Here is a 72,089-nt window from a genome sequence, read left to right as displayed (position 1 = left end):
TCTAGTGTTGATAGGGTTAAGTTAACATCAAACGAGAGCTAAGTCAGGCCAATCCGCACCCTTGTAATCGATTCCCACGGCAATACACACATAGCAGGATGTAGGCTTTTACCTCAATCTGAGGGGCCGAACCTGGGTAAACTCGTCTCCCGTTTCCCGCTCAACCCCTTTGAGTCGCCACATGGTTGTGATGGCTTCACCACTAAGTCCTTTCACGAGGACATCCGTTGTGACAAAACCTCGACATTAACCATAGCAATATTAGGTTCAACTCTAATTTGTTTAGGAGGTATAGGTGTTCTAGTACAACTTTTACGAACCACGGTTGAAGCTTTAGCATGTTCCTTTATCCTAACAGGAAAGAGTGGTTTCTCAATATAAGCAGTAAGAATAACAGGATTAGCATTATAAATATTAGTTTCTTCTTTAACTTTAATAGGTTCTACCACTTTAACTTCAATGGGAGGATGATATTTAAACCACTTCTCCTTGGGGATATCAACATGAGTAGCAAAAGATTCACAAAATGAGGCTTATACCTGACTCATTACCTTCGTCGAGTTCCCAATCTTTAGAGTTGCGTTTAATTCTTTCCAATAAGTCCCATTTGAATTCACTATCTTTCTTCATAAAGGAACCAGCACAAGAAGTGTCGAGCATGGATTGATCATTACGAGAGAGCCGAGCATAAAATTTCTAAATAATAATTTCTCTCGGGAGCTCATGATTGGGGCATGAATATAACATTGACTTAAGCCTCCGCCAAGCTTGAGCGATTCTTTCTCCTTCACGAGGCCAAAAATTATAAATATAATTCTGACCACGATGAACCACATGCATAGGATAAAACTTCTGACGAAATTCCAATTTCAGTCGGTTGTAGTTTCTGTTGGAAATATGCCCTATCGGCAATAATAAATTAGTTATTATTATATTTCTTTGTTCATGATAACTGTTTATTATCCATGCTATAATTGTATTGATTGGGAACACAGTACATGTGCGGATACATAGACAAAACACTGTCCCTAGTAAGCCTCTAGTTGACTAGCTCGTTGATCAAAGATGGTCAAGGTTTCCTGACCATAGGCAAGTGTTGTCACTTGATAACGGGATCACATCATTAGGAGAATCATGTGATGGACTAGACCCAAACTAATAGACGTTGCATGTTGATCGTGTCATTTTGTTGCTACTGTTTTCTGCGTGTCAAGTATTTGTTCCTATGACCATGAGATCATATAACTCACTGACACCGGAGGAAAGCTTTGTGTGTATCAAACATCGCAACGTAACTGGGTGACTATAAAGATGCTCTACAGGTATCTCCAAAGGTGTTCGTTGACTTAGTATGGATCGAGACTGGGATTTGTCACTCCGTGTGACGGAGAGGTATCTCGGGGCCCACTCGGTAATACAACATCACACACAAGCCTTGCAAGCAATGTGACTTAGTGTAAGTTGTGGGATCTTGTATTACGGAACGAGTAAAGAGACTTGCCGGTAAACGAGATTGAAATAGGTATGCAGATACTGACGATCGAATCTCGGGCAAGTAACATACCGAAGGACAAAGGGAATGACATACGGGATTATATGAATCCTTGGCACTGAGGTTCAAACGATAAGATCTTCGTAGAATATGTAGGATCCAATATGGGCATCCAGGTCCCGCTATTGTATATTGACCGAGGAGTCACTCGGGTCATGTCTACATAGTTCTCGAACCCGCAGGGTCTGCACACTTAAGGTTTGACGTTGTTTTATGCGTATTTGAGTTATATGGTTGGTTACCGAATGTTGTTTGGAGTCCCGGATGAGATCACGGATGTCACGAGGGTTTACGGAATGGTCCGGAAACGAAGATTGATATATTGGCTGACTTCATTTGGTTACCCGAAGGTTTTCGGGCATTACCGGTAATGTACCGGGAATGACGAATGGGTTCCGGATCTTCACCGGGAGGGGGGACCACCCACCCGGGAGGGCCCAAGGACCTTGGGGGTGGCGCACCAAGTAGTTGGGGTCAGCCCAAGGCTGTCTTGCGCAAGAAATAAAGAAAAACCAAAAGAAGAGAAAGAAAAAAAAGGAATGGTGGGAAAGAAGAGAAGGACTCCACCTTCCAATCCTAGTTGGACTAGGATTGGAGGAGGACTCCTCCTCCCCTTGGTGGCGCAGCCCTTGGGGCTCCTTGAGCCTCAAGGAAAGCCTCCCCTCCCCTCCTCCTATATATATGGAACTATTAGGGCTGATTTGAGACAACTTTTGCCACGGCAGCCCGACCACATACCTCCACGGTTTTTCCTCTAGATCGCGTTTCTGTGGAGCTCGGGCGGAGCCCTGCTGAGATTAGATCACCACCAACCTCCGGAGCGCCATCACGCTGCTGGAGAACTCATCTACCTCTCTGTCTCTCTTGCTGGATCAAGAAGGCCGAGATCATCGTTGAGCTGTACGTGTGCTGAACGCGGAGGTGCCGTCCGTTCGGCACTAGATCGTGGGACGGATCGCGAGATGGTTCGTAGGACGGCTCGCGGGGCGGATCGAGGGACGTGAGGATGTTCCACTACATCAACCGCGTTTCTTAACGCTTCTGTTGTGCGATCTACAAGGGTACGTAGATCGGAAATCCCCTCTCGTAGATGGACATCACCATGATAGGTCTTCGTGCGCGTAGGAAATTTTTTGTTTCCCATGCGACGTTCCCCAACAGTTTCATGATCCAAAATCATCACATAGCCTATACCATGTCAACGCCTTTTCCTTCAAAGATAAAGGAAATACCTTCTTCTTGATATCATCCTCACGCAGACCTGTAAGCTTAAATAACCCACAAACTTCATCCACATAGATTATATGCAAATCAGGATGTAGTGTTCCATCTCCTGCATAAGGATTAGCTATCAGTTTTTCTATCATACCCGAAGGAATTTCATAATAAATATTTTCACTAGGTGCAGCAGGTTGAGGAGCATATCTTTGTTCTTCCGGTCGGGGTGAAGATACCCCGAACAAGCCCCTCAAAGGATTATTTTACATAGTGACAAGTCAAAGTAAATTTCATCACAGTATATAAATTTTTCCTTACTAAGTTGCACTCACTAAAGGCGCTGCACTCCCCGGCAACGGTGCCAGAAAAGAGTCTTGATGACCCACAAGTGTAGGGGATCTATCGTAGTCCTTTCGGTAAGTAAGACTGTCGAACCCAACGAGGAGCATAAGGAAATGACAAGCGGTTTTCAATAAGGTATTCTCTGCAAGCATTGAAATTATCATTAACAAATAGTTTTGTGATAACGTAATTCGTAACGGGTAGCAAGTAAAAAATATAACAATGGTGCAGCAAGGTGGCCCAATCCTTTTTGTAGCAAAGGTCAAGCGTGGACAAACTGTTATGTAGAGAAAAGCACTCCCGAGGACACATGGGAATTTATGTTAAGCTAGTTTTCATCATGCTCATATGACTCACATTCGATACTTTGATAATTTGATATCTGGGTGCACCGGTGCTTGGGTGCTGCCCTTACTTGGAAAAACATCCCACTTATGATTAACCTCTCTCACAAGAATCCGCAACTACGAAAGAAGAATTAATATAAATTTAACCATAGCATTAAACATATGGATCCAAATCAGCCCCTTACGAAGCAATGCATAAACTAGGGTTTAAGCTTATGTCACTCTAGCAACCCATCATCTAATTATTACTTCCCAATGCCTCCCCCTAGGCCCAAATAATGGTGAAGTGTCATGTAGTTGACGTTCACATGACACCACTAGAGGAGAGACAACATACATCTTATCAAAATATCGAACGAATACCAAATTCACATGATTACTTATAACAAGACTTATCTCGTGTCATCAGGAACAAATGTAACTACTCACAAAGCATATTCATGTTCATAATCACAGGAGTATTAATAATCATTAAGGATCTGAACATCTAATATTCTACCAAATAAACCAACTAGCATCAACTACAAGGAGTAATCAACACTACTAGCAACCCACGGGTACCAATCTGAGGTTTTGAGACAAAGATCGGGCACAAGAGATGAACTAGGGTTTGGAGAGGAGATGGTGATGATGAAGATGTTGATGGAGATTGACCCCTTCTCGATGAGAGGATCGTTGGTGATGACGATGGCTTCGATTTCCCCCTCCGGGAGGGAAGTTTCCCCGACGGAATAGCTCTGCCGGAGCTCTAGATTGGTTATGTAGAAGTTCCGCCTCGAGACGGCTGCGCCTCGTCCCGAAAGGTCGGATATGATTTTTTTGATGTCAAAACCCTTCATATAGCAGAAGATGGGCACCAGTGCCCTACTAGGTGGGGCACAAGCCTGCAGGGCGCGACCAGGGGGTAGGCCACACGCCCTCGCTTGTGACCTCCTGGTGGGTCCCTCCGGTATTTCTTTTGCCCGTTATTTTTTAAATATTCCAAAAAAATTCTTCGTAACTTTTTCGGAATTTTGGAGTTGTGCAGAATAGGTCTCTCAGATTTGCTCCTTTTCGAGTCTAGAATTCCGGTTGCCGGCATTCTCCCTCTTCATGTAAATCTTGTAAAAGAAGAGAGAAAAGGCATAAGTATTGTACCATAATGTGTATTAACAACCCATAATTCAACAAATATCGATATAAAAGCATGATGCAAAATGGACGTATCAGGACCTAACATCTTGAGCTTGAGGTAAACATAACAGGGGCGGGCCATGGAGCGTGCATAAGCTGGTCTTTTGAAGAGGGCGTGATAAGGGCTTTGTAACTTCACGACTTTTGAAAGTCAAGGGCTCGACCCTGTAATTGTGTTCATCCCCAAAGACTACATCAAGCTTGATCCGCCCAACTGGATATATCGACTTCCCGGGAATGACGCCATGGAAAACGGTGGTCGAAGTTTCAAAACTGCTGTTGAGAAGATTCATCCATCAAAAGGTGTCGTAATACAGTATGTTTAGTATGTTCATGATAATTCCTCTGTCCATGAGGACCCTTGAGAGGTTATAGCCGCCAACTTGAGGTGCTACCACTAAGCCAGCTCTCCAGGATTGTCAACCCGAGGTGGGTGATCCTAACGAATCCACATGATTTGCTGCTCGGACCAACAGAGGTACTCTAGAACCGTCGGCTCGACCATCCTGATAGCCCTCGTTTTAACCTTTGAATATCGCTTGCAAGCATTGGTGGTGAAGACATGGTATTGATCGCTACTTGACTATCTGAAATCCTCATGTGACCCTCTAGGGGAATCCTGACTCAGACGCGTGTTGGCGTGTCTCTCAAGAACCTTTCTCTGGAATTCCTGCATGATATAACAGTCCTCCCATGCATGTTCGGCTGGCTTCCCCTTGTTTCCATGCTTAGGGCAAGGAGATTTGAGAGCGGCCTCAAAATCGGTCATCATGTTCTGCTGATGGTCTTCAGGGCGACCGTTCCGCCGCTGGGTTTTGCAGCGAGCGTTGGTAGGAGCCGCAAATTCTAACCCAGGCTCAAAACGCTTCCGCTTGTTGTCACTTTGGCTTTCACGATCCCTATATCTATGGTGCTAAGGCGACTTGACCTCCTTTGCCGTGATGTGAATTCGGTCAATCCTCCTCTAGCTACGACGATCTGGATCAACGAGGTTGGCGTAGTTGTCCGACTCGGGCACTATTTCGTTGGTCTTGCCGATGAAGATGTGAATATTGCCAAAGGGAACCCGGTACCCGTACTCGATTGAGTCAGCATCAGGACTCCAGTTTGAATCATCAATGTCGATCTTGCCTCGACGACTTTTGGTCATCTGACCCGCCACATAGCTCACGAATCTCGGAAGAGCTCCCTCCAAAAACTCAACTCCACCTTTTGATTTCCCCACTCTTGGCGCCAAATGTCGTGTTTTTCTCACGGTAGATGTCCTCGTGAACGGACTTAGTGGTGAGGCCATCATCGCGGTGTGGCGACTCGAACGGTTTGATTGGAAAACGAGTGGCGGATTTACCTAGGTTCGGCCCCTCTGTTGGATGTAAAAGCCTATGTCATGCTTTGTATCTGTATTGATGGGAATCTTGATTACAAGGGTTTGGAATCGCTAACCTAGCTCTCGAGAGTTGTCTTACTTGATCTTTCTGACTTGAGGGTTCTCCTTTTTATATAAGTAGAGGTCCCAAGTTTACAACAGAGTCCGGGTCGAATAGTACTCGTGTCCTACTACAAATCTACCTTATCTTTCTTCCCAAGTTAGGAAAGCTTCCAGTGTATCTTGCCTCGTATGTTCTCGAACTGCCGTCTTCTCGTGTTGGGTCGTACGGTTGCTTGAAAATGTCCTCTGGTGGCCCACTTCTATAGCTTCGTTGCATCATGACGCGCCCCCATATGGCGAGTTAAATCGTGGGATTATATCCCCCACACTTCCTGCACTATATAAAAAAATCATGCATAAGGATATTGATAGAAATTTTCTTAATCTTAAGATTGTATATACTAGGAAGTATCAAAAATATATTTTATAACATAGAATTAAGATGCACAAACTTTTTTTCTAACTTCAATATAATCATGGTAATAGCATCCAAATAACAATTTGTTTGATCAAGTATGGAGCCTTGAATAAAAGGGCTAGCTACCGACTACTCAAAAAATTCTTGAATAACATGCTTTCCAATAATGTTCCCACTAACCACATAATAGATTTGGATTTTAGAACCGTGTGAGTATTGTCCTAGGGAACTTGATTTTTAGGAGGATCATGAGTAGAATCAACGAATTTTGGTCCTTCCTCATCAAATCACTAGCACTATCTTCACTAGCACTTTCAACGATGACTTTCTCAAATTCACACATGATAGCAACTTTAAACAAGCGAAACAAGTAAACTAGCAAAGATAGATATTTTTGTGGTTTTGATTTTTATAGCAAGAAAAATTTAACAGCAAATAAAAAGTAAAACGAGGGAATGATAATTTGTGAGAAGGTACTTGATAGGAATTATGTGATACTCCCCGGCAACGGCTCGAGAAATCCTTCATGATACTTGTGATTTGCGTTGGGAGTTTCCCTAAAGAGGAGGGGATGATGTAACACTATAAAGGTAAGTATTTATCTCGCTGTTAACGAAGGTTATCGAACAAATAGGAGGACCACGCAATTTCCCGTCTTCAACGCCTACACACAAAATAGCACACACTTGCACCCAACACGGGCAAGAGGGTTGCCAATACCCTTCAACTCGTTACTTGCAGGTGATAAATAGTGATAGATAGATAATTTGATAAATATAAATTGAAAATAAAAAGAAAGTAAATAATGCAGCAAGGTATTTAGAGTTTTGGTAAATATATTTGTGAAGAGACCCGGGGGCATAGTTTTTGCTAGAGGCTTCTCTCGCGAAGAAAGCGTACAGTGGATAGACAAATTATTGTTGCGAAATTGATATAAAAGTGCATAGTTATGCAATAGTTATTCACGACAATGATAATGTATATAGGCATCATATACATACGCAAGTAGATCGACTCCTGCCTGCATCTACTACTATTACTCCACCCATCGACCGCTATCCAACATGCATCTAGAGTATTAAGTAAAAATAAAGTAATGCTTGGAGGGTGATGACATGATGTAGACAAAGTAAATCTAATTAATATGAATGAACCCCATCATTTTACGCTTAATGGCAGCAATACAATATGTGTCATGTCCCCTTCGGTCACTAGGATTGGGCACCACAAGATTGAACCCACTACAACGCACATCTATCACTGAAGAAAAATCAATCTAGTTAGTCAAACAAAACTGATATATCAGAGAGAATTACGAAGCTATAATAATCATGCATATAATAATTCAGAGAAGACTCAACTATTTATTCACGAATAATCTGAAGATAAACCCACAATTCATTGAATCCCAACAAACCCACCATAAAAAAGTGATTACATAAGATAGATCACTGCGGGAATCACGATGATCTTGACAATGAAGAACATAGATAGAGAGATAGCCATCTAGGTACTATCTACGAACCCGTGGGTCTGTGGTGAACTACTCACACATCACCATGGAAGTAGCAAGGTTTATGTAGGGGCCCTCCGTGATCAATCCCCCCTCTGACAGGGCACCGAAATAGGGCTCCAAATGGGCACACGGTGGAACAGAGAATTACGGTGGCGGAGAAATTGTTTTGGGAGGTTTTCTAGGGTTTCAGGATATATGAGAATTTATAGCGAAGAAACCACGACCAGGAGAGCTGGGAGGTGGCCCCAAGCCATCAGGGTGCGACCACCACTCTTGGGCGCGCCATGTTGGCTTGGCGGCACCTCGTGTGCCCTCCGATCTTCCTTTGAAGCTTCCAGGTCTTATTTTTGTCCAAATAATCATCAAAAAGTTTCAGGGTATTTGGACTTCGTTTGGTATAGTATTCCTGAAAGTCCAAAATCATGTAGAAAACAGCAACTCGCACTTAGCACTACTTTAATAGGTTTTTTTTCAAAAAAAATATAAACCAGCAAGTAAATGCTTAAAAAGTAACCTAAAAGATAATATAATAGCATAGAATAATAAAAAATTATAAATACTTTGAAGATGTATCACAAGCCTCAATCTGCATGGCATGGCGGCTCTGCCACACGACAACAAGGGCGGCCACCTCCTACTTCATCTCTGGGGAAAGGTTGTCCCACAGAGCTTCGCCGCATGCAGTCATGGCAGATGTGGTGCAAGGGAGGAGGATGTGGGAAGGATGTGCAACGGATGTGTTCTGGCATGGAGATAGCTGGGTGTGGATGCCCTTAAATAGTGGGTTCCGGTGAGGCCAAGCGTCAATGCGGTACAACGGAGTGGGTTTTTCGGCCAGCGAGCATGCTTAATGGCAACATAAGAATGAATGGGGCATTGAACGCGCATGGTAGATATGCATCCCGTCCCGTTCAGTCATGCTTCTTCGACATTGAACAGGCGCGGACACCAAAGACGCGTCGCGGGCGGCACCCCCAGTCTGCGAGCCGCTTTAGTGCCAACGCCGGTGAGAGGTCGTGTCTGCTCTTCAATGAGGGGCGGTTGCTCTACAACGACATGAATGCGGGCAGCTGGGGCGAGGAGGGAAGACCACGTGGGACGAGGTGGGTGGGTGATCTAGGGCGGTCAGAATTGCGGGAAGTAGCGGTTCAGACTCCCACAAACCTCCTCCACATTTGTCTCTGGTTTGCAGGAGAAATCGCGTCCGGACTACTCCCACTACTATGAGAAAGCCTACCAGTAGCGCTGGTTTTTCCTTTACGAGTAGTGCTGGGACGACGCTACTGCTAACGCGCTACAGCTAACCTGTTAGCAGTAGCACTGGATTTAAAGCGCTACTGTATCTACGTTAGCAGTAGTGCTGGAATAAATAAAGCGCTACTACTAAGCGAGCACTACTGTTAATATTCCAACGCTACTACTAATATTCCTTCTTTCAATATTTAATTCCCATCGTATTTATGCCCCATCTATGTGCTCTAAACATTAGTTTCATCGTATCATAATAAACATGCATTATTCTCCTCATATCATACACATAAAAGTAGTCTTGTCATTTATACCATCATGATCATTATCCAACACATATATTGTTATCCAACACAAATATCATCAAAACTCAAAATAGCGATACACACAAGTCATGGCACACCCACAAGTTTCATCATCACTATCTAAACCATCATATAGAAGAGAAGAGCGATCAGCATGAGAAAGAGTGTGAATATGCAGTACTTCTTGAGACAACGGTTTCGCTCATCTCTTGCCGTAGCATCCACCTCAAGTAACTCATTTCTGCTTCGTCTCTACTGTCGAACCTTTTGTGGCTAGCGCCCGGGTACCTGTCCACGTGGGTCTGAGCGTCTGGACAGTGGTCGTACACTCCTGGAACCCTCCAAATGAATACGACGTAGCAGCCCTTCGCCATCTCCGATCTATGTACCTGCATCGTAAGTTGATTAACAACGATATATAATATGCAACATAATGTACTTGAGAAACACAAAGAGGCATAGTTAGCAGAATACAAGAAGTAAACATAAATAACGAAGTTCCTCATACACAAACTAATTAACTAGGTCGATGTATACGCTAGTTCATAGAAATTCGGTAGTACCAATTATAAACCCACATTTTCATCGTCAATCACTCCTCCATGTCAGTGCCCAATCTTCATAGTCAGGGATGAATGACTTGAGCTGGTTGAAAGGCTTTAGGTCCAGACACTGAGCGCGTAGCAGTTCTCGGACATTCTCTCTCCTCATTGGCCCATGGAAGAAGATCCCTCCTTGTTCGACGACCTGCTTCATGATCACTTCGCAAGTTTACACCGTATGTGATAAAACTCAGCTCAGATTCGATGATCCGGTGTCGTTCCTATGCTTGTGGCCCAGTTGACAATCCCGGCATTTGCCGAAATTAGCTGACATGCGAAGGCGTTGATTATCCCTTCTGTACTCAATCATGTGATGCATGAGGTAGAATCCATCGGCCTTACTAGTGTTCAGTTGTTGGATGCACCAGAAGTCGGTCTTATGGCCGAGAGCCAGCGCTTGATTCCTGTACTTTTTCACCTTCATATATCCACCAGTAAGGTTGAAGGTTATCAAGGCACTATCAAGAACACTCTTTATGTGAGTGTAATCCTTTTTCTCGATGTTCTTCGACGAGTCCAAGTACAGAGCATGGGAGTATTGTCACGCCCAAGATGCGACCCTATCCTCAATTTGGCACAAAGGCCTCGTCAGGGATAGAAGCGCATCTCGTCGTGTCGCAAGAATGGATATCGTTACAAGTACATGTACTGAAAAGATGAGATATATAATTAGAACTGGCTTACACTCGCCACAAGCTACATCAGAGTCCCAATAGTACAGTACATATTCATCAAGAGTAAGAGCAGGGTCCGACTACAGAGGAAAACAAACGACAAAAGAAGAACGACGTCCATCCTTGCTATCCCAGGCTTCCGGCCTCGAACCCATCCTAGATCGATGAAGAGGAAGAAGAAGAAGCAACTCCAAATGAACAATCAACGCGCTCGCGTCAAGTAACCTTTACCGGTACCTGCAACTGGTGTTGTAGTAATCTGTGAGCCACAGGGGACTCAGCAATATCATTTCCAAAGGTATCAAGACTAGCAAAGCTTAAGAGGTGAGGTTGCAGCAGCGCTAAGCATATATCTGGTGGCTTAACTTACGAGTACAAGAAATAAGAGGGGGAAGATCTACGCATAACGGACGTGAACTACTGATGATCAAATGAATGATCCTAAACACCTACCTACGTCACACATAACCCCACCGTGTCTTCGATCAGAGAAGGAACTCACGAAAGAGACAGTCACGGTTACACACACAGTTGGCAAGTTTTAATTAAGTTAACTTCAAGTTATCTAGAACCAGTGTTAAACAAAGTTTTCCACGTTGCCACATAACCGCGGGCACGGCTTTCCGAAAGATTTAACCCTGCAGGGGTGCTCCAGCTAGTCCATCACAAATTACCACAAGCCGCATAGAAATCCTCAATCACGAAGCTCGCAATCTCGTCGGATTCCCTAGTGGAAAACCTAAACTCTGAGATTACCCAAAGCATCACCGGAATCCCGATGCACAAGATATTCCGTCAAAGGTAAAACTAATCCAGCAAGGCCGCCCGACGTGTCGACGATCCTGATAGGAGTCGCGTATCTCGTTCTCAGGACACGACGGATGGGTCACACTAGGAGATACCAAACCTTGGGTTGCCCCGCGGTGGCCCCGTAGTCTGCCAATTTGGACCAACACTCATGCGGAGCACTGGCCCGGGGGTTTGATTAAATTATCCTCGGGGTCCAGAAAGTCCCTATGCAATTTTACTAGGTTATTAGGCAAATGTAGTACCAAAGTTGGGCCTTGCCAGACCAGATTTAATCTAAAACGAGTTATCAAGGGGGTCCCCATAACAACCCCGATCGTGTTAGGAGCGCTCAATTATGGAACATAACACCGGTAGCCGGAAACTAAGGGGGCAAAGGTGGAACAAAACACCAGGCTAGAAAGGCCGAGCCTTCCACCTTTTACCAAGTATATAGGTGCATTAAATTAAATAGCATTTCAATATGGTGATATAACAAGGAACCCATGTTTTCACATGGAAGCAACTGCACCTGCAACTAGCAACGCTATCAACAGGATTAAGCAAGCGGTAACATAGCCAATCAGTGGTTTGCTAGGTCGAACAGGTTGAAGGTAATCATGGCATTGTTGAGAGGCTGATATTTAACAGGTGGTAGGCAATGAGACATAAACGATAGAAGCGATAAACTAGCATGGCAATGATAGTAATGGTATCTGGGAAAATGATCATCTTGCCTGAGATCCCGCTTGGAAGAAGAATGACTCCGTGAAGGAGACAAACCGACGTAGTCGAACGAGTCCTCACAATCCGACATGCTTGCGGAACTCTATCGAGACGAAGCAAACCGGAAACACAAATCAACACACGATATTCACCACACGATGCACAACACATATGATGCATGAGCAGCTGGATACATTCAAGTCACGGCATGACAATTCACACAATCAACACTACACATTAAGTGAAGTTCAATATGCAACGAGTTGCATATTGACGAAACTCCACATATGAATTATTTAGTTCACTCCCGGTTATTTACACGGCAAAATTAATGTTGTTAAACATGCAAGAGGTGAAGCGGAAATTAAACTACCTATCTAGGCATTTTTGAATGAGTTCGAAAACGACGTATAGCTTCTCCGAAATGACCCCATACGTTGATTTATAATTATGACCAGATCTATCCTAATCATATTTTATGTTCTTTAAACAGCGAAACAAAGTGGAGCATGTGATCCTACACGTCGTCCTACTTGATTTACATATACAGATGATCTCCAACGGAGCTACGGACAAATAGTTACGACCTAAACCATTTTCGACATGACGTCACGCAAACCGATGCAAACAACATGCTAAACAGCTCTAATTATGCATGAGAGTTGGAAAATATTAATCTACGCAAAATTCTACACGTTCTACATATCTACGATTTTTGCACGCGATGCACGGTTGATTTAATATGGAGTTTAGCAAAATGCTTGTCCAAAGCAAAAAAAAAAAGGAGGGCACTAGGATTTAATCCCAGGTGCTCATGGATGTGTGCATGGAGTGCTTGCCACTAGGCTAGCTGATTGTCCCTGATGAAATAGCAGAACTAACTTAACTGAACAAGCTGCTCTAACAAAACTGAAGAAAAAAACAAGGCAAAAGAAAATAATAGTTTGAACCCAGAACCCCTCAGATAGAAACCAGAGGCACTAACCACCTCGGCTGCTACTGTGCTTGTGCAAAAATAGACATGGAAATCTTAATAAGCCCAACAACGAGAATGGATCTGAGAAAAACAAAACAAAGTTCAGATCGGGGCATACAACAGGGAAAAAAAGAGAAGTGGCGCTCGCTGCTGCCTGCCCACGAAGTGCTCGAAGCAGTCTCGTCTCCTCACCCTGTCCGCACGCGCAGGAGGCAACGGCACGAGGCCGGGGCTGGAACTCCTCCAACGGTGGCTCAGATCCGGGCAGGGGGACTCGTTCCTGGCGCTCGAGGCCACGGGCGGAGCTCCTGGCGGCGGGGTTCACGGCGTCGGCGGCCATGGGGGCTTCTGCTGCTGCTGGAAGGAGAAACGAAGAAGGGGGTAAGAGAAAAGAGAGGGGATGACGAAGAAGAGAGGGACGCACGGGACGGCCACGGCAACAGGGTGATGGGGTCGGCCAGATCCGTCTGCCGGAGGTGGGGCCTGCACAGCGGGAGCTCCTACTCCTGCTTGTTGCAGGGCTACAGGCAGCCGGACACGTCCACGAGGAGAGGATCTGCGGGATGGATTTGGCTACGGTTTGGTTTGGTAGAGAAAACGAGGTGGGCGGCTGCTGCTGCGGGACAAGACCCCTAGGATTTAGGGTTTGTTCCTAATTAGGTAGGGGTGGACTATAAATATAGAGGGTTAGTTAGATTAGGGGTTATTTGCACCTTCCGATTCGAATCGGATGATCGAAAATAACTAGGTTAGCGAGTCCAATGGACAAACCGATGACGATTTGCGGTAAAACGGGGTTGATCCGGACCCAACGGTTACGACCACCGGGTTCGGGTTCCGGGAGGTTTTCGGACTCGGCTGTTGTAGTGTCGGTGCACTGTGCAGAGGGGCTAGGTGGAGATGAGAGGGGAAACGGGTAGCCCGACAACGAGATTTAAAATACCGGAAAACGTTCGATGATAGACTGAATACGGTGCCGCTAGGGTTGACCGTTCGGGTACGAGACGGACTCCGATTGCGACGAAACTTGACAGGCGGCCTAGCTACAACTAACTACGACCGCACGCCAAGTTCCAACCCAATCAGAGAAAGTTTTAAACACACTTTTGAAAACAAGATTTAGACGATGCTGCGGGCGCGTGCGTGTGTGGTCGGGCTCAGAGTGGACAACGACGAGAACCGGCAACTAACAACGGATGCAAGTTTGAAAACTGGCGGCAACGGAACGCCGATGCAATGCTGATGATGCGCATGATGCAATGATGATGCCACAAAATAAAATAGACACACAACGAAAACGGAATAAAGGGGGGAATCTTCTGGAACGTCGGCATCAGGCTATCACAACTCTCCTACACTACAAGAGGATCTCGCCCCGAGATCCAAGAATGGAAGGGGGAGAGGATGAGAAAGAACAAGAGGTAAAACCTTAGTCGCTTATTTGACAAACGAGTGAAACCAACAATCCTTGAAGGTTGCAAAGCGATGAGGAATGATATGAGAAAGAAGCAAGAATTCACGGAAAATTTCGGCAGCACTTGATAGAACAACATAATAGACCCAAAAGAGCAACAACACAATATTCACAACAAAAAATTCGGCAGCACTTGATAGAACAACATAATTTCGGCAGCACTTGATAGAACAACATAATAGACCCAAAAGAGCAACAGCAAAAAATTCGAAAAGGTGGAAGAAAAGACAATATTCACAACAAACAAGGAAAAAGAGCAAGGGAACACCATGATCTTGATAGAACAACATAATAGACCCAAAAGAGCAACAACACAATGCCTCCGGAACAAGAGAATATGAACTAGCTCAAGCGGAATAAGAGAATGAAGCAAAAGAATGACAACTACTAACTCCAATGAACTTGGCCAGCAACGTTGCACGAAGAATTAAATGGAGTTGTTGGAAAAACAACAACGAAAAGAACAAGATAGTAGTGGCCTTATGGAAACCTTTTCAAACTAATGAAGTGACAACCCGCCACTAACAGAAACAAGGATTGGTTGGGAGAAACAAGATATGAACAATTACTTACACCAAGCGGATACAATGAGAACTTGGATTAATGACAAGCACCATGATAGCAACAATCCATAGGAAAAGCTTTAGGTGAAATCCAAACCAAGATAGCTCAATGAAGAAATCATGGGTTGAAATATCTCCTGATCAAAGAATTGCTGGATTTATTTATCTCACCCTTGAAAGGAAAACTCTTCGAGAATCCTACACTAACAAGAATGCTATAATACCAGCTCAAAGGATAAAGGAAGAACAATTGCACATATAAATGCAAGAGAAAGGATACTTGAGGTTCTCCAACAAGAGTCTTGAAGAACACATGAGAATGGATTGAAACCTTGATGAACCACCATGACAGACCTCCGTATACAAATGAATGATGCAACGATATAAAGGTAGAAAAGAGTAAGATTATGACCTTGACAAGATATAGATGAAGCTTCATAAAGAGATACTTGATAAAACTTGAAACTCCGGAAAAGAAAAGATAAGAACACTTGAGAAAAGAGATTGATATCATGAGCTACTCCGGAAGAAGAATTCAGATTACTATGAACAAGAATAAGAATTATGTGATGCTAGTCCTTCATGATGATGAATTGATGACAAGTACGGAATCAGCATACGACTTAATCTTCTTGAAAAGATTGAGGAGAGATATGAGCACAAACTAGAAGAATTGTTGCAAGAAACACCGGTGAGAATTGAAATGAACGAGGCAACCATGAATGAATGGAGATACATGAGAATGAAGAGATGACGAGACACCTGAGAGAAAACTAAAACAAGGCACCAGAATAAACGAGAGACGAACGAAGAGACAACAATGGAGAAGAATTTGAGAATGAAAGCTGCAAGATGAGAACGAACAAAATCTTCTAGATGATGGCCTTCGGAGGATCGAGAATGAAAACAACACAGAAATGCACCGGATCGCAAGAAAGGGATACTCATGATTGACAACAATTAAGATGATGGCACAAAGCTGAAATGACGAATATCCACGAGAATGAACCAAGATTGAGAGAAACGCTCCTTCGGATTTTCAATGGAGAGAATGAAGAGAAGAACATCACCAAGAATAACTAAGACACTCCGGAATAAAGAAAAATGCAAGGTTGGGCCAAATATGAGAATTAACTCCAATTGATCTTGAAGAAGGAATATGACTGATGAAATTCATTCTTACGTCATAGATGAAAAGATTTAGAAATCTCCGGAAAGATTAGAAGAGATAAATAAGATCGTGGGAAAAAACCTGTGGGTTATGGGCCCACTGAAAGAAACCACCGTTGAAAGGATTTCTTAGAAGAGAGATATTGCATTGGTACAAATGAAAACTAGATGAGGTTAGCACCTCGAATTAATTGAAAAGGTTGGAAACAAAAACTTCTAAGATAGCTTCAACGCTCTGGATCGAAAAGAGAGGAATAAATAAGAAGATAGGTTCATAAGAATTCCCAACATAGGAAAGAATTACAAGGATGAATGGATAAGATGACACGAACAACTAAATTAAATTCGGCGGTAAGGACAACAAGAATGAATAAATATGAACATGAAGCTCCCGAGAATCTTCACAATGAATCACCGGGTAAGAGAGAAAAGAACAAACAGCGGAAGCACCATGAAAAGAAAAACTATTGGATGAAAATCGAATCACTAAAGAAAAGGGTGGGAAGGCGGGAAAAACAAAGACAACATGGGACAGATGAGATGAACTCCGGAAAAAAATGAGAGAATGATCTTGCAAAAATTGGAGAGGGTTGAATTCACTTGGAGAGAAACACACCAGTTGGAAAAGAATTGATATGACAACTCCGGTTGAAAGGAATTGATAAGACAAATTGATAGAGCAAAAGAATTAATACTCTCATAAAAATATGAGAACACCTCTTGGAAAGAGCTGAAATCACCACTTGACATCGAAGCAACACGAATTACCATATTCAGCAAAACAAAGGGATGAGGCTTATGAAACAAGCCAGAACAAACTCATGAGAAAGATTTCGTCCGATATTTTCGTGGACAGGATCGCACGGGCTCGATTTTATAATAGCCATCAAGTGCAAGGCAGTGCACCCGACATACGAAGCGTCCCCGAGTCGTAGCAAGCTACTGTTGGGGAACGTCGCATGGGAAACAAAAAATTTCCTACGCGCACGAAGACCTAATATGGTGATGTCCATCTACGAGAGGGGATTTCCGATCTACGTACCCTTGTAGATCGCACAGGAGAAGCGTTAGTGAACGCGGTTGATGTAGTGGAACGTCCTCACGTCCCCCGATCCGCCCCATGAACCGTCCCACGAACCGTCCCGCGATCCGTCCCACGATCCGCTTCGATCTAGTGCCGAACGGACGGCACCTCCGCGTTCAGCACACGTACAGCTCGACGATGATCTCGGCCTTCTTGATCCAGCAAGAGAGATGGAGAGGTAGATGAGTTCTCCGGCAGCGTGACAATGCTCCGGAGGTTGGTGGTGATCTAATCTCAGCAGGGCTCCGCCCGAGCTCCGCAGAAACGCGATCTAGAGGTAAAACCGTGGAGGTATGTGGTCGGGCTGCCTTGAAAAAAGTTGTCTCAAATCAGCCCTAAAACCCCACTATATATAGGAGGGAGGAAGGGGAGGAGGCAGCCTCAAAACCTAAAGGTTTGGCCGAAATTGGAGGTGGAGGAGTCCTACTCCAATCCTACTTGGAGTAGGATTCCACCTTCCCACTTGGAAACTCTTTCCACCTTGTGTTTTTTCCTTCTCAAACCTTATGGCCCTTAGTGGGAACTTATTCCAGCACACTAGGGGCTGGTTTATCTCTTCCCATAGCCCATGAGACCCCTTGGGGCGTGACACCCCTCCTGATCGTCCCCGGCACACCTCCCGGCACTCCCAGTACACTACCGATGAGCCTGAAACTTTTCCGGTAATGCATGAAAACCTTCCGGTAACCAAATGAGGTCATCCTATATATCAATCTTTGTTTATGGACCATTCTAGAAACCCTCGTGACGTCCGTGATCTCATCCGGGACTCCGAACAAAATTCGGTAACCAACCATATAACTCAAATACGCATAAAACAACGTCGAACCTGAAGTGTGCAGACCCTGCGGGTTCGAGAACTCTGTAGACATGACCCGAGTGACTCCTCGGTCAATATCCAATAGCAGGACCTGGATGCCCATATTGGATCCCACATATTCTACGAAGATCTTATCGTTTGAACCTCAGTGCCAAGGATTCATATAATCCCGTATGTCATTCCCTTTGTCCTTCGGTATGTTACTTGCCCGGGATTCGATCGTCAGTATTCGCATACCTATTTCAATCTCGTTTACCGGCAAGTCTCTTTAGTCGTTCCGTAATACAAGATCCCGCAACTTACACTAAGTCACATTGCTTGCAAGGCTTGTGTGTGATGTTGTATTACCGAGTGGGCCCCGAGATACCTCTCTGTCACACGGAGTGACAAATCCCAGTCTCGATCCATACTAACTCAACGAACACCTTTGGAGATACCTGTAGAGCATCTTTATAGTCACCCAGTTACGTTGCGACGTTTTATACACACAAAGCATTCCTCCGGTGTCAATGAGTTATATGATCTCATGGTCATAGGAACAAATACTTGACACGCAGAAAACAGTAGCAACAAAATGACACGATCAACATGCTACGTCTATTAGTTTTGGGTCTAGTCCATCACATGATTCTCCTAATGATGTGATCCCGTTATCAAGTAACAGCACTTGCCTATGGCCAGGAAACCTTGACCATCTTTGATCAACGAGCTAGTCAACTAGAGGCTTACTAGGGACAGTGTTTTGTCTATGTATCCACACAAGTATTGTGTTTCCAATCAATACAATTATAGCATGGATAATAACCGATTATCATGAACTAAGAAATATAATAATAACTAATTTATTATTGCCTCTAGGGCATATTTCCAACAGTCTCCCACTTGTACTAGAGTCAATAATCTAGTTCACATCACCATGTGATTCCAACGAATCCAACACCCATATAGTTATGGGGTCTGATTACGTCTTGCTCATGAGAGAGGTTTTAGTCAACGGTTCTGAAACTTTCAGATCCGTGTGTTCTTTACAAATCTTTATGTCATCTTATAGATGCTGCTACTATGTGCTATTCGGAAATACTCCAAATATCTACTCTACTATACGAATCTGTTTCACTACTCATAGTTATTCGGATTAGTGTCAAAGCTTGCATCAACGTAACCCTTTACGACGAACTTTTTAACCACTTCCATAATCGAGGAAAATTCCTTAGTCCATCAGTTACTAAGCATAAATTTTGACCGCTGCTAGTGATTCAATCATGGATCACTCTCTGTACCTCTCAACAGACTTTGAGTCAAGGCACTCACCAGGTGCGGTACCCAGGATGGCATACTTCAGATTCTACGGCCAAGGCATAGAAGACGACCTTCGTCTATTCTCTTTATTCTGTCGGGGTCGGGTTTTGAGTCTTACTGAAATTCACACCTCACAACGCAACCAAGAACTCCTTCTTTGCTGATCTATTTTGAACTCCTTCAAAAACTTGTCAAGGTATGCATCTTGTTGAAACTTCTATTAAGCGCTTTCGATCTATTTTCATAGATCTTTGATGCTCAACGTTCAAGTAGCGCAATCCAGGTATTCCTTTGAAAACTCCTTTCAAACAACCTTGTACGCTTTACAGAAATTCTACATTACTTCTGATCCACAATATGTCAACCACATATACTTATCAGAAATTCTATAGTGCTCCCACTCACTTCTTTGGAAATACAAGTTTCTCATAAACCTTGTACAAACCCAAAATCTTTGATCATCTCATAAAAGTGTATATTCCAACTCCGAGATGCTTGCACCAGTCCATTGAAGGATCGCTGGAGCTTGCATCCTTGCTAGTATCTTTAGGATCGACAAAACCTCCTGGTTGTATCACATACAATGTTTTCTCAAGGAAACCGTCGAGGAAACAATGTTTTGACATCCTATGTGCAATATTTCATAAATAATGCAGCAACTACTAACATAATTCTAATAGACTTTTAGCATCGCTACGAGTAAGAAAGTCTCATCATAGTCAACTGTTTGATCTTGTCGGAAACATCTTTGCGACAAGTCGAGCTTTTCTTAATAGTGACTTATCACCATCATCGTATGTCTTCCTTTTAAAGATCCATCTTTACTCAATAGTCCTATGACCATCAAGTAGTTCTTCCAAAGTCTACACTTTGTTTTCATACATGGATCCTCTCTCGGATTTCGTGGCCTCCAACCATTTGTCGGAATCCGGGCCCACCATTGCTTTCTCCATAACTCGTGGATTCATTGTTGCTCAACAACATGACCTCCAAGATAGGGTTACCGTACCACTCTACAGTAGTACGCGACCTTGTCAACCTACGAGATTTCTAGTAACTTGATTCGATGCTCGATGATCACCATCATCAGCTTTCACTTCAATTGGTGTAGGCGCCACAGGAACAACTTCCTGCGCCCTGCTACACACTGGTTGAAGTGATGGTTCAATAACCTTATCAAGTTCTACCACCCTCCCACTCAATTCTTTCGAGAGAAACCTTTCCTCGAGAAAGGATACGTTTCTAGAAACAAACACTTTGCTTTCGGATCTGAGATAGGAGATGTACCCAACTATTTTGGATATCCTATGAAGATGCATTTATCCGCTTTGGATTCGAGCTTATCAGACTGAAACTTTTTCACATAAGTGTCAAAGCCCCAAACTTTCAAGAAACGACAGTTTAGATTTCTCTAAACCTCAGACTATACTGTGTCATCTCAATGGAAATACGCGGTGCCCTATTTAAAGTGAATGCGGTTGTCTCTAATGCATAACCCATGAACGATAGTGGTAATTCGATAAGAGACATCATAGCATGCACCATACCAAATAGTGCGTGGCTATGACGTTCAGACACATCATCACACTATGATGTTCCAGGTGGCATGAACTGCGAAACAATTTCCACATTGTCTTAACTGCGTACCAAAACTTGTAACTCAGATATTCATTTCTATGATCATATCGTAGACAGTTTATCCTCTTGTTATGACGAACTTCACTCCGAAACAGAGTTAACTTTTCAATATTTCAGACTTGTGATTCATTAAGTAAATACTCTTGTATCTACTCAAATTGTCATTGAAGTAAGAACATAATGACATCCACTTCGTGCCTCAGCACCCATTGGACTGCATACATCAAAATGTATCACTTCCAACAAGTTACTATCTTGTTTCATCTCAATGAAAACAAGGCCTTGCTCATGTGGTGTGATTTGCATGTCACTAGTGATTCAAAATCAAGTGAGTATAAAGATCCATCAGCATGGAGCCTCTTCATGCAATTTATACCAACATGACTCAAGCGGCAGTGCCACAAGTAAGTGGTACTATCATCATTACCTCGTATCTTTTGGCACCACTATCATGAACATGTGTAACACTACAATCGAGATTCAATAAACCATTGAAGGTGATTATTCAAGCAAATAGAGTAACCATTATTCTCTTTAAATGAATAATCGTATTGCAGTAAACACGATCCAATCATGTTCATGCTTAACGCAAGCACCAAATAACAATTATTTAGGTTTAACACCAATCCCGATGGTAGAGGGAGCGTGCGACGTTTGATCATATCAACCTTGGAAGTACTTCCAACACGTATCGTCACCTCGCCTTTAGCTAGTCTCCGTTTATGCTGTAGCTTTCATTTCGTGTTACTAATCACTTAGCAACCGAACCGGTATCCAATACCCTCATGCTACTAGGAGTACTAGTAAAGTACACATCAACATCATGTATATCAAATATACTTCTTTCGACTTTTGCCAGCCTTCTTATCTACCAAGTATCTAGAGTTGCTCTGCCTCAGTGACTGTTCCCCTCATTACAGAAGCACTTAGTCTCGGCTTTGGGTTTAATCTTGGGTCTCTTCATTAGTGCAGCAATTGTTTTGTCGTTTCACGAAGTATCCCTTCTAGCCCTTGCCTTTCTTGAAACTTAGTGGTTTTACAAACCATCAACTATTGATGCTCCTTCTTGATTTCTACTTTCGCAGTGTCAAACATCGCGAATTGCTCAAGGATCATTGTATCTATCCTTGATATGTTATAGTTCATCACGAAGCTCTCACAGCTTGGTGGCAGTGACTTTGGAGAACCATCACTATCTCATCTCGAAGATTAACTCCCACTTGATTCAAGCGATTGTCGTACTCAGATAATCTGAGCACACGCTCAACGATTGAGCTATTCTCCCTTACTTTGTGGAAAAAGAATCTTGTCAGAGGTCTCGTACCTCTTAACAAGGGCACAAGCATGAAATCACAATTTCATCTCTTTAGAACATCTCTTATGTTCCGTGACGTTTCAAAACGTCTTCGGCGCCTTGCTTCTAAGCCATTAAGTATTTTGTACTGAACTATCGTGTAGTCATCAGAAACGTGTATGTCGGATGTCCACAGCATCCACAGAAGACGCTCGAGGTGCAGCACACCGAGTGGTGCATTAAGGACATAAGCCTTCTACGCAGCAACGAGGACAATCCTCTGCAAAGTTTTCTACTATCAACTTTCAACTAAATTTTCTCTAGGAGCATATAAAAATAGTAGAGCTATAGCGCAAGCTACATCGTAATTCACAAAGACCATTAGACTATGTTCATGACAATTAGTTCAATTAATCATATTACTTAAGAACTCCCACTCAAAAAGTACATCTCTCTCGTCATTTGAGTGGTACATGATCCAAATCCACTATCTCAAGTCCGATCATCACGTGAGTCGAGAATAGTTTCAGTGGTAAGCATCTCTATGCTAATCATATCAACTATACGATTCATGCTCGACCTTTCGGACTCATGTGTTCCGAGGCCATGTCTGCACATGCTAGGCTCGTCAAGCTTAACCGAGTGTTCCCCGTGTGCAACTGTTTTGCACCCGTTGTATGTGAACGTTGAGTCTATCACACCCGATCATCACGTGGTGTCTCGAAACGAAGAACTGTCGCAACGGTGCACAGTCGGGGAGAACACAATTTCGTCTTGAAATTTTAGTGAGAGATCACCTCATAATGCTACCGTCGTTCTAAGCAAGATAAGGTGCATAAAGGATTAACATCACATGCAATTCATAAGTGACATGATATGGCCATCATCATGTGCTTCTTGATCTCCATCACCAAAGCACCCGCACGATCTTCTTGTCACCGGCGTCACACCATGATCTCCATCAACGTGTCGCCATCGTGGTTGTCGTGCTACTCATGCTATTACTACTAAAGCTACATCCTAGCAATATAGTAAACACATCTGCAAGCACAAACGTTAGTTTAAAGACAACCCTATGGCTCCTGCCGGTTGCCGTACCATCGACGTGCAAGTCGATATTAACTATTACAACATGATCATCTCATACATCCAATATATCACATCACATCATTGGCCATATCACATCACAAGCATACCCTGCAAAAACAAGTTAGACGTCCTCTAATTGTTGTTGCATGTTTTATGTGGTGACCATGGCTATCTAGTAGGATCGCATCTTACTTACGCAAACACCACAACGGAGATATATGAATTGCTATTTAACCTCATCCAAGGACCTCCTCGGTCAAATCCGATTCAACTAAAGTTGGAGAAACCGACACTCGCCGGTCATCTTTGAGCAACGGAGTTACTCGTAGCGATGAAACCAGTCTCTCGTAAGCGTACGAGTAATGTCGGTCTGAGCCGCTTCGAGCTAAAAATACCGTGGAATCAAGAAAAGACTAAGGAGGGCAGCAAAACGCACATCACCGCCCACAAAAACTTTTGTGTTCTACTCGAGATTACATCTACGCATGAACCTAGCTCATGATGCCACTATTGGGGAACGTCGCATGGGAAACAAAAAATTTCCTACGCGCACGATGACCTATCATGGTGATGTCCATCTACGAGAGGGGATTTCCGATCTACGTACCCTTGTAGATCACACAGCACAAGCGTTAGTGAACGCGGTTCATGTAGTGGAACGTCCTCACGTCCCTCGATCCGCCCCGCGAACCGTCCCACGAACCGTCCCGCGATCCGTCGCACGATCCGCTCCGATCTAGTGCCGAACGGGCGGCACCTCCGCGTTCAGCACACGTACAGCTCGACGATGATCTCGGCCTTCTTGATCCAGCAAGAGAGATGGAGAGGTAGATGAGTTCTCCAGCAGCATGATGGCGCTCCGGAGGTTGGTGGTGATCTAATCTCAGTAGGGCTCTGCCCGAGCTCCGCAGAAACGCGATCTAGAGGTAAAACCGTGGAGGTATGTGGTCGGGCTGCCTTGAAAAAAGTTGTCTCAAATCAGCCCTAAAACCCCACTATATATAGGTGGGAGGGAGGGGAGGAGGCAGCCTCAAAACCTAAAGGTTTGGCCAAAATTTGAGGTGGAGGAGTCCTACTCCAATCCTACTTGGAGTAGGATTCCACCTTCCCACTTGGAAACTCTTTCCACCTTGTGTTTTTTCCTTCTCAAACCTTATGGGCCTTAGTGGGAACTTATTCCAGCCCACTAGGGGCTGGTTTATCTCTTCCCATAGCCCATGAGACCCCTTGGGGCGTGACACCCCTCCTGATGGTCCCCGGCACCCCTCCCGGCACTCCCAGTACACTATCGATGAGCCCGAAACTTTTCCGGTAATGCACGAAAACCTTCCGGTAACCAAATGAGGTCATCCTATATATCAATATTTGGTTCCGGACCATTCCGGAAAACCTCGTGACGTCCGCGATCTCATCCGGGACTCCGAACAACATTTGGTAACCAACCATATAACTCAAATACGCATAAAACAACGTCGAACCTTAAGTGTGCAGACCCTGCGCGTTCGAGAACTATGTAGACATGACCCGAGTGACTCCTCGGTCAATATCCAATACCGGGACCTGGATGCCCATATTGGATCCCACATATTCTGCGAAGATATTATCGTTTGAACCTCGGTGCCAAGGATTCATATAATCCCGTATGTCATTCCCTTTGTCCTTCGGTATGTTACTTGCCCGAGATTCGATCGTCAGTATTCGCATACCTATTTCAATCTCATTTACCGGCAAGTCTCTTTACTCGTTCCGTAATACAAGATCCCGCAACTTACACTAAGTCACATTGCTTGCAAGGCTTGTGTGTGATGTTGTATTACCGAGTGGGCCCCGAGATACCTCTCCGTCACACGGAGTGACAAATCCCAGTCTCGATCCATACTAACTCAACAAACACCTTCAGAGATACCTGTAGAGCATCTTTATAGTCACCCAGTTACGTTGCGACGTTTGATACACACAAAGCATTCCTCCGGTGTCAATGAGTTATATGATCTCATGGTCATAGGAACAAATACTTGACACGCAGAAAACAGTAGCAACAAAATGACACGATCAACATGCTACGTCTATTAGTTTGGGGTCTAGTCCATCACATGATTCTCCTAATGATGTGATCCCGTTATCAAGTAACAACACTTGCCTATGGCCAGGAAACCTTGACCATCTTTGATCAACGAGCTAGTCAACTAGAGGCTTACTAGGGATAGTGTTTTGTCTATGTATCCACACAAGTATTGTGTTTCCAATCAATACAATTATAGCATGGATAATAAACGATTATCATGAACTAAGAAATATAATAATAACTAATTTATTATTGCCTCTAGGGCATATTTCCAACAGCTACAAGGACTCTTTAAGACACAACGTGTACCGCTGTAAGTCGACCGTGAACAAACGAATCCACTAGATGTCGAACCCCAACCTAACATCATGCATTTGTTGGAAGATTGTCCTATAAGTAACTACTTGCATTCCCACCTATGAATTCCCGAAATATCTGGTCATGCAATCTGGTACACGGATACAAGGAGTAATCTCACACAACTCCTATACTAACCCGTCACGTGTATCACATCCGTCAACACACGACCAGAATCTCGGACCTTCATCTACTACAGACCCTCGTGATCACAACGATACAAAGTATGGCAGTACTCCCGAACAATCTGCACCAGTACTGGGGACATCGGGGTTATCTCGCCACTACTAGTATTGAAGCAATTACGAACATCCTTTGTTTTGAGATACTAAGAAATCTGAATGATAACGATGTGCTCAAGAATCCCCTGGAGCTCAACTCCCGTGAAACTTAAAGCAGATAGGAGGCACCATGACAGAACTCCGTCACATCGGCATCATATAGATCTCAAAAATATCCGCGTGATCCTAAAAAAAATTTGAGTGAGAAGAGGAATAGAATAAATTATTACGTCAAGATTCCTCACCAGAGCATAGAAGAGGAGAAAAAAGAATCCTACTCTCCGATATATAACTAGACTCAAAGCATTTTTTTACTAGACTCGACTCGGCCAAGTTCGATCAATCAAGGGGGCTCCTAGGTCGGTATTGCTCTCATACCAACTTGTCACGCCGAAGATGCGACCCTATCCTCAATTTGGCACGAAGGCCTCGTCAGGGATAGAAGCGCATCTCGTCGTGTCGCAAGAATGGATATCGTTACAAGTACATGTACTGAAAAGATGAGATATATAATTAGAACTGGCTTACACTCGCCACAAGCTACATCAGAGTCACAACAGTACATTACATATTCATCAAGAGTAAGAGCAGGGTCCGACTACGGACGAAAACAAACGACAAAAGAAGAACGACGGCCATCCTTGCTATCCCAGGCTGCCGGCCTGGAACCCAACCTAGATCGATGAAGAGGAAGAAGAAGAAGCAACTCCAAATGAACAATCAACGCGCTCGCGTCAAGTAACCTTTACCTGTACCTGCAACTGGTGTTGTAGTAATCTGTGAGCCACAGGGGACTCAGCAATCTCATTTCCAAAGGTATCAAGACTAGCAAAGCATAATGGGTGAGGCATGGTTAAGTGGTGAAGTTGCAGCAGCGGCTAAGCATATATCTGGTGGCTAAACTTACAAGTACAAGAAATAAGAGGGGGAAGATCTACGCATAACGGACGTGAACTACTAATGATCAAATGAATGATCCTGAACACCTACCTACGTCACACATAACCCCACCGTGTCCTTGATCGGAGAAGGAACTCACGAAAGAGACAGTCACGGTTACGCACACAGTTGGCAAGTTTTAATTAAGTTAACTTCAAGTTACCTAGAACCAGTGTTAAACAAAGTTTTCCACGTTGCGACATAACCGCGGGCACGGCTTTCCGAAAGATTTAACCCTGCAGGGGTGCTCCAACTAGTCCATCACAAATTACCACAAGCCGCATAGAAATCCTCAATCACGAAGCTCGCGATCTCGTCGGATTCCCTAGTGGAAAACCTCAACTCTGAGATTACCCAAAGCAACACCGGAATCCCGATGCACAAGATATTCCGTCAAAGGTAAAACTAATCCAGCAAGGCCACCCGACGTGTGACGATCCCGATAGGAGTCGCGTACCTCGTTCTCAGGACACGACGGATGGGTCACACTAGGAGATACCAAACCTCGGGTTGCCCCGCGGTGGCCCCGTAGTCTGCCAATTTGGACCAACACTCATGCGGAGCACTGGCCCGGGGGGTTGATTAAATTATCCTCGGGGTCCGGAAAGTCCCTATGCGATTTTACTAGGTTATTAGGCAAATGTAGTACCAAAGTTGGGCCTTGCCAGACCAGATTTAATATAAAACGAATTATCAAGGGGGTCCCCATAACAACCCCGATCGTGTTAGGAGCGCTCAATTATGGAACATAACACCGGTAGCCGGAAACTAAGGGGGCAAAGGTGGAACAAAACACCAGGCTAGAAAGGCCGAGCCTTCCACCTTTTACCAAGTATATAGGTGCATTAAATTAAATAGCATTTCAATATGGTGATGTAACAAGGAACCCATGTTTTCACATGGAAGCAACTGCACCTGCAACTAGCAACGCTATCAACAGGATTAAGCAAGCGGTAACATAGCCAATCAGTGGTTTGCTAGGTCGAACAGGTTGAAGGTAATCATGGCATTGTTGAGAGGCTGATATTTAACAGGTGGTAGGCAACGAGACATAAACGATAGAAGCGATAAACTAGCATGGCAATGATAGTAATGGTATCTGGGGAAATGATCATCTTGCCTGAGATCCCGCTTGGAAGAAGAATGACTCCATGAAGGAGACAAACCGACGTAGTCGAACGAGTCCTCACAATTCGACACGCTTGCGGAACTCTATCGAGACGAAGCAAACCGGAAACACAAATCAACACACGATATTCACCACACGATGCACAACACATATGATGCATGGGCAGCTGGATACATGCAAGTCACGGCATGACAATTCACACAATCAACACTACACATTAAGTGAAGTTCAATATGCAACGAGTTGCATATTGATGAAACTCCACATATGAATTTTTTAGTTCACTCCCGGTTATTTACACGGCAAAATTAATGTTGTTAAACCTGCAAGAGGTGAGGCGGAAATTAAACTACCTATCTAGGCATTTTTAAATGAGTACGGAAACGACGTATAGCTTCTCTGAAATGACCCCAGACGTTGATTTATAATTATGACCAGATCTGTCCTAATCATATTTTATGTTCTTTAAACAGCGAAACAAAGTGGAGCATGTGATCCTACACGTCGTCCTACTTGATTTACATATATAGATGATCTCCAACGGAACTACGGACAAATAGTTACGACCTAAACCATTTTCGACATGACGTCACGCAAACCGATGCAAACAACATGCTAAACAGCTCTAATTGTGCATGAGAGTTGGAAAATATTAATCTACGCAAAATTCTACACGTTCTACATATCTACGATTTTTGCACGCGATGCACGGTTGATTTAATATGGACTTTAGAAAAATGCTTGTCCAAAGCAAAAAAAAGGAGGGCACTAGGATTTAATCCCAGGTGCTCATGGATGTGTGCATGGAGTGCTTGCCACTAGGCTAGTTGAGTGTCCCTGATGAAATAGCAGAACTAACTTAACTAAACAAGCTGCTCTAACAAACCTGAAGAAAAAAACAAGGCAAAAGAAACTAATAGGGCGTGCCTGGGATTTGAACCCAGAACCCCTCAGATAGAAACCAGAGGCACTAACCACCTCGGCTGCTACTGTGCTTGTGCAAAAATAGACATGGAAATCTTAATAAGCCCAACAACGAGAATGGGTCTGAGAAAAACAAAACAAAGTTCAGATCGGGGCATACAACAGGGAAAAAAAAGAGAAGCGACGCTCGTTGCTGCGTGCCCACGAAGTGCTCGAAGCAGTCTTGTCTCCTCACCCTGTCCGCACGCGCAGGAGGCAACGGCATGAGGCCGGGGCTGGAACTCCTCCAACGGTGGCTCAGATCCGGGTAGGGGGACTCGTTCCTGGCACTCGAGGCCGCGGGCGGAGCTCCTGGCGGTGGGGTTCACGGCGTCGGCGGCCATGGGGGCTTTTGCTGCTACTGGAAGGAGAAGCGAAGAAGGGGGTGAGAGAAAAGAGAGGGGATGACGAAGAAGAGAGGGATGCAGGGGACGGCCACGACAACAGGGTGACGGGGTCGGCCAGATCCGTCTACGGGAGGTCCGGCTGCACGGCGGGAGCTCCTACTCCTGCTTGTTGCGGGGCTACACGCAGCAGGACACGTCCACGGGGAGAGGAGCTGCGGGATGGATTTGGCTACGGTTTGGTTTGGTAGAGAAAACGAGGTGGGCGGCTGCTGCTGCAGGACAAGACCCCTAGGAGTTAGGGTTTGTTCCTAATTAGGTAGGTGTGGACTATAAATATAGAGGGTTAGTTAGATTAGGGGTTATTTGCACCTTCCGATTCGAATCGGATGATCGAAAATAACTAGGTTAGCGAGTCCAATGGACAAACCGATGACGATTTGCAGTAAAACAGGGTTGATCCGGACCCAACGGTTACGACCACCGGGTTCGGGTTCCGGGAGGTTTTCGGACTCGGCTGTGTGTAGGGTCGGTGCACTGTGCAGAGGGGCTAGGCGGAGATGAGAGGGAAAATGGGTAGCCCGACAACGAGATTTAAAATACCGGAAAACGTCCGACGATAGACCGAATTGTTGGAATTATGCCCTAGAGGCAATAATAAATATAGTTATTATTATAATTCCTGTATCAAGATAATCGTTTATTATCCATGCTATAATTGTATTGAATGAAGACTCATTTACATGTGTGGATACATAGACAAAACACTGTCCCTAGCAAGCCTCTAGTTGGCTAGCCAGTTGATCAAAGATAGTCAGTGTCTTCTGATTATGAACAAGGTGTTGTTGCTTGATAAATGGATCACGTCATTAGGAGAATCACGTGATGGACTAGACCCAAACTAATAGACGTAGCATGTTGATCGTGTCATTTTGTTGCTACTGTTTTCTGCGTGTCAAGTATTTGTTCCTATGACCATGAGATCATATAACTCACTGACACCGGAGGAATACTTTGTGTGTATCAAACGTCGCAACGTAACTGGGTGACTATAAAGATGCTCTACAGGTATCTCCGAAGGTGTTAGTTGAGTTAGTATGGACCAAGACTAGGATTTGTCACTCCGTGTGACGGAGAGGTATCTCGGGGCCCACTCGGTAATACAACATCACGCACAAGCCTTGCAAGCAATGTGACTTAGTGTAAGTTGCGGGATCTTGTATTACGGAACGAGTAAAGAGACTTGCCGGTAAACGAGATTGAAATAGGTATGGGGATACTGACGATCAAATCTCGGGCAAGTAACATACCGAAGGACAAAGGGAATGACATACGGGATTATATGAATCCTTGACACTGAGGTTCAAACGATAAGTTCTTCGTAGAATATGTAGGATCCAATATGGGCATCCAGGTCCCGCTATTGGATATTGACCGAGGAGTCTCTCGGGTCATGTCTACATAGTTCTTGAACCCGCAGGGTCTGCACACTTAAGGTTCGACGTTGTTTTATGCGTATTTGAGTTATATGGTTGGTTACCGAATGTTGTTCGGAGTCCCGGATGAGATCATGGACGTCACGAGGGTTTCCGGAATGGTCCGGAAACGAAGATTGATATATAGGATGACCTCATTTGATTACCGGAAGGTTTTCGGAGTTACCGGGAATGTACCGGGAATGACGAATGGGTTCCGGGAGTTCACCGGGAGGGGGCAACCCACCCCGGGGAAGCCCATAGGCCTTGAGGGTGGCGCACCAGCCCTTAGTGGGCTGGTGGGACAGCCCCAAAAGGGCCCTATGCGCATTGTAAGAAAAATCAAAGAGAAAGAAAAAAAAAGGAGGTGGGAAGGGAAGGAAGGACTCCCACCCACCAAACCAAGTCCAACTCGGTTTGGGGGGGGGGAGACCTTCCCCCCTTGGCTCGGCCGACCCCCTTGGGGCTCCTTGAGCCCCAAGGCAAGGTCCCCTCTCTCCCACCTATATATACGGAGGTTTTAGGGCTGATTTGAGACGACTTTTCCACGGCAGCCCGACCACATACCTCCACGGTTTTTCCTCTAGATCGCGTTTCTGCGGAGCTCGGGCGGAGCCCTGCTGAGACAAGGTCATCACCAACCTCCGGAGCGCCGTCACGCTGCCGGAGAACTCTTCTACCTCTTCGTCTCTCTTGCTGGATCAAGAAGGCCGAGATCATCGTCGAGTTGTACGTGTGTTGAACGCGGAGGTGCCGTCCGTTCGGTACTAGATCGTGGGACTGATCGCGGGATTGTTCGCGGGGCGGATCGAGGGACGTGAGGACGTTCCACTACATCAACCGCGTTCACTAACGCTTCTGCTGTACGGTCTACAAGGGTACGTAGATCACTCATCCCCTCTCGTAGATGGACATCACCATGATAGGTCTTCGTGCGCGTAGGAAAATTATTGTTTCCCATGCGACGTTCCCCAACACGAATACGGTGCCGCTAGGGTTGACCGTTCGGGTACCAGACGGACTCCGATTGCGACGAAACTGAACAGGCGGCCTAGCGACAACTAATTACGACCGCACGTCAAGTTCCAACCCAATCAGAGAAAGTTTTAAACACACTTTTGAAAACAAGATTTAGACGATGCTGCGGGCGCGTGCGTGTGTGGTCGGGCTCAGAATGGACAATGACAAGAACTGGCAACTAACAACGGTGCAAGTTTGAAAACTGGCGGCAACGGAACGCCGATGCAATGCTGATGATGCGCATGATGCGATGATGATGCCACAAAATAAAATAGACACACGACGAAAACGGAATAAAGGGGGGAATCTTCTGGAACGTCGGCATCGGGCTATCACAAGTATTGTGGGTACAAACAAATGAGGACCCCCCACTGCGCAAAATAGGTACACCTCAAATTAGCCTCAATGATTGCAAAGGAATGATCAAACCTTACGAAAGGAAATTCGCGGCTAACTTATGTGGGATGATAAGGCGGGAGAATCGTTTCCTTGTCCTTATTAGCGGTCATGAAATCGCTGATGTACTAGCTCCATAGTCACGGTGCTCTTTGCAGACTGCCAAGAAGCTCTCGTGCATATAGTACGGGTCCGCGAAGCAGATATATTCTATGTTCTCGCACCTGATGATGTAGTTGAGATACAATGCATACACGCGGATGAACTGAAAATCCAGCTTGGTCATGTGGAACATGTCGTAGATATAGTCAAATCGCAGGATGAAGATATCCGCGGGCCATTTGTCGACGTATGACATCGCACCCGGAACCTGAGTCGGTTAAAGCGGGTGGTATCCTGGTTTTTCCATGTTGACAAGTCTTCTCTCCATGGCCAGCACATCATCATGAAGTCTCCTTAGGTCATTGTTCTGTATGTTCTCTAGCATTTTCTGAGGTAGGATCGGGTTGCCCACGACATGGAAACGTTCCGCACCTATGACACGTATTCTGTCTACCTCCCAGGACTTTAGAGGCGGTTGTCTGCTTGAAGCAGCTCTCGTGCCTTTAGATCCTTTCTTCTTCATCTCCTCCTTTGCTTCTTGTCGGGCGGCGGTAGTGAGCCCGCCATACCTTCCCTTACCACCACCCCCAGCATCGTCGGGCTAATTACCAGTAGACGGCCCCAGTGTTGTTCTTGCTGGGTAGAGGCAGCATTTGGAGGTGTCTCCTGCGAGGATTGCATGAAGAGAGACTTTTTGCAATCACCCGTAGGATGTTGCAGCTCCGGCAATTCAGACATCATCAAGTCATCCCCATGCTCATAGCCTGAGTCATACTCCCGAGCATCGTCGTAGTCGGTACTGATATACTGGTTAGGGTCATCAGCATCCTCCTCCATGACATCATCAACATTTGCTTCTTCAACTGGGGCGACGTCAGCTGGCACTAATGGACGCTCTCCCTTGCCGCGTCGATAGCTATCACCCGCCGCGACACGTGCAGGTAATTGGGTAGGTGGGGTGGTGTTCATACCTTGTTGAGGAGTTGTCGTTGGTGTTCTACCAGGCGCCTCGACACGAAGGTGAGTCTTCGGCCAAGGCAAGATCCAACTCTTGCATGCACCAATCTGTTTAGGGGTCTCATCGTCATCGACTGGTGTCGGAAGAGGCAAATCCACGAAGCCCGCTTTCACACTGGCTACACAAACTTTGAAGGCGCCATGGGGCATCTCTCGGTTGTGGAGCATGCGGTCCTTCGGCTTCATGATCGTTGCCTTTCCCAAATCCACCTTCTGGTCGTTGACATCGTACAGTAGGGTGCACGGGGTTTTGTCGTCCTGCGAAGACATGACTACGACGCTAGACATCCGAAAAGCAAATGAAAGGGAATACTATATAGACATGCTGGTGAAGAGTGTATGACGCGTAATTACCATGATGTCGTCGAGCTCAGCCAAAGACGAAGCCCCACCGAGCATGCCAGAGACGAAGGACGGGCTGCTATGAACCGGAGCGAGACCAGGTACGGGAGCATCTGCGGTTGCGTGAGCAAGTGCTGGTGGTGCGATGTTCGCCGAATTGCTCCTAACAAAGTTGAGAAGGGGAAAGTCCTCTGGCCCTTTTTCTGGATTCCTCCTCACAAACTCAAAAACTACCGGAACCAATTGGCCCAAGGAAGCTGCCATAGCTGCATTGACCATCGATTACCTTGGCCAGCTCTTCTTTGGTCTCAACTTTGCTCTTATCGACCGCTTGCGCGACCTTCTCGTCGATGGTGTGTTGAGAAAGATGTCGTCTCTGCTTTTTTCCTCCAGCTTCTCGTGGTAGATCTTCCTCCACGAGGCGCCATCTCCGACACCGTGCACACGTCCATAATATGGAGGTTTGTCCAGCCAGACATTTTTAAGTATGTTCAGGCCCTGGTTGAATGGGTTGACCCACTTGGGCCTCGCCGATGACTGAGATGACTCGTAGCTTTTGGCTGCCTTTTGGTGTTGCTCTTTCTGCAAAAGGAACATGGATGGTTGATAAATGTGACAAAACTTTTTTGTCGAATTGATTGGAAGCTAATTAATATAAGGTGTTAATAGAACAATTACCAGTAGTCTCATGAACTCCCTCGTGTTTGGGTCCGTGGAAAAGATCTTATTAACGGGGTCCCACTAGTGTCGGGCCCTCATCCAGTCACGCTTGTGCGGGTCGGTGAACTCTGCCAAGGGGTCTGGAATTCCGTGACTTTCACGTTCGGCGTCATCCTTGGCCCATACATGCCTCTTACCCTCGTAACCACGGCTTCCGAGGCGGTGGGCAGGCGTGTTCCTGGCGTGTAGCTCCTTCATTTTCTTCGACTTTTTCTGCACTTCTTCTGTAGCGCAAGTCTCCTTGAATTTTTCGAAGTCCTCTTCCGTTAGTGATGGATTGTCAGCATGAATCTTGGACCACAGTTCATTGTTCAGAATCGATTTTGTCACCCTTACTTTCCAGGCGGACAAGGCGTTGGTGAACGTCACCATTTCCTTGTTGTTTATCTTTGTCATGGGTTCGTCATCCCATGGAAGTTTTTTAGTCTGCCAGGGGAATAAGAACCTATTGTGCAACTTAGTTAGGAGTGTGTGCTCCATATGTGGTATCTTCTTTAACTTTTCATCGTTGATGTTGGCGGTTTCCCTATGGATGCATCCTACTTGATAGCCATAGCACTTGCACGCTGACTCCGGCGCCGTTGGCTCTCAATTCGTGGGGTGCATCGTCGTGACCACAATTTGTCCGGTGCCGATCGCGTTTGGTTTTCTTGCCCTCTTCGGCTTCGGTCCTTCATCGGGTACATCAAAATCATCGCCGGTCTTGGTGTCGGTGCCAGTATCGTTACCGATGGTAGTGTCGGCATCGGGGTTGGTCTCATTGCCACCCTCCATCCGCATGTCCCGTTGGTCCACGTAATCGAAAAAATCATTTGCTTCCTCAAAATGGTCTTCTTCGTGGCGACCAGAACCTCCGGCTTCTTCGTGGCTAGACATACTAATTTCCTACGAGTATTTAAGTATAATAGTTTAATTCTAGGACGAATAACATGAATAATAAAAGGGGTACTATATTTGGTCGGGATGTTGATTCATTCCCCTTTCCGGCAATTCCCGGGCACTCCATATGTCCTAGTTTCTAGCACAAGTCATGCCGAAATTCACAGAAATTTTCGGCATGACCTTTGCTAAAAAGTGGACATATGGAGCGCCTGAAATTTGCCGGAACGGAAATGAATCAACATTCCAGCAAAACATAGGCCACTCGGACATTCCGGGAGAACTTATAAGCTGCTAAGACTATTGGATCTAAAAGATTGCAAAACAATATTGCTGAACGGAGGATCTTAGTGACCTGAAATTGTACTATTGTAGCCTGCAGCTAAATATCAACCTTAGTAAGCTAACATTGCGCAACATGTCAATTAACAATCTAATATATCAGAACCTGCACAAGTATACTAGCAAGATCAATACCAAACTGCAGTTAGTTCAGAAGGTGATCAAAACAGGACGTCAAGAAACTGAAGGTGACAGTGCAACATACTTTGAACAAGAGGTTTAATCGAATGATCAAAACTAATATGCAGTCAAGAACTGAAGCATAAAGAGACTCTTCACTCATTTTAGCAAATAAGTTCAAAAGTATTTTTTTAAACTAGTCTGAAATGTTAAACGATCTAGACTGATCAATCAGCGATGTTTGTATGATCCATAAAATTAGGGTAAATTTTGTTTTTTCGGGCAAGGCCAAAAGTGTTATTGTTTATATTGGTTTTGGGTCTCAAATACTAGAATTACTAGAACTGGGTTTGCTACTCACCTAGTCGTCTATCACTAACAACAAATTAAGCAAACTAGGCCTCATAATGAACACTGAAGCAAACTTAAGTGGCAAGCTTTAAACTTCGATCTCGTGCGGATGGATTCAATAATCATATATTGGTCATTGGTTCAACTGACATAACGACATATGTGTGACTAGAGTCTTAATATGTCCTAAGTCCCTATGATGTAATTACCCCCTTATTTTGCCTAAATTTATCAGAATCCCTTTTGGCTTGAAAAACTACTACGCACAGATAACATGTTACCAAGTAGGCAGAGATCGTTAACGCACGAACGAATGAATGCAGATCGATCACACGGTGGTGGAGAGCTTCGGCGACGGCGGGAGGACGTGCATGACGGCTAGGGCGTAGCCTGAGCTCGCCGCAACAGTCAGCAGTCGGCCGTACGCATTTAACTACGGTGTTGGGGCCATGAAGGTGTCCAAGCCCAAGTGAGGGAGGAAGGACAAGGAGGCGGGGGGCTTACCGGAGTGGGAGGGCGGGTGGCTTCAGGTCGATGAGGGGGAGAGGAGGGGGTGCGTGGGGACGGGCGGCAAGTTCTCCGGTGGGCGGCGGCGACACAGAGCGCTCGAGGGAGAGGGAGGAGGGGGTCAAATGGAGAGGTAGGAGTGGTGGAGTTAGGGAAATATTGGAGCGGGTTAACTCCAAATAGTGATGGTTTGGTTCCAGCGCTACTGCTAAGTTAGCAGTAGTGTTGGTTTGATTCCAGCGCTACTCCTAAGCTAGCAGTAGCGCTGGTATTAATCCAACGCTACTCCTAAATGCCCTAGGACAAATAGTAGTAGCGCTCGTTTAGTACCAGCGCTACTACTAAGTTAGCAGTAGCGCGTTTACCAATCCAGCGCTACTGCTAACACTATTTTCTTTATTACTTTTCCTTTTTATTATTTTTCTTTATTATTCTTTTTCTTTTTATTATTTTACTTTACTTTTTATTATTTTCCTTTCCTTTTCTGTTTACTTTTCTTTTGTATTGCTTTCTCCCTTTTGTTTTTCATTTTTGTTTTTAGCTTTTATACCGACGGTCTCTCGCACGGAGTCGAAGACGAGAACGTACGTCTCCCTCCCACACTGCGCGAATATTACCAGAACCATGTGTTGTTTCGTACACAAAATACATACATATATATAAATGATTGTTTCTCAGTTGCGTCGAAGAGGTTTCACATTGACCTTCTTTCCTTTCGTGTTCGTTGTGTTGATTCTTCTTTTCCGTCACCATGTAGTACGATCTTTCTTTGGTAATGTAGTCATGATTCTTCTTTTCACGTATTCTTCGTCGTCATCGTCATCTTCCTTCATCGGGTTGCCGTATTGGTCATAGTCTTCCTTGTTGGCGACTCCATCCATCCCGACGATGTTCCTTTTGCCTCTCCTCACGACAACACGACTGGGATTGGTTGGATCGGTTACAAAGAAGCATTGTGTCAAGCACTTAGCGTGTATCCATGGCTCAGTTTTGGCGATGATGTTAACGTTCACGGTAGCGCTCTTTGCATGGGGTATACACATGGTAGTGAAATATTTGTTTTCTCTTACGACGGCCTTAGCCCACCTGACACGGAACATCGCCGCATCGTGCCTTCCAGCATAGTTAAGCTCCCAGATCTCTTCGACCCTTCCGTAGAATCTTTCAGTTGTGTCGTTCGAGACGGTCAAGCATTCAATCGTCACCCTGAGTTCTGGTAATCATTGTCCATGTCTTTGGCCTCCGTATAGGACGTGTACCCGTTGATATTGTATGCCTCATAGGACACGAGTTTGGGCACGGGGCCATGTGCTAAGATGTGTATGAGAAACCCGTCTGCACCGCCCTCTTCCTGGGGATTAGCATGAACCTGCTCTTTGAACCAACACAAGAAAGTGGTGTTGTGCTCTACATTAACTTCGTCGTCCGTCTTGCGCATCCCTTGATCACGGTACTTCAATGCAATGATTTCTTTGTGCACTGTCACATAATCATCTACCACATCTAGGTGTTGTAGCACTACTAAGTTAGCCCTGTCAAAGTTGTCCCGTCGATCCGAGTAGTCCACGTGCAATTCCCTCCGGCCGTTGTTGTGACCTTCTCCTCCGAGCCTTCCATGGTGCTTGTTGACGGGCAAACCAACAACAGGGTCTTCTTTCTCTATATAATTCTCGCAAAAGGAGATGCACTCTTGGGTCAGATACCCCTAGACGATGCTCCCCTCGGGACGGGACATGTTACAATGAATCCTTTGATGACCCCATTCATCCTCTCATTGTTGTGAGGAGAGAGAGATTGTGCACGGCTAAATAAATAGTTAGATCTAGTTGTTGTGAGGAGAGATGACTCTAACTAACTAGTGGAGAGGGAGAGAGATGACCTAGCTAGCTAGATCTATATGTATGGAAGGAGGGAGAGCCAAATAAATGTGTAAGGTAGAGTTAGAAGAGGCCATTTATGGAGGATAATTAGTGTGGAGGGGGGCTTAATGGGGAGAGAAGAGAGGTAGAAAGAAGAGAGAAGAAGGGCAACAATGGTGGAGAAGCAACTTAGAGAGAGGAGAGGGAAAAAGAGGGGAGAGGGCAAAGGGGGGGGAGGAAGGGGGTGTGGGCGAAAGCTGCCCACAGCCACACATAGCAGTAGCGCTTTTTACAAAGCAGCGCTACTGCTAAGTGGGGCCCAATAGCAATAGTGATGCTTCCAGATGAGCGCGATTGCTATTGAACTTAGCAGTAACGTTTTTTACGTGCACGCGTTGCTGCTATTGCTATCGTCGGTGGCCTCATCGAGCCACGTTTAGCAGTAGCGCTTTTTGCATATCAATCACTACTACTAAAGCCATTATCAGTAGCGCGTGACAGAGCCAGCGCTACTGCTAAGTAGCAGTAGCCTATGATATTTTCCAGCGCTATTACTAGACTCCTATCTATAAGGTTTTTCCTATTAGTGTCCGCGGACCGATACAAGATCATGCTAGATGACTTATGCGGTCCGGATCGCGTGGTTCGAATGGTTGTAGAAGATTTACACGTCCGCCTTGGAGATGCCCTAGGCCCGTATTTTTCGTGGATGTAGAAAAACTCATCTTCTATCCGAGTTCAAAACTTTGGCATGGTTTTTGTCTTAGTTTTGACTAGCGAAACATATGTAAGATGACTACAAAATTTCCTCTGTTCTTAAATATTTTTTTTAAAATAAACTATATACGGATGTATATAGATATAATTTAAAGTGTATATTTATTTATTTCGTTTCGTATATAGTTCGTAATGGAATCTATAGAATGTAGTAACGGAGGGAGTATATCGTTAGATTTATTTGTTTTGCTCCGTGAGTTGCGCGCGCGCACGGGTCCAAGTCGTTGGATCCTAAAACCAAAGGATTCCAGCCGTGCGTTTTCGTTTGTGACGATGAAAGGTTTTTGACGCGAGACACTGACCCGCGCTGCTGCTGCTGCTGCTGCCGGTGATTCATTCACAAACCCAACCCATTGTGTGTGGGAGGGGGGAACCGGGAAAGTAAAGAGCGACCCAGGACAGGAGCAGTCAGAGATGGAGGAAAACCAAGCGAGCAATGCAATGCAATGGTAGCACAGCCACAGCATGTCCCAAGGAGAGGAGCGGCGGGGCGGGTGGGGCGGATGGGTGGGGGACAAGACAGGTCCTCGTCGTCGCTCACCTGAACAAAATCCACACACCTCGCTTTCTTTACCTGCGGGGGATGGGCCGATCCTCATACTACTTAGATTTTTTCCCATTAACGCCTTGGTCGCTCTCGTGGTCACATCACTTAATGCCAGGTCACGCCTATAATAATAACACTAACAGCCTCCTCGGAAAATCAATGCCCCCATCCATCCACATAAATCTTTCTTCGGACTTGTCAACGCCAACACAGATGGGATCGGATCGGATCGGATCGGATCAGACATGCTCCTCCTACCTGCGCTAGCGCTACATAGATGGCTACGAGGAATGTTAGGAGTAGAGCAAATCACATGACATCCTACTCTCTGATCGACACTGGCAAGTCAGCGAGTATTTGAGAGAATTGAGATCCATCATCCATGGCACCACACCATCTCTAATTGCCTGCCCTGCTAAATTGCCACTGCCAACTCGCAGCCTCTGATGATCAGGTGGCAATGCTGATGCCTGCTTCACACCTGCTACTGAACAGTGTGACGCGTTCACGCATTGGGAGATGAGGCCATGACCAGGCGCACGACAGGAAAATACTGTCGATTTGAACATACCGCCAATTAAGCGTCACTGTACTCGTACAATTCAACAAGGTTTTCATTTTCTTTTCTCTCTCGGCGCTACAAGAAACCAGAAGCTTTTAAAATGGAGAAGGGAAGACCTACAAATGGAAATGGTTGCTACGTACAAGAAACTCCAACTTATGTTGCTCTGATCATGATCCTAATAAGGAGCAGCAGAATGTAAGAGCAACCTTTGAGGCCCAAAGGGTACAAACAAACTTAATTCTCAGACTTATTCACCTCCAAGCAGTAGCTCAGGGTGGGTCCTTGACATTATATTCAAGCCTGCCTGCCTATATCATCTCTACTCAACTCACCTATGCAATCTGCAACGGTAGATGATTGCATCACTTGTTTGGAGGGGATCACAACTCACATGCACATGGTTGCATCAGTCAAGGACCAAGTGTCAGTCACCCGGATGAGCAGAGCAGACTGACCCCTGGATCCTCCGCGCAATTAGCATTTTTTTCTCGGAGAAACAACATGAATCAAAGTAGTACTAGGAGGAGTAGCAGCAATTTTTCACAACTTTTTTCACCGTCTGAAATAATTGTCTCTCTCTAAAGCTAAGCTTTATGTCATCAACAGCAAAGAACACGGAGAGAACGGGAACATCAATGACAAATATCAGCAACACAAGAACAGAACACAAGGCAGCAACCTGGCCAAGAGATAGATAGAAAATATGGATGGATTTGATGGATGGTGGACTGCTAATTCCCAAGAATTCTTGGCCTCTATGATATGATGATGTGTTGAATCCTGCTGGGATTCCATGCCGATCTTTGGGAAGTAGCGCGCGGCGGCGGCAGAGGGGAAAACGAATTTTATATACCCGAGGAGGACGGACGGATGCCGGTCACCGTCGATGTCGACGCTCAGTGGTCGCCGGAAGTCGGGAACAGCGTCAGCTCCCGGCGCCCGCCGGCGCCGGCGCCGCCACGGGATCCTAGCTCCAGCTCGTCGGCGAAAGACGACGGCGCCATCATCCCCATCGCGGCCCCGCCGCCGACCATGCGGTGGTGCATCCCGGGCGGGCCGACCGGCGCGCCGCTGGCGACGGCGCGGCTGAGGAAGCCATGGTCGAAGCCGGCGCCTGGGCCGGCGCCGTAGTGGCCGAGCGGGCGCGCGGCGGGATGGTGGAAGTGTCCGATCTGCTGCGGGTGGTGGTGGTGGTGGTGCGCGGCGGGCATGGCGGCGTAGGGGGTGTAGGGGTCGGCGCCAGGCGGGCCGCGGCCGGGCGGGAGGAACGGGGATGGCCCGGTGGCGAAGAGGTGCTCGGTGGCGGCGTCGGTCCCGGAGCCAGATGAGTGGCTGCCTCCCCCGCCGCCGCCGCCGTTGCCGAGGCCCTGCATGCGCTTGAGGTAGAGGCGGTACTTCTGGAGGTGGGACGCGACGTTCTCGCGCGTGAGGCCGTCCACGCTCATGAGCTGCATTATGGTCTTTGGCACGGCGTTCTTGATGCCGAGGTGCGCCACGGCGTCGACGAAGCGCTTGTGCAGCTGCGGCGTCCACACGAGGCGCGGGCGCTTGAGGGTCCTGGCCGGCTCCTCGCCGTTGCCGCCCCCGTTGCCGCCGCTGGAGCCAGCGGCCGACGAGGCCCCGCCGTTCATCTCCGCGGCGCCGGCGGCGTCGGCGCCGCTGAGCGGGCCGCCCCCGTGCGTGTGCGTGGGGATGTCGAAGGCGGCGGCGAGATCGCGGGTGATGAGCGACTGCGAGAGCGGCATGAGCTCGTCGGGCGCCGGCAGGTCCTCGTCGAAGCGCGCGAACCAGCTGGGCTCCTCCTCCTCCCTCATCGTCCCAGCTAGCCCCCCCGGAGCAGAGCAATTCGACTCCTTGGAGCCCGCAGCCCGGAGCAGGCCGCTTCCGCTCGCAGCAAGAAGAGAGCACGGAAGAAGTCGGAGAGGAGAGGAGAGGAGAGGAGAGCGGGGGGAGGGAGGAGATGATGGGGAAGGAGGAGGGAGGGGGTTACTTCGAGGTGGATCTCTCTTCTTCTAAGCTTTCGTCTCTCTCTCTCTCCTCTCACTCGTTTGGGTCTTTCTTTCTGCCCGCTGCTGCGGCTGCTGCTGTGATATCCCCCTCTTTTTCTCTCTCCCTCTATCTATCAACAATCTGCTCACACCTTTTCCACCCCTTCTCTCTCCCTCTCTCTCTCTAGGATGGAACTAGGCAGCAGGCTGATGAGTGATGAGGAGAGTATCTGATGAGTTGGGGAGGGGGAGTGGTGCGGTGCAGTTTAACTAGTGGGTCTGGCTGGCTTTAAAGCTATTTTTGTGTTATCCTTGGTTGCTTTCTTTGTTTGTTCGCGTGTTGCTCCTGCCTTCTCACTCTATTCAGTCACTGTGATTCTCGCCCTTTCCCACTCTCCTCCCAGATAAATACTCCTACTAATAAAGAGAGAAAAAAAGAAAAAGGATTAGTCGAGCGATTTCGTTTTTCCAGGTTTTCGGGGCACATATCCACACATGCATTGCACAGGGTGACAAAACAAAAACAAAAACACTGGAAAAGGACGAGACGACGAGGAGATATCTTCTTAGCTGGAGTTTGGTTTGTCCTCATGTGGACATGTCGCTCGCCTCGCCGGATCACATCGAACCGAACCCAACCGAACCGTGGGGAGTGGTGGGGAGGGGGAATCTCGTGTGGCTCCTGTGCCCTCGAGGTCGCGTCCCGCGTTGCCTGGCTGCTGTGCTGTGCTGTGCGGTGCTGTGCCTGTGTGTGCGTGCTGCTGGATGGACGGAGGGAGGACGGATCGATCGTCTGGACTCACTGGATCTATCTACGCAAGGTTGGGAGGGAGGGCTGGATCTCGTTCGTACGTACTCCCACCTAGCCGCTGCCGCAGGTACCGCCGTTTAGTAGCATCTAGGAACGTAGCACAAGTAGGATTTGGTTGGGTGAATCGTAACAGCTCAAAGTTACTCCCTCCATAAGCTAACACTGATTCTAATGGATAGTATCATATATTAGTATCATGTATATGATACTTCTTTTGTTTTTTTAGTCTGCATGTAATATTTGGTTAAAGTTAAGTGATATAAAGTTTGATCAAATATATATCAAAAGATATCAACATCTATAATACGAAACCTATATGCTATGAAAATTAATATCATGATGCATCTACTAATATTGATTTCATATTATAAATGTTGATATTTTGTTCAATAAATTTAGTCAAAGTTTACGAAGTTTGACTTTGACCAAATCTTATATGCGGACTAAAAAAACGGAGAGAGTACTAGTGTATGATACAACATCCGTAATGCATAGTATCATATGTTAGTATCATAGGATAGTTTATTTATTGTCATGCAAGACATATAGTAGTAGCACATCATTTAATATGATACGGTATCATGATATGAGACTCAACCCTCTCTTTCTTCATTTAATTATATGACACCTCATCGGAATTGCCTAGTTGGCATGCATGATACTAGCTATGATACTCCCATTACGGGCAGCCTAAAAGCAACTCTAGCCCTTAGGTCCCCCGAAATAGCGTCGTCTGAAGGCGCGTCGGTGAAAAAATCGGCATGAGGAAGGGGGCTCTGGTTCCCAGTCGGACCCTTAAGGTCGCCCCCAGCCGTTAATTTTAGCCCACTTTTGACGCAAAATTGTATGAATTTCGGTTCATATTCGACGTGCTTCGGCATAAATTCAACCGATACTATTTTTTATTACATAGTCCATCACAAAAATCAATAGAAATCAATAAAAATTAAAATAGTTCAATAAATAAAACTCATAATTTATCACCCATCAAGTTAGGCATTGCCCTTGAGCCTTCATAGATGCTCCACCAAATCGTGTTACAGTTGTTGGTGCACGTGTGGGTTTCAGATCTCTTGACGCATGTTAAGTAAGCCAGTCCAGATTGCCGGTAGCTAGTGATCAACTTGGGCAAGAGGACCCTGCTTGTAATATGGTTCGGTGTCAAACAGTGGCTCTTCCTGCTCACTCTCAATGATCATGTTGTGCAAGATGACACAACAAGCCATGACTTTTCACATTTGATCTTTCGACCAGGTCTGAGCGGGGTACCGAACAACAGCAAATCGAGATTGGAGCACACCAAATGCTTGCTCGACATCCTTCCTGCAAGCTTCTTGACACTTGGCAAAGTAGGAGTTCTTGCCTCCTCATGCAGGGTTTGAGATAGTCTTCGCAAATGTGGACCATCTCAGATAGATGCCATCTGCTAGGTAGTATCCCTTGTTGTAGTGATGTTCATTGACCTCATAGTTAACCGAAAGAGCATGACCTTCAATAAGCTTGACAAAGACATTCGAGCACTACAGTATGATGATGTCATTATGAGTTCCTAGCATACCAAAAAAGGAGTGTCAAATCCAGAGGTCATGTGTGGTCACTGCCTCAAGTACCACACTTCAACCTCCTTTGGCGCCTTTGTACTTCCTCTGCCAAGCAAATGGTCAGTTTTCCATTTCCAATGCATGCAGTCGATTCTTCCAAGCATCCAGTAAATCCTCTTGTTGCATTCTGTGCTAGGATCCAAACAATGTCTTCAGCATTGGGTGATCGCAAGTATTGAGGTCCAAACACCGCCACCACTGCCCTGTAGAACTTGTACAAACACTCAATGATGATGGACTCGACCATGCGTCCATAGTTTTTCAGTATATCGCTAGGAGCTCCATATGCAAGCATCCTCGTAATTGTCGTACACTTATAGAGTGAGGTGAATTCAAGTGTGCTGGGGCAATCCTTCTGGCACTTGAAGTAGCTGTCGAACTCCCTGATGGAATTCACAATCCTAAGGAAGAGCTTCTGGCTCATCCTATAACGACGCCGAAATACTTTGTTGTCGTGTATAGGAGCATCGGCGAAGTAGTCGATGTAGAGCAAGCAATAGCCTTTCACTCGATGCCTCTGCTTTTCCTTCAGCCAGCCCGGCGCCGAGCCACCTCGCCGCGGCTTTGCGTTGCTCACGAACAAGCTGGACAGAGTAGCGAGGACCATTAGATGCTCTTCGTCCTGGGCGCCGGCATGGGCTTCCTACTGCAGCAGCGCCGCGAACGCCTCCTTGTCGTCGGAGTCCATCTCTGCGACAAATGGCCGAACACCACGCGGGCATGGCAAACGCGCAACCGTTTGTGTGGCTAGAGTGCTGGAAAAGCTCGCCCAGAAGTAGGGGCAAAGCCGCAGTGAACCCTCCCTTTTTCGGCGGGGAGATGGCATTTCTAGTGGCGATAGGCAGGTGGGCAGTGTCAGGATCGACACGACGGCGAAAGGTGTGTTGCGCGCCGAAGGGGCAAATCTGGAGGTGGGAAATCATTTTTTCGCCTGACAATGGCGGTCCACGTGCCGTTTCCCCTTCCGCCGGAGCCCCCAAGCACCCCTAGCGCTCTGGGTCCGACCTAGGATCGTGGGGCCTAAAAATGGGCCCAATCGGTGAAAATCGACGTCCTAGGGGGCGCGACTAGGTGGATTTTTTGACGACGATGGAAAAAAACACGTCCGGGGTGTGTGTTGGGGGCACGCTCGAGATGCTCTGATATACTCCCTTCGTCCGATGAAGAACATTTGACCTTCGAATTTATCCATAAAAGAGTGTACTTTTATCTTTCCAATGCACTTTAAAGTAGAAAAAATATTTCTCTCTCATCACACGTTAATCAAGACCAATAACATTCTACACATAGTCTTCTTAATTTCTACATGCACTTATCTCATTGGGGGTGGATAATTAAAGAGGAGGGAGATGATGATTTGCACCTTCTCAATGCATATTTTACTTCACTTTATAATTTGTCCTAAATTGTCTATATATACACTTTTTATCAGACGGAGGGAGTAAGAGCATCTCTAGCAGACCCCGTATAAGTGGTCAAATCTATAAAAGTTTTGTGTTTTATAATTTTGGTCACAAAAAAAGTGCACAACAGAAACCATAAAAATGGTCCAACCCGTAATTTTTTTAAGGGACACGAAAAACCCACACCCAAAACTCTTATTTTTGAAGGTTGGAAGGCCGATTCTAGGAGGACCCGTATACCGATCAAATCTCGTTGGAGCAAACACGCCGCCGTGGAGTTTGTCGGAATCCGCTCTATACTCACCAGAATTCATCACTGCACGTCGAAAAAGGCCGTTGGACGCCGCAATCGATCGCCACCGGTTTGAATTGGACGGGCTCGACCTCGTCATGACCTCCGATGACCTTAGCCTGGCCGCCCGAATCCTCCCAGCGCGGCAGTCAAAGGGGAACGGCTTGGCCGACGCGGCTGGCAACAAAGCAAGGCACTGATGATGGAGGCGACGTGGCATTGGCCGGCGGGCGACAAGGCGTGGCCGACGAGGTTGGGTGAGGCCGACGTGGTGATAGGGCGCAGCCGACGGGCGACGAGGCGCGGCCGACGGTCGAAGGGGTTGGACGCGACCGGCGTGACCGGCATGGCCGGTTGAAGGAAGGGGCGGCGGCCGCTGGACCGGATGAAGGTGTTTTTATCGCAATTTTATAATTTATGTTCGGACGTAGCTAAAATAGATCCTTAAAATGTCTTTTTTCGACCTGTATTTTAGTTTTACATTTACGTTTTTACATGATGTGCTAAAAATGCTCTATGACGTTTTAGATCATTGAAATAGTGATCGATGGTACTAAAAAGTGCATTACAGGTAGAGAAGAAAAATTGTACTCGCCGGATCTGATTGGAAATGGAGCGGTCAAAGGCTCCTCGCATTCTCACTGTTTTAATTGGTACTATGAAATCCACTTTTCAAAGCAGATAATAAACATGGCCTATTGGGTCTAGTCTCGCCTATTTTTTTCTCCTCTGCACATAAAAGGCAAGCGATAATTATAGTAATTGATAAAAAAGGCGGGATCCAATTTCGATTTGTTCTCGACCGTGGCAATTAAGCCTGGGGCAGTTTCTTGCCTCGCGTCAGCCAGAGTACTTATCCAGCATCCGTTTTACCGCATTGATGGGTTGTGTTATTTGTACTATTATAGTAATTGGGTCTAGTACTTAGTCCCTTCGTTTTTAAATATAAGTCTTTTTAGAGGTTTCACTAGTGGACTACATACGAATGTATATAGACATACTTTAGAGTGTAGATTCATTCATTTTGCTTTATATGTAGACATCTAATGAAATATCTTAAAAGACTTATATTTAGGAACGGAGGGAGTATCCAGCATCCGTTTTACCGCATTGATGGGTTATGTTATTGAAGTACTCTCCTATGGTGCCCTCCTATGGTGCATTATTTTACTGTTATGATGGAAATCTATTTATGGTGAAAATCAAATTTACACTTAAAAAAATAGTTTGTACTATCTTATTAGGAGGTGTGGCATCAATTTATGCCTTATTTGAGTTTGATTGCACAATACAATTCCTATTCTCTTCATTTTTATATTTAAGGCCAAACTCATACTACAGGTGTCAAGGCAAAAATTAATGTCTTTTAAGTTAATGTTGTAAGATAATTTGTTTTTTTATTTACTGTGTAAATTAATGTGTATTTTTCTTTCTTATGTATATTAAGTCAATGATCTCACTCCTGCATACATACAAGGAATAATTAATATCCTCATTTACTAGTGCTATGAGGCAAACATCATCAATATTGTATCAATTAGTGTTAGTGTCTTTGTATAAATGCAAATTATAATTTTAATGCTGGTCTTGTATATAAAAATAAAGAGAGTATTAAAATTACCACTAGGGGCCTATTTTATTTATAGGACCTGAGAAAACCACAACAGTAAAAAAACTAGAAATTTGATTCAAAGTAATTGAGTTGCAACACGTAATACTCCTTCCAGCTCCACATAGATTTTCCTACTCCCTCTGTCACGGTTTAGAAGGCACAGTTAAACTTACGTGCGTTTCCAAAATAGACAAGGTTTAAGGCGCAAAAGTAATTACTCTTATTAATTAGTACTAGTATTAGTCATGCATGTGCCCTCTCAATTTGCTGTTCACGCATTAGTACTAGTATTTTCTCAGTTGATTAGGCGCATTAGCATCTACACCTGCTACATCTCACAACCAATCGATGACTATCTTGGTCCCAGAGATTTTCAAGCGTGCCTTTTAAACCGTGACGGGGGAGTAGCATGTTATGCAATTTTGCTAAAATCAAAGGGTATGCCTACTGTACACTTGTGACAAATTGTTTGTTGTTGCTGCTGAAATCAAGAAGATCATACAATCGATATAAATAGTTTGAATTAGGCCGATCGTAATGAAGTATAAATAGTTTGAATTAGGCCGATCGTAATGAAAGTATCATAAATAGTACTTCCTTCATTTACTTATACAAGGACATTAGTATGAAAAATACACTTTGCATCCGTACAAGACCACCAACAATATCCGAGACAAAAGTTAATGATATTTTTTCGTACTAGGAACTCATTTAACAATTGCATGCATGCAAACATAATGATAGTCCAATCAGTTTTATATTCCTTCCTTGCATAGATATGGTGTATTAATAATCCTAGTAAATGAAGTTTCTAGACATTAAGTTTTAACTTGATACATGTAATCTGTGTTTGTGGCCTTGTACTTCCTCTGTCATACAATTTAGAAGGCATGTTCAAATTTACGTACATTTTCATAATAGACAATGTTTAAGACGCGTTATATTTACTCTTAGCAGCTAATTAGTACTTTGTTGTATTATTTTTATATGCATTCGTAGTGTGAATGCTATTTTTTAGCCTATCACACAACCAATCAATAATCATCTAGGTTTCAGAGAATTTTCAAATACGTCTTCTAAACCATGAAGGAAGGAATATATAAAAATGTAGGAAGTATCATGAATGCTAGGCAATTTTGATAAGGTAGCATAGAATTAAAGAGAAAGTTTGGTATCATATCATGATAATGTATCATATTAAATGATTTATTACTATGTGTCATACATGATAATAAATAAACTATATAATAATAATAACATATGATATGCATTATGAATGCAGTATCATATGTATGATATTAGTAGATGATACCACGACCAGTCTTAGGATGAAATTTCCATTGCACACGCCCCTTGTACTTAACTCTACTACCCTGATTAATTTCCATGCGATCTGATTTTCCTCGCAACATCCATTCAAACTCCTCATTATCCTCTAGTGCCATCAAAGCCTCGTCTGTTAACAGTAACTGCTCGTGCGATCCTCATTGTCTGTAGAGTGGACTCTACCAATTTATAGTCTGAAATGGCTATAGTAGAAAAAAAATCACTAAAACGCATGCAAAATAGTCTGCAAGAAAAATTCCAACTGCAATTGTGCAAATCAAGCAAACCCTATTAAAACCAGTGTCTATTTCTTAAAAAAATTTCAAAAGGTCATGTTTTAGACATATCAAAATGGGGAATAATATTCCCCCACAAAAAAGAAGTGAGGAATAATATCATGTACAAGCATATTGTATGAAATAGACCAGTACTATTAATAAGAGCATCTCTAGCAGACCTCGTGTAAGTGATCAAATCCGTAAAAAAATTGTGGTTTACAGTTTTGACCGTAAAAAGTGTGCACAACAAAAACCGTAAAAGTGGGTCAACCCATAAGTTTTTTAAGGGGCACGAAAAAGCCACACCCGAAACCCTTATTTTTAAGGTTGGAAGGCCGATTCTAGGGCCCCGTATACCGGTCAAACCTCGTCGAAGCAAACACGCCGCCACGGAGTTTGCCGGAATCCGCCCAGAACTCGCCGGAATTCATCACCGCACGCCGGAAAAGGCCATCGGACGCCGCAATCGATCGACGTTGGTTTGAATTGGACGAGATTGACCTCACCATGGCCTCCCATGACCTCAGCCTGGCCGCCGGAATCCTCCCAGCGCGGCAGGCAAAGGGGCACGCTCGACCGACGTGGCTGGGAAAAGAGGAAGGCGCTGACGATGGAGGCGACAGGGCATGGCCGACGGGCGACAAGGCGTGGCCAGCGAGGCTGGGCGCGGTCGGCGTGGTGATGGGGCGCGGACGACAAGGGCGGTTCGCGGTCGACGAGCGACGGGGCGCGTCCGACTGGAGGAAGGGGCGGCAGTCGCTGGACTGGGGAACGAGCTCTTTATCGCAGTTTTACAGTTTTTTTACACTTCCTGTTCGGGCGTAGTTAAAATGGACCCTTCAAATGTCTTTTTTTGACCCGTATCTCAGTTTTATAGTTTGTGTTTTTACGGGGTCTGCTAGAAATACTCTACGAACAATCGACGTGTCAGCTGCAAGTGCAAATTGAGAGCCATGTACAAGCAAACATATGATGAGTATGAAGTTTGTGTGGATAGGGACATGGGAGGACCTTATTTCAATTGATTCAAAAACAATTCAAAATTTTGAAAAAAACAGAAAGAAAACCTGTGAAAGCTTATACATATTGGTGGTGGACGCGTAATTTTTTTTTTAAATATTGTGATTTGCAAGCTGCACAAAAAAAATATTCCGGCCCAACAACAAAAAGAAAAGGGCCCATTTTCATGCATGTGTTTTTTTGTGTACACCACGTAGGGAAATATATTATTATGAAATTTTTCGTAAACGTTTTATATATGTATTTGTGTATGTACAAAAAAAGCATTATCTTTTGCAATTTGAAAATATGTTTTTTTTTGTAAAGTCTACCAATGCCCCCATCCTTCATTTGCACTTTTAGACATATCAGTTCCTTCTTTATGAAATTGTCTGTTTCTAGCCATTGCTACCCCATGGAATATTTCACTGCCGTAGGGTAGCCCATGGAATATCTGAGCAACTTTATTCCGGTAGCGCTTTTCCACTTAACCCTACACCCCTCCTTTTCACAAAACATTGGCCTTGGTAAAAAAGAGGCAGGCATGCTCTCGGGGGAAAGAAGAGGACCAGCAACCAAATCAGCTCCTAATCATTATCTGCTGGGAGGGAAGAGAGCAGGATGTGGATTTGAAGGTTGAATCCCACGATCCCTGGGAGGCAAAAAATGCCATGGAAAGAGGAAATGAGGATCAGATCAGATCAGCAGCATGCGTTGTGTGCTGCCCAGTTCATGCTCCACTCGATCTTGCCCCCTATAGTCGCCGTTTCCCCACCAATCCATCACTCAAAGCTGAGCACGCGCCAGGATCCCAAGTACATGCATGATCATAGCGTGTGGCCCAGTAATCCTCAAACTGCCACCATCTTATTTGTGCATCCGGCTGAAAAAACTAATTCCCAAATGCCACCATCTTAATCCTCCTGCGGTCCTGTGGTTTCTCTCTTTCTTTCAGACAACTTTACACGGTGTGAAAAAATAGAACTTAGTACTAAAAACACACACACAAAATTTGTACCAGTACAATTAGATTAGTGGACCTATTCTTGAAACTCTTCTGGATATTTGTCCATGAAAATGTACGGATACTTGTAACAGAATGAGAACCCGTCCATCCTCTGTTCTTGGGACTTTCAAAAAGCGTCATGATTTCAAGATACTTTGTCTTTCTATAGTGTATTGCACTCACCTTTCTTGAGATTAAATTTTGATCATAAATGTAATCAACGTGGACGACTGCAGCGAGAGTAAAAATTATAGCATTGAATTTCGAAAGAAGTTTCTAATGATATAAAATTTGCTCTCCCACAATCGTCTACATTGGTTAAATTTATTGTCAAATTTAAATCACGAGAAGCATGGGCCCACTATATTACGAAAGGGGTAGTGATCTGCGTCGGCGCGCCGGCCCTAACTTTCGACCGGCCGCGCGCGAGCCGCAAGATCCACCAACCCCGCGTCGTCCGCACCGTTGGATCCGCATGCAACATTTTTTCCCCTTATGCAGCAAAATTTCGATGCGATGCAATAATTTTTTCAACGGTTGCAACAAAAAAACAAAATTTATAGCAAAAAAAATATCTACGTGATCGTGGCAAAAAAACAAAGCTGATGGTGCGTGGTAGCAAAAGTCAAACGCCGGTTATAGCAAAAATTTACGTGAGTGTATGCAACTTTTTTAGTGAACGGTTGCAGCAAAACATGATGCCGGTTGTAGCAAAAATTAACACGGTTGTAGCAAAAGTAAAAAACCATCGATTGTAACGAAAAATTTGAAGAACTGGAGTTGTAACCAAACTTATATGCAACAAATATGACGCTGGTTGGAACAAATTTACATGAAAAAAAAAGCTGCATGAAAAACATTTGTATCAAAGAAACGTACGGTTGCAGCAAATTTAACGAAAAAAGTTGCGAACATCTGCTAGCGAGCGCGCGGCCCGCACGCGACCGGCCGAACGATTCGGCCGGCGCGCCGGGTGGAAACGATTCCCTTACGAAAGTAGGGAGTAGAAAGTTTTCTTTTATCTCTTATAACATGGTAGAATAAATACAAGGAATGTTCCCCGTCGAAAATCTTTTCATCCGGGTGATACAATTCGACTTCCTCTAATGACAATATTGAAGAAACTTCTATGCACCTCTTTTCATATCGTTCTTATTGAAATTATATTAATGATATTTTTGATCTTTTGCGTTCTAGTCTCTTGATATCTTTTTGTAGCCTTTTGGCTTTCTCATGTACTCCTGTGTAAACTAATATAAGACCATTTGGATCACTAAAATAGTGATCTAAACATTTTTATATTAGTTTACACAGAGAGTATGTGTTTATATGATGACTTTGGCCTCCTAATAATATAAGTTGACATTCCGGCATGGTATCATGAGCTAAGATATTTTTTCCGCACGCGCAACTCGTGTGATCCGATCCCAATTCCGCGCGGTCATCCTTTCTCTGGACGTCCATGTTGTCTCCTACTATGTCGGCACTGCTCTTTTGCATTGTCTCTCCACTACAGGGTAACCTTGCTCTCCACCCCCAGATCTCGCCGTTGTCGGGCATCGTGTTCGACCCGTCCAAGTCCAAGACGCGCAGTCTCGTCCGCTGTGACTTCGTCACATCAACCATCGACCCTGCGCTCGTCAAGGTCGGCAATGCAAGCGCCACACCAGTGCTCCTGTCATTGTCAACTCGGGCACAATGCTGGCGTTGCTCTATTGTGGTACTTGCCCATGTTGTCAGACTGTTCGGTCAGACTTGGAGTTCCACCGCGTCTAGAGTTCTTGTCCCGGCTTCATGGAGAGTTTGAGCCCCATCGTGCTCACTTGTTTGCTCGTGGTCATGTGCCTATTTTTGAGGTGCTTTATGAGCTTCGTGTTGAAGAGACTCGCCTCCGTGGAGCTGGTTTGCTTCAGGTTCCTTCTGTGCTCGCTACTCGAGTTGATGCTTCATCAATGTTTTCTCACTCCAGTGCTTCGCCGTTACTGCAACTCCTTTTGGTAGCGATGGCCGCTCTCGTCCTCGTACCTATTGTGGCTACTTCAGCAGGGATGGTCACCCCGAGTCTAATTGCTTCAAGAAGAAGCATGATATACGTAATGGGGAGTGTAATTCTTCTTTTGGGACTCGTGTTTGTTCCTCGACGCCGCCTATTGTCTCCTTGATTGAACACAATATCGTGAAGCTTAAGCGTCTACATGCCGCTTCAGGTTCTTCGGCTGGTACTACATGCTTTGTCACTCGTGCTTCTAGTGTTGAGCAACCACCGTCTACACAATCAGGTACATCCCCGTGGGTTCAGGATTCTGGAGCATCATTTCATATGTATTTCGATTCTTTTGTCTTGTCCTCTCTTAGGCCTCTCGATCATCCTATTAATGTTCTTACTACTGATGGCACTCCTCTTCTTATTGCTAGTCGAGGCACTCTTTCAACATTTTCATTTTATGTTCCTCATGTTTATCATGTTATGCGCCTTATCCTGAGATTATTTTATGCAAGTCAGCTTACTGATTTTGGTTGTCGCATCATTCTTAACGTTGATTCTTGTACCATCCAAGATTGCCACACGAAGGCTTTGGTTGGGGCTGGCCCTTGCCGCCTTGACTCCCAGGGGCTTTGGGGTTAGACTGGCTTCATGTTCCTTGTGTTGCCACCACACTTGCCTGTACATCTGCCTTTGACGCTTCAGCTACGAGCTCCTTCCAGCAATGGCATCATCGACTTGGTCATCTTTGTGTTCCTTGCCTATCGTCTTTAGTTCGTCGTGGTCTTCTGGGGCTTGTCTCATGAGATGTATCTTTGCAATGTGAGGGTTGTAGGCTTGGTAAACAGGTTCAGTTACCTTATCCTACTGGTGAGTGAGTGTCTCAATGCCCTTTTGATTTAGTTTGTTCCGATGTGTGGGGACCGGCTCCCTTCGCTTCTAAAGGGGACATCGATACTATATTATTTTTGTAGATGATTTCTCTCGCTACACTCGGCTTTACTTTATGTCTTCTCGTAGCAAGGTTCTTTCTATTTATAAGCATTTTTCCGCCATGGTTCGCACTCAGTTCTCTACACCTATTCGTGTGTTTCGTGCTGATTCTGTTGGTGAGTATATCTCCAAAGTGTTGCGTGGTTTTCTTGCTAAGCAGGGTACTCTTGCTCAGTTCTCTTGTCCCGGTGCTCATGCTCGCAATGGCATGGCCGAGTGCAAGCATCATCACCTTTTTAAGATAGCTCATGCGATGATGATTGTCGCCTCTCTTCTACCTCATTTTTGGGCTCAGGCTGTCTCCACGGCCACATATCTCATAAACATTCAACCCTCATCTGCTTTACAAGGAGGTATTCCTCTAGAGCGTCTTTTTGATCATTCTCCTAATTATTCTGCTCTTCGGTTGTTTGGTTGTGTTTGTTATGTTCTCGTTGCCCCTGAGAATGCACCTGACTAACCACTCAGTCTGCCGAGTGTGTTTTTCTAGGCTACAGTGATGCGCATAAGGGTTATCGATGCTGGGATCCTGTCGGTCATGGGATGCATATTTCTAGGGTTGTGACTTTTGATGAGTCTCGTCCATTATACCCGCAACCATCCTATTCGACCTTATCAGTAGAGGATATCTCTTTTCTCACATTTCTTGATACACCTCTCTCTGTGCCACAAATCCCTCCTCTTCCTTTTCGTCCCGCTGTTAGAGAACCGACACCGTCTTCTCCAATGGTTTCTTCTCCTTCTTATTGCATGACACTCCACCTTCATTATCGATGTCTTCTCCATCTCCATCACCTTCGGCGATTCTTTCTCATCCCACTTTTCCTTTCATTATACCCGTCATCGACGTGTTATGGATGAATCTACTAACATGCCATCTACTTCTAGTGATAGAGGCAAAATTGTCCAAATTTTTCGATGAGATAGTGGCTATCGATTTGATGGAGACGACTTAAGTTATTCATCACTTGCTTATCCTCATCAAGCGACCTGTGCAACCTAAACGTTTCATTTCACTCTGACGACTAAGATATAACTGTTTTTGCACATCTATTTGAGTACTTATTTCGCTGCACTCAGTTCGTGAGTGAGGACTTTCCTCGCTAGGAATTTTCTCATTGACGAATTTGTAAAAATCGCCTATTCACCCCCTCTAGTCGATATAACGCATTTTCACTCCGTCTCGATGCATTAGGCATCTTAGAAGGTGCTCTGCTACCTAGGCACACAGAGATTGGGTAGGAGATGAAATTGAATTAGAGAGAAAGCCAATCACATTATTCCTTTCTTAACTAAAAACATGGTATTTATTAGGAAACCTCTTCAAATCCAATAAACATGCCGCATAAATTGCATGCATTGGTCCTTCAGTTAATAGATGAGGTCTAATTAATATGCATGCAACTAGTACAATTGTAATGTGCCTTAGTGTTTTGGAATTATTTGATTTTCGTAAGATACCTAATGCATCGAGACGGAGTAAAAGAAAAATTATTTTCTCCGTCACGGTTTAGAAGGCGTGCTTGAAAAATCTCTCGAACCTAGGTAGTTATTGATTGGGTGTGAGATGGGTCGAAAAATAGCATCAACAATACTCATGCGCCTAATGAGCTAAGAAATTAACACGATGCATGCATACATGAGTAGTACTAAGGGCATCTCCAATGATTGTAAGATAGTTGTTGATAAATTTTGACACATAGGATTTTCGATGATGTGTCATGCAATAAATGAGAAAAAGAAAGCAAGGTTGTATGTAAATTAACCAACATCCTTGCACAAGCTCCAATATAAAATGAAGAGCGCCTTATTTATTATCTCACATCCTATTGGGCAAACTAGATACAACCTATTGGAGTAGTTGTATGTTAAGGTATTGATTGATGACATGACATGTTTTTTTATCAACAAGCTAACCAACAAACTGTTGGAGATGCCCTAATTAGTAGGAGTAAAAGCGTTAATGTCTTAAACCTTGTTTATTATGAAAACGGGCGTGCATTTCGCATTTAACTGTGTCTTCTGAACCATGATGAAGGAGTACCGATCATGGAAAAGTATGCACAACTTAAATTGATGGTACGCATAGCATAATGATCGCTGGCATGCATCACATTAATTGTGGATAACATTGGCACCAATAATGGGTACTCCATCGTTTATCCCAACATCGACATGGTCTATCTTAAAAAAGAAACATGGTGTTTTTTCATAGAATTTTCCCCAACGTGACTGGCCTCCAATACATCGAATAAGTGTGAGTGGACAGACGGGCGTGACCGCCATTGGAATGTTCTCGCTTCCGTAAGTGGTAGTGTAGTGTACTTGAGCGCTCTAGAACCACACGATCCCTTGATGCCGCGAGAGTGAGAATCACGTGTGTGGGCACACAAAGATAACAAGAGGGGTGGATGATTACTGGCTAGTCATGTCGACCAGGTACATACAAAACTGGTATATGCCCACAAAAAGAAACAACATGATAAGGCCAACCCTAACCAATCTCATAAGGGGAGAGAGGAGCAAATCGGCGGAGTAAATTTAAAGCAATTTAACTCGTCGATCTAAATAGATGGTGTTTTTGTTCGTTTTTTTATCCGTTTAAATCGGTCCGATCGACACAAATGCCCGTTTTCGCGTTTGGATCACCGCATGCGTTCAACGCTAGGCTAATCTTTTTTGTGATGACACGTAAAAAAATTGCAGACATTTCTGAAAATAAAAACAAACATAAATTAAAGCTGACCACAAAGGCAGGCAAGAGTCCACGCGCCCCATTACAGTATAATTGAACATTAAAAAAAAATTGCGCGCTACCCTAGGCGTCCTCGTCCTCGTCGTCGGGGCCGGTGAGGTCGGCCTGTGCCGACGCGGGGGCGGGCAGTGCTGGTGGAGGCGGTGGCATAGCACGGGCGTGCTCCTCCGTCACGCGCAGCGCCCTCCTATGCTGGAGGTAGGTGACCTCCTCCGGGCGCAGCGTGCGGGGATGACGACGGGGGATTTGCCCTTGTTTTGGGCGGAGCAGGCCATGGCTGTTGGCTAGGGTTTGGCTGACGACGAGGGAGCAGAGAGGTGGCGAGATGGGACGGGGGTCTCGAAGCAGATGAGGTCAAACCCCTCCACACGTTCGGATTAAAAAAGACCGACCGCGGTCGGTGTCGTGTGGGCCCGTGGAGGATGGCCGTCATTAATTAAGTTGACCGCGGGTAGTTGGACGGGGTGGACACTGAGAGGGCGCGCGCGTCCGCTTCGCGCTTGCGCCCACGCATTTCACTCCCAAATTTGGGCCGGAAATGGGTCGGCATGGACGCAAAGCGAACGCGTTTTGGCAATGGATCAGCGCATTAAGCTGTCATATTTGTGTGTATGGATGCAAACGGATAATGACGGGCGGAATGGATCACCCCATTAAAGTTTCTCTTAGTGTAGTATTTTACTCCACACAAATTTAATCGGTTCTAGCCGGTCCTCTATATTTAACAGAATGAAAGAATTGAATGTAATTTGAACAACCATCAAAGCATGTGTTAATTTGAATAACCACCCAAGCTTAGGCTAGTTCGACACATAATTTACATTAAAAACCACCGTAGTATAGTCTAACTCACACATAATTAAGAGCAATTCCAAGTGGTCGATCCAAAAGGAGGACGATTTTGTTCGTTTTTCATGCGTTTGGGTCGTCCACCGGCTTTGTATCCGCCTGGATTATGATTTGGGTCAGCAACGCGCCGCCCCATATTTGCCCATATGGACGGTTAGCCGTCGGTTTTAACAAATACAAACATTTTGCATATTTTTCAAAAGAAAATGAAATAGCATAGTTTCACAATCGAAATAAAATATAGCAAAGATATACAAGACCAATAAAAAATAAATTGTCTAAAAGATACATCTATTGGTTGCCAACATGATCCCACGTATGATCAACCAAATCATCTTGCAATTGAATATGAGTTTCCCAATCACGCATTTCATGATGAAATTGGGTGAACTGTGCAAACGATACCGCTCCTCTGCCATGCTGAGGCAACACATTGTCACCCTGAAACTCAAACCCTTTATCGTGGAGACGTTTCGGGCACTCATCCTCTACGATCATATTATACATGGTCACACAAGCAGTTATCAGTTTCGACAACTTCTTGGTGCTCCATGTTCTAGGAGGATATCGAAATATGCCCATCGAGATTGTAGAACACCAAAGGCACGCTCGACATCCTTCCTACCACTCTCTTTCTCTTGGGCAAATCTTTTCCTCTTCTCTCCGACAGGGTTGGAGATTGTCTTCACAATAGTGGTCCACCGTGGATAGATTCTGTCAGCTAGATAGCATCCTTTGTTGTAGTTGTGATCGTTGATGTTAACATTGACCGACGGGCTGTTGCCTTCGGCAAGCCTTGCAAACACCGGCGAATGTTAAAGCAGGTGGATATCATTGTGTGATCCGACCATGCCAAAGAAAGAGTGTCAGATCCAGCGATCTTTAGAACCCACGTCCTCAAGTATGATGGTGCAAGCCTTGACATGGCCCTTGTACTAGACTTGCCAAGCACAAGGGCAGTTCTTCCACTCCCAGTGCATGCAGTCTATGCTGCCAAGCATCCCTGGGAAGCCCGGACTGGCATTGGTCTCCAACAAGCGAGTTGTGTGTGCAGCAGTCCGCTCTCTCAAGTACTCAGGGCCAAACAATGCAACCACAACCTTGTAGAATTTGTACAACGACTCTAGGAATGTAGACTCACTCATACAAACGTACTCATCGATAAGATCATCGGGTACTTCGTAAGCAAGCATCCGGATAGCTGCAGTGCATTTCTGGTAAGATGAGAAGCCAATCTTTCCAATGGCATTCTCTTTGCACTCAAAGTAGTCATCGTATCCGACCACCCATCTCGAATCCGGTTGAAAACATGCCTAGCCATACGGAAACGCCACCGGAATTTGTGATGTTTGAACAACAGATTGCTTGTGTCAAAGTAGTCCTTCCATAGAAGGAAATGTCCACTCTCTCGGTTGCGATTCAACGCCGGAACATGCCCCGGAACAACGGTCGCTGCCTATTAAGGTGGTCATGGACAAACACGGCAAGCAGCATCTCCTCATCGTCGGATGAGGAATCGCCGGAGTCGCAGAGAACATTATGGAAAAATAACTCGTCGACGTAGTCCATTTGTACCTTGAGGCAAACTGTCGATGAAGCTGACCCGCGACAACGGATTGGGGTCAGGGAAGCTGCGGTGGCCCAGCGGTGATGCGGCCGGCGGCATGGGTAGGCGATGGGGAGGTATGGGAGAAGGCGTCGGAACTGGGCACCGACGGCGACGGGCTTGGTGTGAGGTGAGGGCTAGCTGCCGGCGCTGTCGGTAGGGATGGAGAACGACCAATGCGCCACTGACTGGCGGACCAAGGGATGGAGTGCACACGCGTCATCCGCATCCGCTTTGTATCCGTGCCTACCCAAATCAGGCTCGAAATTGGACCGGGAATGGGTTCGCACGCGTACGCGCGTCCGTTTGGGACGGCACATTGGGTCGACTTTTCTGTCCGCGCGGACCCAAACAGACGACGACGGACGAAATGGGTCGCCCCGTTGGAGTTGCTCTAACATAATCATCCACTGAAGCATAGTGAAACTCAAACCTCTAGTAGTCGAACTTTGCAAGGGCGAGCCACTCCCCCATGAAATCCCACCGTCCATGGGGTTAGGCCCTCTCCGTCGTCATCGTTGTCGCGGTCGGGGAAGATCCTCTGTCATTCTTCAACATCGAAGTCGTCATTTGCGTCGTTGTCCTCCTCGCGCTCGAGACATCGATGACCCCCCCCCCTGAGTGGTGGCGTGTAGGATTGCAAGTAGGTCTGGAGGGGGAGGGGTGATTAGACTACTTGACTAATTATAAACTTAACCTTTTTTCAATTTTAGTTGTAGGCAAGTTTTAGCGATTTGCACTGATCAAGCAACACAGTACACATGCATGTCTAAGTAGTGGGCAACAGAAAGCAGAGACATTGCATTTGAAAGTAAAGTAGGGATCGGATAAATCAAACACAATGAAGACACGATGATTTTTGGCGTGGTTCTGATACGTGGTGCTATCGTGCATTCACGTTGATGAAGACTTCATCCCACGAAGGGTAATGGTTGCGCGAGTCCACGAAGGACTCTGCACGCGAAGTATTCATGAAGAAGCAACCTTGTATATTCCACCATGGCTTATGTCCATGAAGGACTAGCCTCACTCGAGTTAAAGTAGGCAATCTCGTTGACCTTACAAAACTCTTGATTCAACTCCACACGATTTGGAGGCTCCCAAGCAACACCTAATCAATTTAGGAGACACCATTCTGTAAAAGAAAGTTGATGTTCTATTGATGATGAAATCCTTGCTCTTGTGCTTCGAAAAATAGTCTCATACACACTCAATCACCCTCTCATAGATTTTGCCTTGGTAGAAGAGAAGGGTTGGATGGAAAGCAACTTGAGGTTCTCTCTTAGAAAATGGATATGGGAAGTGTACGCTTCATCATGGTTGCTCTCTTTAAGAGTTGGTGGTGGTGGAGGGGTATATGTAACCATCACAAAAATTCTAGCCGTTACTCACTTTATTCCCAACTCGATAGAACCGATATGAAATCTCAGAGGCACCGAGTAGTCGAAAAGATTTGAACATTAGATCTTTTGGTGAGACCTGATGGATCTACTTGGAGGCTCCGGTATGTGATGACTTAAGCAGTTCCTAGTCTCGGAAATTATGATCGGTTTCACCTGGAAGTTCCGAAGTGAAACTAACGGGTTACATAAAATTGGCACATGCACTTCGATGAGACCGAATGCCATCTTGGTTACACCGGGTTTCTAGGGTTTAGGTTGTGGCTACCGTCTTAGGTACCTCGATGGGTCCAGATGAGAATGGTTCAGTGGCACCGATAATGACTTGAGCTTTTGGACATGTTTGAATGTGAGAATGCAGTTGAGGATTTTTGGAGCAATATCTTCAAGCACTTGAGCAACTGAGTCGTTATAAAAAACCCATCCCCTTTTAATAGTATTTCCTTCCCTATGGACTCAATGTGATCTTGGATCACTTAACAAAAAATGGAGTCTTGGAGCCTTAGACAATCCTTGTCATTTGCATTTTCATGGGTCCACATTCACATCACCTTGCCACACCTACATTCAACTTTCCTGAAATGACCTTTGGATAGAGATTAGTGCAATGATGTATATGTTGTTATTAATACAAAAACCATCACGGGATTCGTTGCACTTTCACCCCGCGATCCCCAAAGATCTGACGCTCTACCTCCACCAGCTTGGGGTACTAGCGGCGAAGGTCCGCCATGTAATCCTCGTCGGTGGCCTTAACCACAATCCGCTCCCTCGCCTGTTGGTCCTCCCGAGCAAATGCCACAATCACCATCCCTTGTGGCGGCTGGTCGTCAAACAAAGGCATCTCACCGCCCCACGAGAAGTTGTGGCGGGTAACGGCGCCGTGCAATTGGATCTGCCATTGGCCGTACTCGCAGGTGGCAAGCTCGACCGTGTTAAAGGAGCCGAGCCAGTGCTTGGTGTGGGTGTCGTTGTCGGTTATCTCCGCCACCCACGCTCGACACGCCCACAACGGACACCGAGCTACTTCCTTTGCGGCTGCCAAGACGGGGAGAGGTCGGGGTAGTCGAAAATGTGGGATGGGGCCACAATGATGCGACGACGGCTTGAGGACACACCCGTGCATCACTCGTGACGGCGGAGACGGAGATCGACGGCCACGGGATCCATCCATTGGGAAGGAGGGGGCGGTGGTGGACAATGAGGGATTTTCCGACGATGAGGATTGGGAAGAGTATAATGACACAGGAGGTGAATTGTTTTTACTCCATCGCCGAGCGATGGAGTAAATATAGACGTGGGATAAGCGATGGAGGAAAAATTATCCTCCCCTAATAATTATAAAGGTTCGGCTAGATCCCGGTTAGAGAAGTAAAGTCGAAGTTTTACTCCTCTAACCAGTTATAGACGATCGGTTAGAATTGGCCAAAACTTACTACCACTAGTAAAAAACGGGTCTTTCATTTGACCCTTTAGTCCCGGTTTGGTTTTGAACCGGGACTAATATGACCATTAGTCCCGGTTCCAACGGCTAGGAGTTGTCGGTGGGCACGGGCATCATTAGTCTCGGTTCGATTTGGACCTATAGTCCTGGTTTGTGTCACAAACTAGGACTAAAGGGGTGGTGGCAGTGTTCTGTCAGGCTGGGGCCCCCACTAGCACCTTTAGTCCCGGTTTGTATCACAAACCGGGCTATATGTGGACCTTTAGTCCCGGTTCATTATACAAATCGGAACTAAAGAGTTTCCTATATAAACCCCTTCGTCCAGCCCGAGCTCATTGCTCTGTTTTCTCCACTCTCTCCTCTGTTCTTCCCCTTGGTCGAGCTCACCCTCCAATTTTCACCAAGATTTTTGAAGATTTGAGGCACCCCATATCTCCAAGTGTTCACAAAGGTTAGCAACTTTATCCTTTCATCTCTCATTGCTAGATCGGCTCGTGCAATGCTCTATAAGTATAGTGATTTGTGGGTTTTAGTTTGGGAGTAATTATATGGGAGTTTATTTGATTTATATGCAATTTGGGGTCAAATTAACTTCTTAGTTTGCATATGTGTAGGTGTGGTTTACTTAGTGCCTTCTCGTCTTCGTCCTAACCACAGTCGATCGCCCGCACCGTCCCGTCGCTGGCTCCACCTTGGTGATCCTCTTGTTCTTATCCTTTTTATTCCATAAAAAACTTATTTTTGTATGATTTATATAGTTTTATTACCTGTATGATTTTGTTATACATAGTTTCATGGTCTTGATATCCGTCTGAAAAGTATCGAGATGGACCTAGAGGGGGGGGGGTGAATAGGTACAAATCCAAATTTTAATAATTACTTGGCAATTTTAGGCTAAAGTGCGGAATATAAGTGGAAGCCTAATAATTGCAATGACAAAGAGTAAGCTATTAGGAGTGAAACAAGGCAAGCGGTAAACAGTAAGCAAATACAAGTATGTAATAAGGATTAACACAAGTAAAGAGTTAGGGTTAGGAATAACCGAAACTCCGAGAGAGACAAGGATGTATCCCGATGTTCACTTCCTTGGAGGGAAGCTACATCACCGTTAGAGGGGCGGAGGTTACCACGTAGGCATACCAACACCACGAAGGCTCACCCTATTCTCCCTTTGAGATAACTCCACGAAGGCGTTTCTCAACCACTAGTGGTAAGCCTTGAGGTGGCTTCCAAACCTTCACAAACTTTCCGGGGGATATCACAATGGTTTGATTGCTCTCCGAAGACTCCTACCGCCTAGGAGTCTCCAACCTCCAAGAGTAACAAGATCACGGGGATTGCTCAAAACTTGCTCAAATCACAAATCACTTTGGTGGGAAGGAGGAGAGGGAGACGATCTATCTTTTGATTGGAACAACACTCAAAAGGACTCACAAATGCTCTTGGGATCTAGGATTTGGTGTAGACAAGAGTGAGTGAGAGGAAAGGTGTTCTTGGATGTGTCTTAGCTGTGTTGAACACGCTTTCACGAGGTGGGAGAAGAGTATTTATAGTGTGGAGTGAAATCCAGCCGTTGGAGGTGCAATAAGTCACACAGGGTCCGGACGTCCGACACTTGTCGGAAGTCCGGGCGTCCGTGAGGGTCCGGACGTCCGAGACCTGTAGGCATGACTGGAACTCTTCTGAATTCATCAGCGGCCGGATGTCCGACAGTGGTCGGTCGTCCGAGGCCTGTAGGTGTGCCTGAACATATTTGAATTCATCAGCATACGGACGTCCGGAGTGGCCCGGAAGTCCGTGTTATACAGCACAAGTTCTACTAGTGGTGGCTTCCGGATTTCCGATGTGTGTCTGACATCCGGCGCTCGGGCATCCGGAGGGAGCCGGATTTCCGAGATATAATGCACACATTCTACTGGTGTAGACTTTCGGATTTCCGGAGCTTGGCCGGACGTCCGGCCCTCGGACGTTCGGAGGGAGCCGGATTTCCGAGATATAAGCCTTACAGACTACTGGTGTCTGGCTGCGGATTACCGAAGCTAGCCGGACGTCCGGAGGGAGCCGGATGTCCGAGGTAATTGGACATATATTGAATTGTAGACAGTGTCAGTATGTGGTGTTTGATATGTTTGTAGAGAAGTGGTATGAGCAAGTTTATCGCAAAGCCTGTGATCCCCTCTTAATAGCGCGGGATCCCTATACTCAATATCAGTAAACTCAAAAGACTATTCTACAACATCTCTTCTTAATCCCGAGTCTTCTCGAAATATACATCACCAATCTTTTGAGGCAACCTTTGGCACATAAATCTTAATCTACTAAAGTACTTGCCGTCCTGAGACACACTCAACAAATAGGATTAGTTTCCTATGTATGTGTTGTCATTAACACCAAAAGACAATTAGGGGCATAGCATGCACTTTCAATCTCCCCCTTTTTGGTAGTTGATGACAACATATACATAGGTCTCAAAAATATATTAAAACATACATTATAGTCTAGGAGATATTTAGTACGGAGCTCCCCCTCAAGATATGCATGATAAAGAAATCGAAGCTCCAAATGGATCAACATGGAAGGATAATAGATCATCATAGAAATAATGGAGCAAGACATAATAGTCTATGATGATATCATAGCGAGTCACAACCATTCATAAGTAGCCATACATGAGTTTTATCCATTACATTAAATCTCCAAAGACTAAAAAAAATGACGATAACTACGATACATTACTCCCCCTTTGGCACCAAGTACCAAAAAGGGAGCCATCAACAGCACCAACCAAGCTCAAGGCGCATCACCATCATCATCAGCATCATCAGCCAAACCACTGCCCCCAGCCTCGTCAAAGAAGTCAGACCACTAAGGACCAGAAGGGAAGCCAAAATCAATGGAAGGAGCCGCAGGAGGGGCCTCATCATCACTCACAGTAAGATCGCCCGAGGCTCTCAGACGAGCCTTGAGGGCATTCTGAGAGGAAACTAAGCGGGAAACCACATCATGGGTTTGACCACACTGAAAGGAGACAACCTTCATCAAAGCAGAGTGAGCTTTGCCAAGGAATTTGGCAATGCGACCGAGAGAAGCGGAGCTAGATGAAGGGGTGGCGGCCCGTGCAGCAGTGTGGCGAGTGGTAGTAGAGGAAGAAGGGGCGTTCTTGGGAGCAAAGTCATCCGCCATGTGAGCGGGAATGGACCACTTGCGATGGATGTGAGTGGTAGCCAAAGAGAAACCAGCAACGTGGTTAATAAGTGCCTGAATGAAAGGAGCGTGAGGAAAGGCTCGCTTGTACTGAAAGCTAGCAAGCCGAATCTCATGCCATAGGAAATGGGGCACATTGATTTTGCTCTTGGGGTTCTCGAACAAGTGGTACATGATGTCGATACAATAGCCACTGCAAGAACCCTTATCACCCATCTTGGGATAGATGGTGCGGATGACACACTGAAAGATAATGAAGTAAGGTGAGCGCGAGATGAATACCTGGTTAAGGTCCTTCAGGCGCTCATCCGCATCAAGCTCACGTAGTGGTTTGATTAGGTGTCCACACACGTCAATAGTCTTAGGCGCATGGTTAGGATCATCCTTATGTATTTTATAACCGGAATGGGGAAAACCCCGTGCGGCAACAAAAGTAGCATAAGTGGCTTTGAGGCGAACGTCAGAGGTGATCCAGGTGACAGTGTTGTCGGAGCCAAAATGACATGTGGCATAGAACTGGTGAATGGAGCAGCATTATAGTCGCAATGAAAAGCAAACGGGGCGGCAAGCCCCGATGACTCAATAAGCTCAATGGCACCCGGATATTTCGCCGGGTGCATGTGAATGTGCTCAACATCAATGTAAAGATGATTAGATAACCCCTTAGGAACTATGACGGTGGAAAAGATGTCTGCCTGGACGTTTGTGCGGAAACGTGAATCCGTAGAATCACTGCCGACTTCGTATTGATTTACGTCGCGGCGGAAAGTAAGATAGGAAGCAGCCCCAAGTGTGGTGAAGTTTGTGATATTACGACCTAACGTGGTAGGAGACTCTAAGGAGATGCGGCGAGCTTCACCTTCAGGCTGGGCAGGAGGCGGCTGTGGCATGTAGGACGCCCTGCGAGACCCGAGCTTGGACCTTCGAGCGACGGGTTGAGGAAGTTCCTCGGCGGCAAGCTCCTCCTCGAAGTCGGGGTCAGCATCATCAGACGGCGAGGGGGACGGAGACCGCCGGGGCGGAGAACGCCGGGCAGCCCGTTTGAAGGGACGGTGTGGCTCATCCGATTTTGACCCCGTGTTCATAGGGATGCGAGAGGATGAGCCGGCCATGGTCTTCCGAGCGGTGTGCTTGGTCTTGCCCATGGAGCCCTACGCGGATGAAGAATCCCCAAATGAGGAACGAACAAGGAGAGACATGGGGGAAATCAAATCCAACGCGAGAAAAGACGGAGGAGCAACCTGAGATGGATCCTGTGAAGAGTACGGACGGAGGAGTAGGGGATCTGCGAAGGAGATCGGCTCGATCTCGTGGGTGGCGGCGCTGGGGAGGTGCTCCTCGAGCAGCTCCCAGGGCTGGCGGCGGCTGGGGGAAAATGGGGCGCAGGGGATTAGGGCAACAGGCCCAGCCCCGCGCCCAGCTTTATATAGGAGCCCCGAGGGGTCGGACGTTCGAGAGGCGTGGGACGTCCGGCGGTCGGACGTTCGAGAGGTGTCGGACGTCCGGAGGATGTTCTGGCGCCGGACGTCCGAGATGAGCCGGACGTCCGAGAGATAGGGGAGAGGAGTGTTTTGATGATGATGACTTGCATGGTATATATATATAAGACAAACTATGATCACTGTTTTCCTAGAAGCATTACATGCATGAAATGATCTGTGCGTACGTTGTAAGCTTAAAAACACATAGAATTACTACGCACTCCCCCTAAATATATGCGCACATCAAGACACAACCATAATGTGAGTGTATGTATGTGTGCAAGATTTCAAGATATATTGTCAAGCTCCAAGATACCAAGTTCACGCCTAAGTTGACAGAACCTAGCTACGCTAAGTGGCTTGGTGAAAATCTCGGCTAACTGCATGTCTGTACCCACATGGGTAATATCAATGTCACCCTTTTGCACATGGTCTCTCAAGAAATGATACCTAATATCAATATGTTTTGTGCGAGGGTGATCAATGGGGTTTACGGAGATCTTTATGGCACTTTCATTATCACAGAGAAGAGGAACGTGTCGATACATGATACCATAATCCTTCAGTGTTTGCCTCATCCATAGCAATTGAGTAGCACAGCTTGCGGCTGCAATATATTCGGCCTCGGCCGTGGAGAGAGAAACACAGTTCTGCTTCTTCGAGGACCAACTTACCAACGAGCGTCCAAGAAACTGACATGCACCAGAAGTGGATTTCCGTCCCACTTTATCACCGGCCCAATCCGCATCAGAATACCCAATAAGATCAAACTTTGCTTCCTTAGGGTACCATAAGCGTAACTTTGGGGTGTGAACAAGGTATCTAAGAATGTGCTTAACCGCCATGTGATGGCTTTCCATAGGGGAAGCTTGAAATCTAGCACATATTCCTACACTTAACATGATGTCGGGTCTAGATGCGCAAAGGTAAAGCAGTGAACAAATCATGGAGCGATAAGTAGATGGGTCCAAAGGAATACCGTTTGAGTCTTCATTTAGAACTACATCGGTGGCCATGGGTGTCTTCATTGGTTTAGCATTTGTCATATCAAATTTCTCAAGAATGTCCTTGAGATACTTAGTTTGAGACAAGAAAATCCCTTCTTGAAATTGTTGTATTTGAAAACCAAGAAAGAACTTCAAGTCCGTGTTGAGTGACATCTCAAAGGTCTTGGTCATGGAGGCCGCAAACTTCTTGCACAAATGGATGTTAGGAGAACCAAAAATGATGTCATCTACATAGATTTGGCATAAGATCAAATCACTATTTCCCCTCTTAGTAAAAAGAGTGGGATCGATCACCCCCACCACAAAGCCATCATTGAGTAGGAACTTCTTAAGATGATCGTACCAAGCACGGGGTGCTTGTTTAAGACCATAAAGTGCCTTGTGAAGTTTATATACATGGTCTTTGTGATGAGGGTCAACAAACCCAGGTGGTTGTGATACATATACCTCTTCTTGTAGAGGACCGTTAAGAAAAGCACTTTTCACATCCATTTGATGCAAGGTAAAACCATTGAAAGCAGCATAGGCCAATAAAATGTGAATGGACTCAAGACGAGCAACAGGGGCGAAAGTTTCACCAAAGTCCAAACCTTCAACTTGGGAGTACCCCTGTGCTACTAACCTTGCCTTGTTGCATAGAACAGTCCCGTTCTCAACTTCCTTGTTCTTGAAAATCCATTTAGTTCCAATAACATTATGTTCCTCAGTTGGTCGTTCTACCAATGACCATACTTCATTGTGTGTGAAATTGTTTAGCTCTTCTTGCATAGCAAGTAGCCAGTCATTGTCACATAGTGCATCCTGAACCCTGTGTGGCACGGTACTAGAAACAAACAAAAAGTGAGCACAAAAGTTTGTTAATTGTTTACGAGTCACTTTACCTTCCGATACGCCTATGAGGATTTGATCAATATCAACACGACCGGCCACACGTGGCATGATGGAGGTCAAGGTTTCACGAGGTTCAACTTCGTTTCCACCATCAATGTCCTCAACATATGGATCATTTATGTGCGGAGGAAGATATTCCTGTTCGCATTGCATCTGTTGAGGTTCATCATCAAGCATACCCATACTTTGGTCTACCTCTTGAAGATCAACTTGTTCTTGAGTGTCATCTCCCACTTGATCCTCAAAAACTGGCATGATGGGTGTGCTAATATCTTGTGGAGGTACGGGTAGTGAACTGTCTTGAGGATGCGAGATGTTCTCATCATCTTCATCATCATCATGGGGTGTTTGTTCCATAGGCAGAAGTGCACCTACACCCATGTTTAAGATATCTTGTGGGGAGTCTTCTTCACCTGCAACATTTAGATCAACTTGCTCCCCATGGGAGCGGTTAAATTCATCAAACGTCACATCACAGGTTTCTATAACACATCCAGTGGATTTGTTGTAGACTCTGTAGGCGTGAGAGTTTGACCCATAGCCAACAAAAATCCCTTCAGTTGTTTTGGATTGAAATTTCCCTAACCGTTCCCGTTTGTTGAGGATGAAGCATTTGCATCCAAACACACGAAAGTACTTAACATTGGGCTTGTTCCCAGTTAGGAGCTCATATGGAGTTTTCTCCAATATTGATCGGAGGAAGAGCCGGTTTGATGCATGACATGTTGTGTTGACGGCCTCAGCCCAAAAGCTATGTGGTGACTTGTATTCATCTAACATGGACCTTGCCATTTCCACAAGTGTCCGGTTCTTCCTCTCTGCCACACCATTTTGTTGGGGGGTGTAAGGTGCGGAGTACTGATGTTCAATCCCCTCATCACTAAGAAATTCTTCTAGGGTGTAGTTCTTGAACTCAGAGCCATTATCACTTCTTACTGCCTTGATGTCCTTGTCAAAATCCGCTGGGCTTGTTTGGCGAAGTCAATGAAAGTGACCTTCGTCTCGTCCTTGGACTTGAGAAAGAACACCCATGTATATCTTGAGTAATCATCAACAATGACTAGGCCATACTTTTTCCCTCGAAGACTTGCCCATGAAGGAGGCCCAAATAGATCAACATGAAGGAGCTCTAACGGCCTCGAAGTGGATACAACGTTCTTGGGTGGATGTCTTGATTGATGTTGCTTCCCAGCTATGCATGCACTGCACACACGATCTTTCTTAAAAGATACATTTTTTAGTCCAAGAATGTGATTACCGTTTAAGAGATTTTGAAGATTTTTCATGCCAACATGGGCGAGCCAGCGATGCCACAGCCATCCCATGTCGGCCTTGGCCATTAGACAAGTTGTATGGAAAGTGCTCTCTTTCGAGAAATCAACCGTGTAAAGGTTGCCATCCAACTCTCCAACGAAAGCCACTTCAAGAGTGTCTCTCTTAAAGACTTTCACATCCGTTAGTCCAAATGGCGTGTCATAACCGACGGAAGCCAATTGACGAACTGAAAGTAAATGATATTGAAGAGATTGGACAAGCATGACATTTGCAATAGACATGTCATTAGTGATTGCCACCTTGCCCAACCCAATTACCTGCCCTTTCGACCCTCCACCAAATACAATGCTCATGTATGGTCGAATGGCTTGGATGAAGTCATAGAGCAAGTTACTATCTCCGGTCATATGATTGGTGCATCCACTGTCGATCATCCATTTTGCTCCACCGGAGAAAACAGCCTGTAACGAATTAAGACTTGGTTTGAGGTACCCATTTTGTCATGGGGCCTTTCACATTAGTTACAAGAGTCTTAGGGACCCAAATGGCATAGAATCGAAATGCATTACGGGGACCAACGAATTTAGCATAGACTTCTCCTTCCTTTGATTTGCGTAGTACATAGGATGGAGGCATGAATTCGGTTGTCTTGTTGTGAGTAGACGGACCCCTAGTGGCCGATCCACTCACAACCTTATCTTTCTCCGTGTGTCCCTCAGGTACAAATATTTCCTTAAGAGGAGTGGTACACTTCAGAGGAGATGCACTTTTCTTGGCAGTGCTTGGGTTGAACCCAAGCCCTTCCTTGGCGGCACCTCCATTGTGTCGACTTAAGATCTTATTGAGAGTCTTTTGTCCTTGTGCACATGTCATGAGACCTCTGTCTAGCTGTGCCCTTAACGAACATTTTTCCTCAAGGATAGATGTCAGTTCACTACTAGGGTTAGTAGTGCAGGTATCAACATTGATAATAGGTGAGGAGTAGGCCTTAGCTAGAGTGTCAAGATAAGTGATCTTAAGTGCCTCAAAGCTCTTTGTAAGAAC

At 45.4% G+C, this 72,089-nt stretch overlaps 1 protein-coding gene across 1 annotated transcript; it reads right to left on the bottom strand.

Annotated features, from left to right (window-relative positions):
- Positions 1–41,342: 41,342 nt before the first annotated feature.
- Positions 41,343–43,334, bottom strand: LOC123442999 (transcription factor MYBC1-like). The gene has a single exon (XM_045119211.1). It carries the CDS (start codon positions 42,652–42,654, stop codon positions 41,737–41,739), a length of 918 nt encoding a protein of 305 aa, XP_044975146.1. The 5' UTR covers positions 42,655–43,334; the 3' UTR covers positions 41,343–41,736.
- Between the last annotated feature and the right edge of the window lie 28,755 nt (positions 43,335–72,089).

The sequence above is a fragment of the Hordeum vulgare genome, chromosome 1H (genome assembly GCF_904849725.1).
Source record: "Hordeum vulgare subsp. vulgare chromosome 1H, MorexV3_pseudomolecules_assembly, whole genome shotgun sequence".
Taxonomy (NCBI): Eukaryota; Viridiplantae; Streptophyta; class Magnoliopsida; order Poales; family Poaceae; genus Hordeum; species Hordeum vulgare.
Note: the sequence above shows the minus strand (reverse complement) of the source record. Positions and strands in the feature narration are given on the sequence as shown.

Excerpts from the sequence above, each read along its gene's own strand:
- LOC123442999 (XM_045119211.1), bottom strand. The coding sequence starts at position 42,654 with ATGAGGGAGGAGGAGGAGCCCAGCTGGTTCGCGCGCTTCGACGAGGAC.